Here is a 66689-nt window from a genome sequence, read left to right on the forward strand (position 1 = left end):
ATCTAAACCTCGTATATGAACTTTCAGCCATTCATGGTACCCACCAATGATGCCATTACGAATGCCCCTAAGTTCTTGATCTTTCCTTAACGGGGTTTCCCATGCCTTATGGATTCTTTGTATAGCCTTGGAATTTTGTGCGCCGAAATCCCTCACAAGGAAAGGAGACATGCCTTCTTCCGTCGGTGCTCCCCTCATGGGGTACCCTAGTTGTCTTATAGCGAGCGCAGGATTGTAGTTAATACAACCCCTCGTTCCTATCAGCGGAATGTTTGGGTATCCTCCACATGAGAAAAGGACTCCTTCTTTTCCTTCCTTCCATCGGGGGAACCAATTGATTGTTCTACCTCCTATCCCGGCCAAAAGCTGGTCCCAATCTATTCTCCTCTTTTCAGTACACGAGCGATGGCTCAGGAGCGGACATGGATGCCTTGTGTCTTGCTGGAACAAGTGCGAAACCAACCAAACACAGAGGGCGGGCAAGCAACAGATGATCCGTGCGCTACTCTTTTCGCACCTTCGGTCAAATGTGTCAAATAAATCTGCCAGAACAGCTACCACCGGACTTTCCTTGCTATGGTGGTATGCAAGGAAAGCGTCGATTGCTGCTAGGTCCACCAAACCATCCACGTTTGGAAAGAGGACGACCCCATAAATTAGCAAAGCTAACACATCCATAAACGGGACCCAATCTCCTTGATTGGCCATACCCCTCGCCTTGTCTTCTAGGTACCTCCGTGGTAGGCCCGCTATGCCGTTCCGAGTCTGTTTTATGCGGTCCAAACCTCTTGCTGAATCCTTGACCACAGTTGCAATTCTACTCAAAGAGGGGAGACACCCGGAGGAAAGGTATGGTTTTCTTCCCCCGAGAGGACATCCTAGAATTTCCTCAAATTCTTCAATGGTTGGTATCAATTGGAAGTCTCCGAACGTGAAGCATCTCAAAGGCTGGCCGTAGTATTGGGTGAGTGATGCAATGGCTTCTATGGATACCTCTTCTATGGTCAACTCTAAGATCTTTCCATAAATCTTGTGGAAGGCTTGCATTTGGAGAGGTTCCATCAACCGCCCTAATTCCTTGATGCTGGTGGTATCTAGGCTTTTAACCTTGACTTGGTAAAACCTCTTGCCGGTTTGATTTGTTCCCATGCTTACTAAGGTGAGACAAAAAGCCGGTGCAAATCAAAACTCCGATATCTCATGGGTGGAATGGATGAATGCATGAAGGAATGCATATGACACAGATGCAATCTAGGAATGCGGGGGCCCGAGGAATTATCTCCTTCTTAGATACAACGTCTAGGGGTAGCAAAGTGCCCCAACATACATTTTTAAGAAGGCGACACGGACCCTCCGTTGGTTTGTTTACAGAGGGGATCAAGACAGAACCCATATGCGATGCATATGCAAAAGATGCAATGCGGGAATGTACATAGTATGACAATATTCACTGAACATAAGCAAAAGGGTATATGATACTTATGCATGGCAGTGTGAAAAATGGCACGCAGCGTGTTTGCTCCGTGCCCCTATTTAAGGGACCTATAAGGGAGAGAACTAACTAGGCATTTAGCGATAACCCCCTAAGGTAGTCATATCTCTCTTGATGGTTTCTAGAGGTATTATCCTCTTCGAAGAACATATTGCAGCAGTAGGGACTACTAGCAACAATAAGTTTTCAAAGAGAAAAGCTCTAGATGAGGGTTCACTGTAATCAAGCAAGTCGGAGACCTAGCATGATCACAGATTCACCTCCACTCCTTATGTTCCCATGAACCCGGGTATAGGGCCCTTTTTCACTCACAGTGTGTGCAAATAGTGTTGGTGTTTGTGTGCATCAAATGAATAAATATTTACTTCATGCGTACATTTTAAAACGCACTAAAAGCAATAAAGAGTTTATATACACAAGAACATAATGAAGGGAAACCAACAAAGGGATAAGTCACGGTAAAACATTGCACAAGATTAAATGGCCTAACTCTCTAAAAACAGTCCCCAGTGGAGTCGCCAACTGTCGCAACCTACCCTTCGGCGGGAGGGCGACGCGTGACTCGCGGGATGCGTGTTCCATGAAAGGAATACGCGCGGAGCCGCCACCAATGTTTATTTGAGGAAAACGTCGGAAAAACCGGAAAAGACGCGATCTACGAACTTTTAAGTGAAAGGTTCGGGAGTTGTATTTACACACGGGGAAGGTATTAGCACCCCACACGTCCGTCCCAAGGGACGGCAGCCTTTAATCGAATGTGCAAACATGACTTTGATTTTTTATATTCCCTTTTTATGTCTTTATATCCTTTATACCCTTTTTATATTTTTTCTCTTTTTGTGGTCGACAAGGGTGTTTCCCTTTGCTCCTACGTATTCCTCAATTGCGATGAGGAAATCAGACCTACGTAGTTCTTTTTTATCAAGTGATTCTTCACGGAAACAATTTTTCCAAGCAAATTCGAAAGAGAGAGAAGTGCCTAAGGGGCTGAACCCTTTTCCTTCTCACTTCCTTCCCTATTTATAGCAAAATAGGGGAGATGCTTGCCGCCCAGCTCGCCCAGGCGAGCAGGGTTGCTTCCTCCAGAAGCAACAGCCTTCTGGAGGAATATTCTGGAGGGCCCAAGTGGGCCTGGTTGCTATTTGCACCCCCATTTTTACTAAGTACACCCCCTTGCCCTTTTTTGGTGATTCTTTTTTCGTAAAGTTACGGAAATTTACGAATTTCGTAACGATACTTGTTTTCTTTCCGTAATGTTACGGAACCTTGTGGATTACATAATCATCCCTTTTTTGACTTACGGAATGTTACGGAATCTCACTAATTGTGCAACGATGCTTCCATTTGATTTTCGGTGTGTCACGGAACCCTACGGATTGTGCATCAATATTTTCTTTTGTTTTCTGGCACGTCCCGGAATTTCACAAATTGCCTAATGATGGGTGCCAAGCACCTTACAAGGACCAAATAAAAGTCGCATGTCATCAAGCAAAGGTCCCCGGACGAAATTAGGGTATGACAGCTTGATACAGGTCACAGAGTTTGGATGATGCCACTTCTAGAGAGGGAAGATAACAGGGTAGACGCCACAAGGATAATCTTGATAAGTCTAAGATTGGTTCAACAAGGAACCCAGAGAGAAGCTCTCACAAATATTCGCAAAATGCCAAAAGTCCTTCTATTGAAAATGAAAATGAAATCAATACATATAGTGTATCTGAACAAAAAATAGATATAGACATGGGCCTTCAAATCAGTTTAGGCCAAAATGACAATGAAAAAAAATAGAAATATAAAAAAAGAATATATTTGGCATGGACCTTGAAATTAGTTTGGGCCTTTAACAACAATTAATATTCTTAATAGTGCCTTTGCCTCTAGGCCTTCATCCTTCTCCACTTGGGCCTTGTTAAGTATGCCTGATACCATTTGTTGGAGGGTATCCAATGATTGTTTGGTCCTACTCCTGGTCATAGGTCCCTGTATTTGGGTAGTTTTAGGATTCTCATCATTCCCTCCTTCTTGGAAAGTATTTTCCCTCAAATGGTCAGAATCATCACCTGCAACAAATGGAGTCAAGTTAACAACATTAAATGAAGAACTTACTCCATACTCACCTAGAATATCGATCCTGTAAGTATTGTCATTGATCCTCTCTAGTACTTAGAAAGGTCCATCTCCTCTAGGTTGAAGTTTGGACTTCCTTTGTTTAGGGAACCTCTCCTTTCTCATGTGTACCCAAACCCAATCACCTGGTTCAAGTACCACTTTCTTCCAGTTCTTGTTGGCTTACTTGGCATAGCTTTCATTCTTCAAGAAGGAAAATAACTCAAACAATTAGATAAGCAGATAGCAATCAAACAAGACAAACAAATAAAATTTTGTTAGTCATCATATAAATAAGTTAATTGAAAAAAATTTCAATCAACTAAATTTAAAAGAGAATTGTTTTGATGTTACCTTTTGTCATACCCTAATTTCGTCCGGGGATTATTACTTGATAACATGCAACCTCTGGTTAGCCGCTTTGAGATACTTGGCGTCCTTTGTTGCACAATAAATGAAGTCTCGAGACGTGTCAGAAATCAAAAGGAAGCAGGCTTGCGCGATCCGTGAAATTCCGTGATGTGGCGGAAATCGAAAAGAGGTGTTTTTGCGTAATCCGTAAGTTTCCGTAACTTCTTCGAAAGCTAAAAAAGAGTAAATATATAATCTGTAAGGATTCGTAACCTTGCGGAAGGAAAATAAGTATCGTTACGAAATTCGTAAAGTTTCGTTACATTACGGAAAAAGAATTACCAAAAAAATAGAAGGGGGTGCATTTAGTAAAAAGGGGGGTACAAATAGCAATCTGGCCCACTTGGGCCTTCCAGATCCTTCCTCCAAAAGGCTGTTGTTTCTACAGGAAGCAACCTTGCTCGCCTGGGCGAGCTGGGTGGCAAGCTTCTCCCCTATTTTGCTATAAATAGGGGGAGAAGTAAAGAAGAAAAGGGTTCAGCCTTCTTGGCACTTCTCCCTCTTTCGAAATTGCTGAGGAAAATTGTTTCCGTTAAGAAAATCCAAGCCGAGGCGCTTCCGTAACGTTTCCGTGAGTAGTTACGCGAAGATTCTCGACCGTTCTTCAAGATTCATCGTTCGTTATTCGTTTTTCTTTAGTCTTCAACGGGTAAGTATCTCAAACCGAGCTTTTCAATTCATTCTATGTACCCGTGGTGGTCCACATTTTGTTTCATGTATTTTTATTCTCGTTTTCATTTGCTTTTTACACCCCCTTTTGACGTGCTTAAGCCATTTATTTAAATCATTTCTCGCCTAATCTAAAAATAAAATAAATTTCCACCGATCGTTTGAATTGTATCATCCGTTAATTTCGTTTAAAATGAATTTCGACCATTCGGTCGTGCCGTAATCACGTTGGAAATCAAAAAGAGGTAAAATAATAATATAATAATCAAAAAATGTCTTTTAGTAAAATAAAGCAAAAAAATCAATCGGACGTTTTCTCTTTGGGATTTCTCATTCTTAATTGAATTGACTAATAACTAAAGTGAAACTAAGGCTAAAATCAATTCGCCTAGTCAAGCTCGTCCACAAAAATAGGGTTTTGAAAGTTTATCATTTCATTTTCTTACCAAGTAAAAATGGATCATTTTTAAGGTCCAACGCCTTAAAATGGTCACCTTTCAAGTAAAAAGAATCACTTGATTCACGCATAAGGAAGAACTACGTAGGTCTGATTTCCTCTCCAAAGGAGGGTACGTAGGAGCAAAAGCCCCGCTTTTGTCGACCTCAAAAAATAAAAAGAAATAAAAGTTAAGGCAATACAATTTCCACAATTCTAAAAAATAGGCTGTTGTCCTTCGAGACAAACGTGAGAGGTGCTAATACCTTCCTCAAACGTAAATACAACTCCCGAACTTAGAATTTCCATTTTGACCGGTTTCCTTCGGTTTTCCCGACGTTTTCCACAAATAAACGTTGGTGGCGACTCCGCGCATCTTTCCTCCTTTGGAAAGCGCACCCGTGAGCCTCGCCTTCGCTCGCCCGCAAAAGGGCACGTTGCGACACCTTTTTCATAATTCAAGTGTCTAGATCTTTGAAGATAGAAGTTAGACTTTTGCTTTTGTGCTTAATCTTCTTGAGTGATGTTCTCATTGCTTTCATAGTCTTTGGATAGAAGGTTGATCTCCTTCTCCGAACCATCGGATGAGTCATTGTCATCCCAAGCAATATACGCCTTCTTGGATCTTCTTTCTTTATAGCTTTTCTTCTCATTCTTCTCGGGCCATGACTCATTTGTAGGGTAGTTTGCTTTTATGTGACCAGGTTGATTACACTTGTAGCATTTAAGTGTAGGAGAAACTTCTTGCGATCTTTTCCCATTGTTGAAATTATGACTTCTCTCCATTCTTCTATTTTTGACGAATTTATGAAACTTCTTCACAAAAAGTGAGAAGTCCTCTTCATCATCAGATTCTTCTTCTTCTTCTTCTTTTTCTTGGATTGAGGAAGAGGCTTTGAGTGCTATGCTTCTTTTCCTTTTGTCGGTTTCTTCATTTTGATTAAGACGTTGGATTTCCATTTCATGTTCTTGCAATTTTCCAAACAAAGTAGCAAGAGACATAGAGGAAAGATCTTTACTTTCAGAAATGACAGTTACCTTGGGCTGCCATTTCCTACTTAAACATCTTAAAACTTTATTAATTAAATCTTCATTAGGGAAGATTTTTCCTAAGGAGGCAAGATGGTTGACTATGTGTGTGAATCTTTTCTGCATACTTTGGATGTTTTTATTAGGGTTCATCCTAAACAATTCATATTCATGTGTAAGGGTGTTGATTCTAGATCTTTTCACATCAGTGGTGCCTTCATGTGTAAGTTGGAGAGTATCCCACATCTCCTTTGCATTTGTGCAGTTTGACACTCTAAAATACTCATCTATTCCTAGGGCTGAAGTGATAATGTTTTTGGCTTTAAGATTATATTGGATTCTTCTTCTATCCTCTTCAGTCCACTTATCTCTAGGTTTTTGTGTTGTGGTGCTAGTGCTTACATCTACTACGGTGGGTATGTAAGGTCCTATTTCTATTGCTTCCCAAATGTTTAAATCTATGGCTTCAATGAAAATCTACATACGGGTTTTCCAATAATGGTAACCCTCACCATTAAAGATAGGTGGCCTATGGATGGAATTTCCTTCAGGAAACATAGAATTTGAAAAGGCCATGAATCTTGAAGTGGTTAAACTTTCTACAAGATACCTGCTCTGGTACCACTTGTTGGATCAAGTGGCCTCGAAATAATTAAGAATGGGGGGGTTGAATTAATTATTAATGTACCTTTACTAATTAAAAAACTTATCCTTCTTAATGTTACTAGATTCAATTAGGCTTTTACTATTAAGTTAAGAAAGTAAAGAACATAAATAGAAACTTAATTAAAAGTAAAAGCGATAATTAAAGTGCACAACAAAAATTAAAGAGTGTAGGGAAGAAGAAGACAAACACAAGAATTTTATACTGGTTCGGCAACAACCCATGCCTACATCCAATCCCCAAGCAACCTACGGTTCTTGAGATTTCTTTCAACCTTGTAAAATTCTTTACAAGCCAAAGATCCACAAGGGATGTACCCTCCCTTGTTCTCTTTGAAAACCCAAGTGGATGTACCCTCCACTTGAACTGATCCACAAGAGATGTACCCTCTCTTGTTCTCAATAACAACAACCCAAGTAGATGTACCCTCTACTTGTACCACAAAGGATGTACCCTCCAATGTGTTAAGACAAAGGATTCTCAGGCGGTTAGTCCTTTGAATCTTTGTAAGGGAAAACAAAAGATATCTCAGGCGGTAAGTCCTTTGAGATCTCATGTTTAAGGGAAAGGGAAGAATTAAAAGAATTCTCAGGCGGGGTCCCTTGAATTCTCTTGGAAAGGGAGAAGGGAGACACAAAAGAATTCTGGCAGTTAGTCCTTTGTTCTTTTGGAAAAGGGAGAAGAGAGACACAAAAAGAATTCAGGCGATTAGTTCTTGTTGAATTCTTTTTGGCAAAGGGAGAAGAGAATGAAAAGATATAGCACACTTTTGTTTTCTGCAGAATTTTCACTTGCAGAAGAACAAGGTTAGGAAAACAGAAAACTTAGAAAGCTTTTTGGCAAAGGAAGAAGAAGAAGAAAGATGAGTAGGAAAGGTTTCAAGATTTCTAAAAAGTTGTTCAAAGAAGTTCAAAAGTTTTTTTGAATGCAAGTCAAGGTCTTACTTTTATAGACTCTTCATGTCTGGTCAAGAAAACCATTGGAAGAGTTATAACCTTGACAAAATCTTGAGAAAACCATTGGAAGAGTTACATCTCTTGACCTTTTATTCAAAACTTGTCACTGGTAATCGATTACCATAATCATGTAATTGATTACACAATGCATTTTATGAAAAGATGTGACTCTTCATAATTGAATTTGAATTTCAACCTTCAAATACACTGGTAATCGATTACCAATATATTGTAATCGATTACATCATTTAAAAAATATTTGGAACGTTACAAATTCAGTTAAAAGCTTTTTGAAATCAAATTCTATCACTGGTAATCGATTACCAGAGAGTAAATACTTTGGTAACTTAGAAAAATTTGAGAAAACTCTTTTTGTAAAACAAAATTGTGCTATGTTTGGTTTTTAAAAAATCCTTTTCAATACTTCCCTTGTGAAGTCTTGACTTGTTGCTTCATGATTTCTTCTCTTGAATCTTGAATTCATCTTCTCTTGATTCTTCTTGATGTCTTTTCTTGAATCTTGAAATCAATCTTGATCTTGAACTTGTTGACTCAATCTTGAAATCATTCTTTTGGGTTCTTTTGGGCTTTTTATCATCATCAAAACTACTTGACTCATACTTGATTCATCATCATGAAGCTTGCTTCTACATTACTCCCTCAATTTTGTTCTGCCCCTGCATTCTGTTTTGCCTAGGTCCATCATTACCCCCTCTGTTCCCACCATAATGTCTTCTAGCATTATGATTTAGTTGGTTCTCCAATCCTTCAATTTTTCCACAGAGCTCTTCATTGTTACGGTTCAACAAACATTGCATCTGTGTAGTTATCACGTCCAGTAGCAAATGTTGAGATCCGTCTAGTTGATGATATTCACCACCACCATCACTAGTTCTTGCCATAATTAAGGAACAGAAAAAATTTACAGTAATTTAAACAAAGGTTTTAGGACCTCACCACTCTCTACTCACATGTTTCTCTCTTTGATGGAAGCACACTCGTGCTTGATGCTCTCAATATAGACTTTTGTGTAATGTTTTCACTCTTACCTTTTACCACTCACTCCCTCTTAAGTTCCTGGATGAATCAAATTACATGCACAAGGTAATATAATAAGAAAGACAACTTAATTATCACAGACTCAATAACAGATTTCAGTAATAGATTTCAAGAATAGATTTGGATAACAAATTTGGATAACAGATTTGGATAATAGATTTGAATAATAGATTTGGATAACAGATTTTTGCCAAAAAAAACCCGCCTTTAATTGCCTCAAGAATCTGTGTTCAAAGATTAAACACCCACTTTTTTTAAAATTTTCTGCAACTTTTTTTTTGTTTATATATAATGCTTTCTTTTTAAAACTTCATCCAGGATAATGGACTGTTCTTCAATCAATCAATTCCACTGGTCCAAATTCAAGAGGCAATCAGGTAATTCATTCAATAGGCAAATAGATTCAAGAACCTACTAAACCCTAAACCCCTAAATTCTTCCAGTAAGCCAAATTGTCCCCAAACAGAATTTGTAGCAGAATTTGAAATAGAATTCAAATAGAATTTTTGACACAGAATCTGAAAGAAACAAGAACAAGAATGTAACAAGAACAAGAACACAAACAAGAATGCAAACAAGAATGCAACAAGAATGCAAATAACAAAATAGAACACAAACCTGAGACAAATTACAAAGATAAAAAAAAATAAAAATTGGATAGGATAGAACCTATAACAAGAGTCGAAGCTCTAATACCAAATGATGTGATCCTTACTAAGAGCGGATTACTTGATACAGGTCACAGAGTTTGGATGACACCACTTCTAGAGAGGGAAGATAAGTCAGGGTAGACGCCACAAGGATTACCTTAATAAGTTTGAGATTGGTTCAACAAGGAACCCAAAGAGAAGCTCTCACAAATATTCGCAAAATGCCAAAAGTCCTTCTATTGAAAACGAAATCAATACATATATTGTATCTAAAAAAATAGAAATAGACATGGCTTCAAATTAGTTTGGGCCAAAATGACAATGAAAAAAAAATAGAAATATAAAAAAGAACATATTTGGTATGGGCCTTCAAATTAGTTTGGGCCTTCAGCAACAATTAATATTCTTAGTAATGCCTCTGCCTCTAGGCCTTCATCCTTCTCCACTTGGGCCTTGTTAAGTATACCTGATACCATTTGTTGGAGGGTATCCACTGACTGTATGGTCCTACTCCTGGTCATAGGTCCCTGTATTTGGGCAGTTTTAGGATTCTCATCACATGTGTATGAGAATCATTTTGTTCAGGTAATTGCATAATTATTATGTTAGTATAAATGCTGACAATGTTGTTAGTTATCTTACATTGAATCTGCTTGTGGTTATGTAACAGGTTTTTTACGAGAGCATTGTCCTTTACCACTATTGACGCTGTTGTGGAATACACATTGTCATTATCAAGTAAAGCAGTGGCCCACCCCATACATAGGTAGAATGCAGTGTTACACAAATTTGTCCTGGATGAAAACCGAATTTGTTGATTTAGATGAAGAATAAACATAAAATATGTTATTTCCACTGACGTTTCTTTAAATAATTATTTTGTTGAAATTTTGTTATGTTATGCATGTTATTTCCATTAATTGTGTTGCTTTGTTAAGATAACATAAAAAAAGAGGACATAAATAAATACTTTGAAAATAATAAACATACGGTTTCATAAGCTAATGAACACCAATTTAAACATTACATTAACTTAAAAGAGAGTTGAAACAAACAGAAAATGCATCAAAAACTACAATTAAATAATACTAATTTTGCATTGAATCATGTTGCGACCGAGACATGTCATCTTCCATTTTAGTTACCGATTTACTAAAAACTGCTAAAATTTCTATTGGGCCAAATCGTTTCTAGTAGTTAGACTATACTAAGACCTTCATCACGTCATCATCAGTTTTTAACTCAATTATTTTAAATTTGATAACTTTTTCTGAATACTCAAAATGACCAGGCTCTCGAAAAAATAATTGTCTTACCGTTTGTGATTCATGAATACCATAAGGGGGAATCCCTTGAGGTGCAACTTGCTTGATCACATCCTTGAGTCCGTCGATGCTACATCCCGAAGGAATGTAAAATCTTTTTGGACTTTTTCATGTGAACGAGTAACCCACAAATTCGCCTTGGCGTAGCATGTTTCACCTCCCATTGTAATATAGGAAGGCATCATAAGTAGAAGACATAGTGGCTTGAAGTAAGTTTAATATACCATCTGGTGTTCTACCAATGGTACATAATAACTCAATCGGGCCAACACACGAGTATTGATCGTTACACATTAACATTGTGTTAACATCATCATCATTTTTCAATTGTATAGATTGAAAGGCAAATTGGTTACCTGCATTTGCGAATGACTGTCGGTAGTAAATTTCAATCCAAATATTGATCGTTGGTTAGTTGAAGGGTATTATGCATTATGCTCTTTAGTGTTTCAAAACTACAACCATTAGGTACTCGCATGGGTATCGGAGTGTAACTTTGGAAAAAACACCAGATTCGTTGTGAATAATTGATCCATTTGGAAAAATAAAAGCTAATCTAGAGTTGACAATGGTCTGACTGCTTGTTTCTCCTAAAAATGCCATAATTTCGAGACTACAAATTGGTTTATAAAGGTAGATTGGGTGAGAATGTGTGATTGTTGAGAGTGTTTTTGTCGTATTTATAGATGTTGTTCAATTAGACTTAAATAACTGAGTAGGCAAGTGAATGTCAGTTTTGTTGGTGCAATATTTTTTTTAAAATAGATGTGTACCACTTCCTATGTGTTGTCAAGTACAACAATGTTGTTTCATGCTTTAAAGTTGCATTAGACATTGTTCGTTGTGTCAACAAGTGTACCGATTCGCACAAGTAGTATAAAACGGTAAGATCGAGTATCGTATCCACAGGGAATTTGTTTCACCTAGAGTATGTATATTCAGTATGTAAACACTTTTAAAGCTTGGAAATAAGGTAAAGATTGAGTGTTAAATTAGGTTTCCACACTATTAAACTACTTGGACAAAAGTAAAATACTCAAAGCTGTAAAATGTGACAAATATCAAGATAAAAGCGTTGGGGAGTTTCCTACTGAATTTTCTCTTGCCGTATAAAAGGATTTTTCTCTATTTAATGTTATCCTAGTGTTCTTACACTGAGAAAATGCTCAGACCATGATTCCTCACATTAATGAGCCTAACTCTCTTAGCTTTTGTTCTTGATTCCTCAACAAACTCGTTATAAAAGAGTTGCACTAAGCACACAGTGTAAAATATACTAGATCACTGCATTTCATTCCTAGACATACATATTTCTAGCTTGCTCTATCAAGTTATAAGGTTTTAAAGCATTTTCTAATACTAAAAAGCCTAACTATACATACAAATGGGTGATCAAGCCACAAGCATGTAAAATAAGTATAGATAGAAGCAAAGAACACCAAAAAATAACATTAAATAGATAGTAAGAGCATTACATCAAGAGTTTCAGTAGTTACTCCCCAATAAAGACGTTCTAGCCTTCCATTACAAGTAAAGCTTCAAAATACAAAGAAAGAAAATGAAAGAAGATGATGGAGAATGTCTTCTCCAACCTCTCAGCCCTATTTCTCTCTGTTTTTCACGTAGCAAAACTTTGCTAGACTCTGGTTATGGTTCTTGACTAGATGTCTCTCGATTTCCGCCAATCTCAATGTTTTAAAGGCTCTTGGACTTCTCAGCTCCCGAAGGCTCACTTAGCAGGCATGTCTCGCTGAGCGAGAGTAAGTGAAATTCCGTTAAGCGAGAATGGCCGCGTTGAGCGCGAGAAGAGACAACGTCTTCGCTGGGCGGGCTGGCTATGCGCTGGGCATGCAGATCTCTGACTTATCCTCTTCTAGGGTTTCCCATCTGCTAAGCGAGTTGGATGCCTCGCTAAGTGGATGAGTCTTGCTTAGCCAATCTGCCTTGCTAAGCGAGTTCATTAGTAGCTTTTTGCACAACATTAGGTCACAAAAAATGGAGTTTCTACTCTATAAAATCACACAAGAAACAAAATATTTATAATTTCCACAAAAAGAACCATAAATTGGAGGCACATTGCTATTTTCTTGCAAATTTTCAATCCAATACTAACTCATGAATAACAACTAACAGACATGCATTGTTATTATCAGTGCTAAAATAACTAAGTAGTCATTTCTATGTCAGTATGTAGGTGTAGTATTGATTTTTTTAAATAAACGCATGCAATTTACAATATGTTGTCAAGTTTGAAAATGATTTATGATGCTTAAATGTTGCAAAAAAACATATTCATAATTTGTTAAGGACAAATTGATTTATTCCTCAAATCAACATTAACGGCTAATTAACGATAAATGGATAACAAAAATTTGTATCAAATAATTAACCATGTGTCCGTAAGTAACATACCAAATTTATAAATTAACCAAATGTCAATGTTAATAAATAAATGTATCAAATAAAAAAATTATCCACAAAATTAAAAATAACATATATAAGGCAAAAAGAAAAAACTTCAATGATCGTCCATATGTTGCCTACGTCTCGATTTGTGACCTCTAGTTGGTTGACCAATATAGCTTCTGGCGATGCTTAGACATTCTTCAGTAACAGTATAGGCTTCTATTCCTTCGATCAAGATCCTTAGGTTCAGTAGCCCCTCCAATTTATTAGCAATTGCTACATAACCATCCTAGTAAGTGAAAAAACAAATATAAAAATTGTTAGTAATAAAATAAAAAACAAAACAAAAAACACAAAATACGAAAAAAAATGTATTACCACTACATGTCGAGGACAATGCATATCAACGTCTGGTTCATCAGGTGCCGCTGCCACCACCAGTTGCTGAGGCACATCTGGTTCAACAAATGTGTCATATTGCTGAACCGACGGAACTCTAGGAGGATCCCCTTGTTGTGCCGGAGTCATAAACGAATGCAAAATCATGTAGACCCACTCCATGTAATTTGACGAACATTGGCAAGGCACTATACAAATTTTCCCTACAGGTGCAATATAGTCATCGAACTGCATCCATTTCTTCAACAGAAGCCAAAGGCATAGCAGGATGGGGCGGAATGGTCTGGATGACCCAAACTATCGTACAACCCTCTCCAATCGGTGAATGACCGTCAATGGGCCCTATTTGAGATGGTTGGAAAACAAGGAGATCACCTCAAATTCTCTAAATGAACGGTGATCACCATATGGAATCCAACACACAACATTAGGGGTCGATCTGTCCAGACGCCTACGATATGTCAACTCGGGTAATGCCTTACCAGAGGTCCACCGGCATGCACGCAGTCTCCGCTGGTCATAATCCTCGTCAACTATGGCAGAACCAATAGACAGGAAATGCTTATAGATCCAACACTACAGATATTTTACAATCATATTCATTAAAATTAGCGACAACATATAATAACCAACGCCAATGAAAAAATGTTTTATTAACATGTCAACTAACTTGTAACAGAGTGATATATCCTACAAGTTGCCTCACCATGCTCTTTGACGCCTCATTAAATTATCGTACATATGCATAAGTGCAGCAGTGTCCCAAGCGTAAGTCCCACTCTGTGTCAAGTCATGCAGTGCATCCAAGAATACAACATGCACGTTTGTGGCACTCTTGTTAGCAAAGAGTGTCCATCCAAGCAGATGCAACAAATACGCTCGCACTGCTACGATCTAGTGACATGCGTCGATTTTTTTTTACACGTCTCGCAACCAGGATAGTCAAACATAAGAGCCGTGACATTGAATCGTCTCAGCTCTTGCCTCTACAACACTGACCTCGAGTAATTCCACCAACATATAGACAACATCGTCGATATGAAGCTGCTCGAAGCTATAGAACGCCCCTATGATCGGTAAATGTAGCAACACCACCATGTCATCCAAGGTGATAGTCACCTCTCCTACGGGCAAATGGAAACTACTAGTTTCCTTATGCCAATGTTCCACGAAAGCAGACATAAGTCCTCAATTGCTCGTATCTAGGGAACATGCGATCAAAGGACTTAGTCCACTGGCAGCCACAAGGTCTTCAATCTCTGGAGTAGACCTACTGAACTTAGCCATCTTCCTTCCATGGGAAGATAACTTAAGCTTAGGACGTTCTTGGAAACAATAATATCAATCATCCAATTAAAAAACAAAATAAGTTATAAGCTACATGCTTTATGTTTTTAAAGATTTACATACCTCTCCATTCCACACTCTCAAAGCAACGTGATTTTCAAAATCTCTCAAAACTGATGTGTCATGAGGTCCGCCTGGAAAACCCTCAACATCAGTAACACCTCCTTCAACAAGTAGTTGTTGTTACTCTTTGTTTAATTCCTCTATGACCGTAGGAGAATCCTCAACAATGGCCGCCTCTTGTCACTGCCTACGGCCAGATGGGATAGACCTTCGCCATTGGGGGCATCATTATCATTGTCACTAGCCTCTCTCCTTCCTAGGATTTTTCCTATTGCTCAACCTAAAGCCCGTTTGAAACCTCTAGTTCTAATCATTATCTGTACAATATTTTTTAAAACTAACAATTTTAAAATATTTAAATTTTAGTTTCAATCATTTTTTAAAATTAACATATTTAATATCTTTTTAAAATTGGTTTCAATATTTTTTTAAAATTAACAATTTTAATATATTTTAAATTTTGGTTTCAACAATTTTTTAAAACTAACTAACAATATTTAAATTATTTTAACTTTTGGTTTCGATATTTTTTAAAACTAAAAATTTAATATCCTTTTAATATTGGTTTGAATATTTTTTTTAAACTAAAAAATTTAATATATTTTAAAATTTGGTTTCAATCATTTTTAAAACTAATTAACAATTTTAATATATTTTAAATTTTTGTTTAAATTTTTTTTAAAACTAACTAACAATTTTAAAATATTTTAAATTTTGGTTCGAATCATTTTTAAAACTAAAAAAAATATTATCACTTTTAAATATTTGTTTCAATATTTTTTAAAACTAACAAATTTATATTATTTTAAATTTTGGTTTGAATATTTTTTAAAATTAGAAAATTTAATATCCTTTTAATATTGGTTTGAATATTTTTTAAAACTAACAAATTTAATATATTTTAAAATATGTTTTCAATCTTTTTTTTAAAACTAAAAATTTTCAATATATTTTAAATTCTGGTTTCAACAATTTTTTTAAAACTAACTAACAATTTTAACTTATTTTAAATTTTGGTTTGAATCATTTTTTAAAACTAAAAAATCTAATATCACTTTTAAATATTTGTTTCAATAGTTTTTAAAACTAACAAATTTATATTATTTTAAATTTTGGTTTCAATATTTTTTTTATAAGTAACAAATTTAATATCTTTTAAATATTGGTTTCAATATTTTTTTAAAGTTAAACAAATTTAATATTGCAGTATTGTTATTTCCAAATTCGTTTATATTTATTATAATTTTTTTTACCAATCTAATTAGTAAACTAATTTTTTTTGTATTGTTTTTATACCACTATAAAATAATATCACCAAATCAATACTTATAAAATTGCTAAAATTATTTCTAATATACAAAAAAATTACATTACAAAACAAATTAAAAAATAAATTAGAAATTTTAAAAAAGTCATATGGATTGACAATCTGTGTGATCTATACAGATTGCTGATACGTATGGTTCATACGAAAATATATCCGTATGAACCATTCGGATCAGCAATCCGTATGGATCATACAGATTGTCAATCTATGTGACATTTTGTTCAGCAAAAATAATGCACAAACAAACCGAAAATGATAAAGAGAGTAACTTACCTCGAAGGAGAACGGAAATACATCAATGAATGGAGAAGAAGAAGCTTGTTGCGTGAATGAAAGCAAGGAAGAATAGGGAACGAAGAAGAACCAAGGAAGAAGAAGCAACAACGAAGGAAGAAGAAGAATAACCAGGAAGAAGAAGCAACAAGGAAGGAGCAGTCACGAAATAAATGACTTGTACGGACAAGTCACTTTTTTATAGAGAAAAGGTGAAGGCATTTTAACCCTTTCACCTTGGTTGCTGAGTGTCTCAGCAAAAATACTAGGTGCCTAAAACAACTACCATGAATGTCTGGGAAATATATTTTTTTGGCCTTACTTTTGTTAAGTAAATTTGGTTCATATTCTCACGTTTTCATTCTCAATAAGTGAGTTGATATAAGTTGATTTGTATGGAGTGGAATTAATATCAATATTATATACACTTTAATTTTTTTCCTTTCAACTTTTTATATCACATTAATTTTCACAAAAAAAAAAAATCTAACAAATTTTAGTTAACTAAACATATTCATTTAAAATATTCAGAAATGTTCTCTCATTATTATATTCTCAGAAAATGTCATTCCTACAGCTTCATGATAGCCCTCCTCATGTTATACTGGTTTCGAAACCACTTCATCCGACTCAAATAATGACTATAAGTTTTAGGGAATTTAGTTTTTGCATTGAGTTGAGGAAGTATTATTCGTTCTACATTTTGTTTGCTAAGTGACCCATTGGCATCACACAATCCCCTATTCATAGCATCCACCAAGAGGTGCAACAACTCATTGGTATCCTCCATAGTCCAAGATACATAATTATCTTTGTCTCTACTCTTTCCTTTGTTATTTTCTTGTGAATCCCCCATTTGATCGCTAATATATATATAAGAAACTAGTTATTTGACAAAAATAGTTATTGTTTCCTAATTGTCAAAAGTATAGTGACTATATCCCGAATAATATACAATTCAATAGAAAAACCAATAAAAAACTACCTAATAATAAAATAAGGGTCATGCTAACATGCGCACTTAGGGCACATGTTAAGGATACTTCCAATAGTAACTATGTCTTAAAAACAACAATTTTTGACTTTTAAAAAAGTAAATTGCACAACTTTCAATACAAAATTTCTATACATAATACACTAACAAGTGTCTTAAGGGCACATGTTAGCATTTTCCATAAAAATAATACTCATATATCATAAAATCATTTAAAAAAAAAAACTATTAACAAAATAACAATAATAATAACACAATAACAATTAAAAAATTATTAACACGATAATAATAATAATAACACGCTGTCAAAAAAATAATAATAACACATTAATAATTAACATTTTAATAATAACACAAGAAAATAATAATAATAATAATGGACGTTGTAAAAAAACAAGTTGAAGAAACAGAAAAAAAAAAAAAAAAGTTTTTTATTTTGATTTGCATATACAGTACTAAAAAAAAAGCAATATGAAATCTTGATGCATATCAATTGTCATTCTTTTGATGCATATTCATTGCCTGGACGTTGAAAACAATATGAATACGAAATCTTGAAGCATATACAACACCCTTTTCTTTTGATTTGCGTAATATACATATAGTATGAACAATATTGACTATCGATTGCCATTAAAAAAATAGGTAAAATTGATTGAAAAGTTGTAAGAGAATGAACCTGGTAGTGGTTTGTGTCTTGTTCGGCAGGAGAAGAAAAAGTCTTTGGAAGATTATGAAAAGTCTCAAGGGTTTGGGTGAGATTGTTGGAGGAGTATTTTATGTGTATTTCTAACTAAAAAGTCTCTCAAAATCCATTCCACAAAAGAATCCATCAAAATCTATTTACTTTTGAATACCAAAAGACATTTTAAAAGTGGTAAGAAATCTCAATTGAATACCAACAGATTTTGTTGCCCTGAAAAAAAAATCTTTATTGTCTTAATTGAATACCACAAGATTTGTTTATATTTTATAAAAGTCTTGATTGAATACCACAAGACTTTTTAATCATAAAAAAGTCTTTTAAAATCCTTTGAAATCTTAATCCAATACACCCCCCTTAAAATATAATCCTTTTTTTTTATTTTCTTCTTTTGTTATTTACGATCCCTACCTTACCAAAAAATAATTAAATTACTTAAATCAAATTCACAACTCCATATATGTACGAGTACGATATAAGATGAGAAGGTGTGCATGTCCTTAGATGTCTGTATTACTGTATAATTGTCTATACATGATATATACACACACTATCGCCACGACATTCATTTTTGTTTGCTCACTATCCCACACACCTTTGCCTCCAACAGTTCCCTTTTCTTATCCTACTATATTCTTAATACACGTTCTGTTTTTTCACTTTGCATTACGGATGAGACCTGCGTTGTGCTTCTGTTGCACTCTTGGTTGTGGCAATATGGCGCACCAAAACCAAGAATCATACCAATTTGATGAATGCCCCACAATTTTCAAAACTGAACGTGGTTGGTTTGAACTCATAAAGGCGCCAAACATAAAGAAGCTACATGTGATCAGTGCCATTTGGTGATCGCAAGGTTTTGAATATTGGTTGCGATCATGTTACAATCTCACCCCATTTGTTGGTATCGCATGTACACAAATGCAGTCGGTACGATCTCAACTACGATCGCAAACAATTAAAAAATCTTAATGTTACATCCCAAATTATAGTCGCAGACCTTTTTTTAAAACCATGATCTTTGTGGATAAATACAAACTCCTTAGACCTTAGTCACAACAAGATACAAAAACGCGTCAAATATGAAATCTTTACATAGATCTTAACATATGTTGTATGGATGCGGGTACGATACGGGATACGGATATGAGAAACAAGATTTAATACAAAATTCTTCAAAAATAATAAAATATGTATGTATTAATAATATAATTTAATATAAGTGTGACTACATTTTATAATGATGGAAAAAATACAAATAAGCATAATTTATAATATAAAATGAGATTAAATTCTTCAACATTGACAAAGAAGTACTTAATAATAAAAAGTAAATGTTCAACTACAACTTACAACACCTAAAGATAAATGTAATATCACACATGAACAATTTCAATCTCATCATTTTCTTGTCCATAGTTAATGAAAAGAATTATCTCCAAATTTGATTCATAAGAGAAAAAGAAAGAGTAACAATTTCAAGAATTCCAATCCCTTCAAGTATATTACATTTATCTCCACCAATATCTCACATTTAACTCTCACCGTCTTTATAACTCTTACTTTTTTTTATCCCCTTTATAACTCTTACTCTTTTTTTTTTATAAAAGAATAATATTTTTAGTTATTAGACTTGGGTAGGAGCCCAATAAATACCCAAGAATACTCATAAGTATCCAAATTAAGTTCTCATTTTTTTTTTTGAAAAATATTTTTGATACGTATCCAATACGTATTTATGAGTACCCAACAAATACCAAATACAACAACCGTTACGTCTGCGACATAATTTTAGGAGTATCTAATGATTCATACATCTTAACCTATCCGTCCAGCTAGCATGAATGCATGTCATGTCATTGATGTCAACAAAATAAATGAAAGCAACTATTTTTCTTCTTTTTTCTTTCGTGTAACTATTTTGAAAACGCAAAAAAACGGGTACGACATAATCAGTATGTTATGATTCACACATCTTAACCTACCCGTCCAGCTAGCATCCATGTCATTGATGTCAACAAAATAAATGAAACCAACTATTTTTTTTTTTCGTGTAACTATTTTGAAAACGAAAAAAAGTCAAATAAGAGTATCTATAGCGACTCCACTGGGGATCGAACCCAGAATCTCTGGTTCCGTAGACCAGCGCCTTATCCATTGGGCCATGGAGTCCTTATGTATTGTTATTACATTTTAAATTATTAAGAATGCTCTATATTAGATCAACAATTTTGCGCATAACAGTACAAGTTCCGAAGTAATGCGTTGGGCTTTTACAAATGATAAAAAAAAACTGCATAATAACCAACTAACAATACAAAATTGTTTTTCCTATATATACATATGAACATGCTGAATTAGTTTAGAAAATTTAATTGATTCAAAACAAATAAACTTATAAATGCATTAAAATACAAAAGATGTATCCTTAAAAAGATAAGATGATGTGATTGAGCATAAAATCATAAAAAATAATTAAAAATTATTGTAATTTCATAAATAAATCTCTCTCTATATATAGGATTCTGATTGAATTTAATCGATTTTCAAAAATTAGATACAAGATCAGATTTCATTAAATAAATTAATAAATATTTAATTTTTGTGGATTGCGATATTTTGTTGTTGTTTGTTTAGTTTTTAATTTCTAATTGATTTTTATTTTTCAAATTAAATTTAATTAATACACACTGAACATCCTAAAGAACTTGACAACTTTTGATGTTCCTTTTGATTTTAGGAAGTATAAATTATTTGATGTTTAACTTAAATAATCAAATTATAAATAATAACAGGATAAGTACTCTTTACTATTCCAATAAAAAAATGAACTGAATCCGTAAATTCCAAAGGAGAAAGAAAACAAAGTAAAACCACAAATTTTCATACCTTTGTTTAATTATACCCTATCTATATACCTCCTTTACAAAATAATGAAACATATATTTTCTACACCCTAAAACCAAACCAACCCCCTCTAACACCAAAACCAAAAATTCAACAACAATTCAAGAAAACACAACTTCCCATCTACACCACCAATTAAACCCAAATTAAACATTCCCCATGAATTCATTATCAAGCATCCTTGGCTGTTCTCTGTTGCTGCATCACAAACACAGAAGCCTTGCCAGCTGCATCAGTTGAAGCCAACAAATCCCCCAACACACCAAGTTCTGGATACTCACTCCACTGCAACAACCCTGAAGTTTGAGGGGTTTCAACCCCTGCTTGTCTTCCAACAATGATCAAATCATACTCAGTCACCAAAGACCTAATCACCAAAGCCGTGTCAGGCCCATCCTTCACAGTCTTCTCAATGTAGTTCACATAAGCCTCTCCCACCTTTTTGTTCACCTTTATATCATTCAGAATCTCAGTGTCAAGCATTCCCTGCCAATCCCTCGTGTTCATCTCATTGCATGAATCAACAAAAAACCTAACCACGGTGAGTCTAACATGCGGGTTCTTGGTCATTCTTTTTGCAAAGAAAAGCGCTTCTCTATCATCTTTTCCTCCAATGAAAAGCATGCATACAGTATAAGGCGTTTCAGGTGAGAAAATATGGGTCATTTGAGCTCTTTCGATTAAAATTCCAACCGAACACGGTGCTCTCTCCATGACACGATAGTTTAACTCTCGCAATGACTCGTCCTCTATCTCGATGAAGTTCCCATCAGAAGACCATTTCTTGTGAAACGGCAAGACGATGAGCGAGGCAAACTTGTCCAGGGCCAAAGTACAGATGTCATCATACATATTCTCCTGAGGGGATATCGACGTAAAGGTGTTCACCACCAACGCGCCCTTGAACTCCTGCTCGAAGTTCTGGAACGCGTCGACGAGCTTCTCCGCCATGGAGCTGTTGGAGTCGGCTCTCTTCTTCTTCTGGAGCTGGTGGCAGACGAAGAGTGGGGAGGCGCGGCCGATGAGCTCGATGAGCTGGAGCACGTAGGCGCAGACAGGGTCCTCCTTGGTAGGGAATGTGGCCTCGAGGAGGTTTATTGTTGGGGGAATGTTGTCGGGTCTGTGGATGCATGTGAGGACTCGAAGCTCGCCGTTCGTCTTGAGGTCGAAGATGTTTCGCTTTGTGTAGTTCCCTGCGTATTTCTTCATAGGGTCGTAGAGGTGGGTCAGGACCATTGGTATTGCTGTGGCGTTCAGGATGATGCACACCATCACCAGAGCGAACACGTTATCGGGCATTCCCTGCATTAATTAGGAAACAAGCAAATATAATGTTGGTGCGGTGGTAAAAGGAAGAAGAAAAGGAGAGAAATTTAGTGGGTCCTGATCACACGTACATAATATGACTATTTTGTTATTAACAAGATTTATTTGATATTCAATTAACATCGATCAAGATTCAAATCATGTATCATTTGTTAAAGAAGATAAAGATATTATCAAGTAGATAACTAGAATTTTATAACAAATCAAACATAATGAGGATTAGACCCTTTGATATATTAAAGTACATTATGAGCAACATAAAGTAGGCTCGTATAATTATATTTTATGAAATAATGAAATTTAGAAAATTACACTGAAACCCTTAAACGTTAGTCAAATTATGTATCGTATTTTTATCTTCTTTTTTTTTTACTCTATACAAACTCTTTTAATTTTGACACATTATCAATTTAATACAACAACCAATTAAAAAAGAGTATCGATATGAGTCTTAAAATAATTATTACAAAAGTAAATAATTTCAGAGAAATTACTCTAAGCATGGAAATTTATCATTTCTTATTATTGGTTAATTATGTAAAAACATTTATATTGATATTACATGAAATTTAAATTCATAATCTTAACATATATAATAATTCATGATCGAATCACATAATAGATACATTTTAATAAATTCTAATTTATATAGCATTATAACATTGTATAACCCTCTTAACACAAGCTTCACCTGATTTACTAATTAAGGGTTACGATGCTCTGAGAATGTAATTTTTTTAAGAAAAAAAAACTGGAAAGATTTGTTTTATACCCCAGAATCATGATTTTTTTTATATGGAAGACTTATGTCCAAGAATTGAATGAGCATTGGACTTATGAGAGCTATGAAATAGAATGCTTACCATGACATCTCTGACCATAGAGTATCCAGCCATTTCAACTACGCCTTTGCAATTCATAATCAAAGCGAGGGACACAGAGTCATTCAAGGGCATGTTGCTGTACAAAGGAGGCAAAGTGCATGCAACAACTTTGACAACGCTAGTCACTACAATAATAATCAGGGTTTGCACCATGAACTCGTCAACACCTCCATTCACCTTTTCTGTCCAATTCATGAAGTCTCTTAGGTCCACCCTCATAGCACAAGTGGTCACAAAAGCAGGCACCAAAACCCAATTAACAAAAGTGTCAATCTTTTTTGTGATGGCAGTGCCCAATGGAGGCCCCTCTGGGGTAGCCAAGCCCAACACACAAGGCCCAAAGAGAGCAAAAAACCCTATTCGATGTGTGGCATATGATGATAACAAAACCAATATGAGTATGCAATAGACATAGTGATCACTAACTGGGGAACCCTCTGGGGTCTGTTTTATGATCCAAAACATTGCAGGGCGAATGATGAATACAACCAATAGCACAAAGAAAACTGCGGCTGCGAGGGAAAACCAAGCTCTTGATGGCTCTTGGAACACAATTTTAGAGAAAGTTAGGATTGTTATCAAGAACAAGTTGAACACCTCAGTAACTAAAGTTGAGGATTGGGCTAATCTCCCCAACTCCGAATTGAGGATCTTGAGATCACTTAAAACTGTGCAAATGGTTGAGAAAGGGGTCATGGAGAACAAGCCAGAGATGACTCCAAGTTTTGTTGCCTGACCAATGTCTAAGTATTTTATTGAGTGAAAATGCACAACAGCCATGCTACATAGAAAGGGTGCCATTATGGCAATGGACCCTATGTTGGTGGCATTTCTTCTAGACCTGTGGACCACACTCATGTCTGTTTTGACACCAGTGTAGAAGAGGAAAAGCATGTAGCCAAATACTGAAAGCAACCCCAGATTTGCCTGAGAGTCAAAAATGAACAAGTCCCTACATTTCTGAGCCCATTTTTCTGAGAAGGTAGTTGCAAAGATTAGGCCAACCTGCTCAAAACCCCCATCAGCATATGTTAGTCAATATTCAAAAAAATAGTAACAACGGAACAGGCTAGCACATTCAACGTCATAATTAAGAGCAATTCTTGCAGCAGCACAATGCCTAGGATTTTATAAACACGATCAATTAAAAGCTTAAACATGCATTACAGTAATCATGATTAAATATGTTTTTTGACTTTTGAAAATATCACAATTTTTTTGTTTTAGTATAAAAACATGGTTTTGAAAAACAAGAATGAGATGCTTCTTAGAACTATAAACAAGTATAATGGTTAAGGTTTGAAATTATGGTCACGGTTGCAGTTTCATTAGGATGGTTGATGTTGTTTGAAATTATGGACAAATACAACCACAATTACAATGACTCTGAAAATCTTGATGTAGCAGCAGAATTGCGATCACAAAATATTTTTTAAAAAGCTTGATAAGGAGATATTAAACTACATAATTTTCCTAAATGTGAGAAACAAAGAGGAGTAAAACTTTTAGAGAGTAAAACAAAAAATGGTAATATTTTAATGGAAACATATTAAAACCAAATAATAGTAATAAAAAAAATGTGATATTCTCTAAAAATTGTAAATTAAAAATGAATAAAACCTTCATAGAATAAAACAAAAAATGGTGATAATCTCCTGGATTAAAATTATATTTAAACAAGTAATAGTAATAAGCATGACAAGGAAGTACGTGTTAATGTTCTTTTAACGTTTATCTTTATCTTATTATTGGTTCGTACGGATGCAAAAATTACTAATGTCATGATTTGAAATTGACAAGTACATAGGGACAATGGATGTGGCAAAATAAATGTGTTGAAGGGAAGGACTTACGACGCTCATGGAAGTGAATCTGGGGACTCCTAGACGACCCAGAAATGTGTGCAAGAAAAAGGTTGCAAGAAAGATAAGACACATCTGCATCTGTAACATTGGCAAAGCATTTTCTGGAAGAATGCCTTTTGTGGTGCTCCATGACATCTCTGAATTCACGCGCGGGGGCAAGTCCATGCATGTTGTAATATAAAAATTTGAATGGTTCACTAATGGATTGGACATGCTTAATTTTTATATATGCTTTATGTGTTCAATGCAACCCTTGTCTTGTTCTAATTTTTTAACCTCTAAGCATGAGAAATAATATATATAATTCAGAAGGAAAAACAATAGAGCGTAAGAGAAATTAGCACAATGATGCCAGAAATTAAGAAGTTAATTAACAATTGACATTTGTTTTGTTGTGCTTTTTGTTTCCCGAATTCTCAAGGTCAAACACCAAATCTCCAGCCAGCAGTCATTTTGAATGACCATTGACAACTAACAGATTATTAGTCCATGTATTTTGACAGTTTCATTCCAATAATATAAAAGTGAAACTTGGATTCTGTTGTACATTGCAGTTGTTTGTCAAATGATTATTGTTAATTAGGCAATCTTCTATATTTAGATAAGATGAGCGAAACTAATTAAACAACTGCGTTTGATTAAAAATAAATAAATAGACAGAGGACATACAAACCAACTCCACACTTGTACATCACAATCACATAAATTTCAAGCCCAAATAATATATCAACGATGGATTATAAATTATACTCAATCGAGATAAATGTTAATGCAAAGGCACTTTTAATATTAATAGAAATTTATTAAACATTATATTTTTAATTATTCTCCCATTATAATTATAATTATAATTATTGTGTAAGAAAAAAATTTATTCTAATATAAGAGTAATTATCATTTTAATTTTTGAATATAACATTATTAATTACTTTTATTTATATATTTCTTATATATTAATGATGAACTACAAAATTTAAAAATGAATTAATAATAATGTAAGATTAATTTTATAAAATTATTACTCTCTTTTATATATTTATTATTTTTTTATTGATACTAGTATGAGAGTCCATGCAATGCACGGATAAATTGATTAAACTTTTGAATTTTTAGTTGTATTTTATGTTTTTTTAAACCATTATGTTTTGTATCCATTATTTATAAATTTGTAGAATTAGAAGTAAATAATGCAATTAAAAGTCGTTTTGGTATCTACACTTTATACATCATGGAAGTCTCAATTTTTGAATTTAAATGGAACAAATGTACCAATAACAACATGTAAAGGATACCAAAAATTAATTACCTCCAAAACAACCATAGAAATTGAAAGTACCCCAAGCATGCAGTTTGTAAGAAATAATATGGAAAGAAATACATGAAAGTCAAATGTAATAAAATTGGAAATATATACATGTTTGTTATAATAAAGATGTTCAGATAGCTAATAACTTTACAAAGTATAGAATTATAATCTAAAGCATCATTTGTGGTATCATAATCATCAAGAGTTATACATAATAGCTAACATAGATTCGTACAAAAGTTTTTTAAATACTAATCCAAGATAGAGCAAAGTTGTCTTCTAGATTTGGAAACTCAAAAATAATTTCTTGGCCAGTTTCCAAATTTTTTTCAGCTGCAAAATACCTCCATCCAAAGTCTATTTTTGCAGTCTTCCTCTAATGATTGTAGACAATGTTGTATTCTGTATTCCCTTCCAAATTGACTTGTGTAAAATTTGCATTTTTTCATGAATGAATACATAGAACTTGACACGACTTGAAATTAAGATTAAGTTGATGTGAGATATATTAAATTTACAGTATTCAATCCAAGATTGTTTCTAAATTTCAAAAAGTCATGAATCACTTACCAAATTGTTGCACGTTGCTTTATACTGATTCAACAGGACTTTGAACGTGACTGGGTTAGGATTTTGCTTATACAACAAATGTCATTTTGGAAAAGCTTGTGATTGAGAGTTGCTTTTGAACATAGTCAACAGGAAAACTGATAATCCATAATAGTTCATAGTTAATTGATGATTGCCTATTAATCCATAAAAATCTCTTAGCTGAGTCGAGCCAGCCACTATAGTTAGGCTCTAAAGATTTTTGTTGTATTTAACAGAGTGTACGTTGTCATCTTTGTCTAGAAGATGTCAAGTATAATCTAAGTCATATTTCCATCTGACAACAAAACTCCTACTAACCTCACCATAAGACTACATATAAAATAAACTAATTTAAATAATACTGAACAGTTATGTAAGCCTTGAATATTTGAGAATAATGTTTAAATTGTGACATGATCCTTAATGTGTACTGTGTTGAACATGTCAATTTCTTTTTTGTTAATTTTCATCATTAATTTAGCCATGTCTTTCCAACACTTCTGATCCTCATCCATCATTCCTAAATTCCAGCATAAATAGAGGATATACACATAGAATGGTCAAGCATACATAAAGATGAAAATGCTCAAGCAATGCATAATATAAAGTGTGAAACTGTTATGCACACAGAATATGATGTTGTATCAAACTGTTATGACACTAAAGCATAATAATAGGATACACACATAAAATGTTATGTTTGTCATTACAACATATTCTTCACATTGCTTTCAGATACACACATTGCACCCACCTATTATTCTCAGACAAAAAATTAAAATTTATAGGTTGAAAGTATCAGTTTTTTGTTTCACATTCACAAAAATCCTGAGCTAATATACTGATGTTGCTATTTTTAATAGTTTAATGAACACACAAATATAGCATCAATTGAATAATCTATGAAATCCAGAGAATTTTGGAATATCATTTGACTGTAGTAATCCTTTAGTAAAGTTTATTTTTTTATGGTTTAATAACACACACACACACACACACACAACTACATATATCCATTTTTGTTATCGAAGAATGATATTTCTAGATTGAAACAATCAGTTTTGTGTTTCAAATTAAAAGCCCTAATATAATTTGTTATGACATTATAAAGTTTATCTCATTGCTCACCACATTCGACATGTTTAGTTAACCAAGTTTAGGTTTTGTCACAAAGGATCAATTATAAACATTCAGTAGAGTAGTATGAAGATGCTTACCAGGTGGAATGGACCATGGTGGAGCACTACTGTGATTGGGCGTTAGACGGCTTAAGCTTGCTCTAGTAATGTGTTCTTCTTCAATGTTAGATATAGTCCGGTCCTGCACCAGCACTACCTCTGATTTCATATTTTCACGAAGCAATGTCACTGAAACAAGTGAAGTGAAGGGACATTTGTACTGATTAGTGGTGCAGTTAATTGAATGAGCAGTTATAATGTTCCAGTGGATAAACGAGATACAGTTCCAAAATGACTAAGGCCCAAGTGTTACATAGATCCCATGTGTTAAATATTAGGCTTTTTTTGTCTGTACCGAGTAGATTTCTTGTACACCCAACACATATTCCAATTTTCCAAAATTACCCCTGCTAATAAATGGATTGGTGACAAAATAATTGTCTTCTTTTATTCTACATCTAACGCAAAACATGTTGGCAAAGACAAAGAAAAGAGGGTCAGACGCAGAAATTCCTACAGAAGTTGAAAAAAATGAGAAACCTGATATAAAAATGGACAAAGGAAGAATAAAAAAAATATGAAGGAAGAAATGTGCTAGTGGAGATTTAGAACTGTCTCCAAAAGCCTCCACAATAATTCTTCTGAAGTTAGTAAAATAAAAATACAAGATTAGAAGCATAAGTAACACTGCAATGCAAACACTTCTAATACAAATCAGGAAACGTTGTATGTAATCAAATCAATGGTGTTAAAAAGACATGAACATTTACATATTAATAAGAAAGTTTTTATATAAGAATGGTCCAAAAATATTTTCTGCACAATATCTAAATCTAGCGTCTTACGAACATAATAAATATAAAGAATGACAGAAAAGACAAACAACTACATCCACCACAATTCAATGACGACTATGTCTTGGAAATAATCTCCGGTTTATTTTTCTTTTAATTCTGATTTTTTTAAAAAAAATTATGTTGGTAGAGGCAGTGTTGAAGGAATGCAATTTTTATTAAGCTAATGAGATTTTCAACCAAACCAAACACTAACATCAATTTCACAAAATAAAAATGTATTTTAGAAAGGAGAGAACCAAAGGAAAACAAAAACTTGTCGGTGTTCTTGTGCTTCCTCGGTAGTTTTCGCTTCAGATAAAGAAGAAGAGCAAAGAAATGAGAATCTATCAAAGGGAGAGAAATGAGAAATAGACTTCAGAACCCATTGATATCCAAATTCAAAATTCAAAAACCTAAACTCAAAATGTAGTGGGAAGACAAACAAAATTCAAATTCAAATTTAAAATGGAGCATATTTCCTTCTTCAATAAAACATATTAAGGTTGAACAAAAAGATTCACCTATACTAACCTACAAAAATGTGAAATACATCATACCTACAAGATTTTGACTATACTTCTCTGCGAATTACATAAACCAAAACTTTTGGGTCATCCTCCCAAAAAATTCCATAACATGTGTGGTGTTACTCTGTTACATACAAAGTATCATCTGCATGCAACCTGTTATGCGGTGTGCATGAAAGGAGTAACTCATTTTCTCTACACTTGTTTTGCTTCAAACCAGCCAAGTTATGTGCATTTTGTGCAATTGTGCAACTGGAATGCTTATTCTAATTGTTTTGTTGTGAATCTATTTTACTCAAAGACACAAATGTTTCAAATCTATTTTGCAAACCTCATTGTTCTGTTATTGCTTTATCATTGCTCTCGTATTTCCTTTTCATGCTATTTCCAATCATAGCCAACAACAAAAATAAAAAAAAGCAATAAAAGGATTGATAATAAAATAGTTTTGGTTTGTTGTAGGTTTTCTAAAAAGTAAGGAATATCCCTTTGGTTGAGATTACGCTTAATTCCTGACATAACTTTTTGTTTTCTGCATCATATTAGGCATGTTGCTCATTTACCATCTACTACTATCATATTCAGTCTTTCATAGGAAATTAACAAAATGAAAACAATTTAACATTTATAATAATTATCAATGTAAAAGATATAAAATAGTATTTGTTCACAAAAGATACTAATTAGAGACCTACACAAAAGTTGACACAATAGCTATATTTGTGCCACATTATTTGTCTAAACATTCATATCTAAACCATCAAAACATAACCACAACTACAAATATTTTCTATTACAGAGAAGGAATAAATGTCATTTCCTTGCTTGCATTGAGCATGTCTTCACAATTCCTCCTTCTCCATTGATACGCTGATAATCTTTGATCATCAATGTAATCAACTCCCGTATTTTTTCTTGCAATTGTTGAAATGTTCTTGCAAGCTCCGGATCTCCTTTGAAGAACCTAATATGGAATTTACGGTCGCCCACATAAATAAACATTATTTTCCTTTGATCATAAATTTCATTTAGCCTTCTAAATTCAGGCAAGCCTTTGTAGATGATAATTGAGTTTTTGTCATTTTCAAGGAGTTCGACCTTTGATACCCTCCCTTGCTTATGATCAACTCTCAATTTGTAGACACTTCATTCTTAAATGTTTTCCAAAACTTAGGACAAACAAAGAGAGAGTCTTATTTCATTGACATAGTAAAGAATGTTAAAAAAGTTGATTTTATCAAAATGTCATTTAGATACTAGTGTATCTTGTATAGGTTTTTGGAAAACAAAAATCGCAAGTACTGAAACAACTCAAGAGGCTACTAAGATTCATAATAAACATTTGAATAGCTAAATTATAATCAAGCAGTAATGTAGAGTGTGTTGTTTCATATGCACCAGAACCAAATATTATACTTTTCATTTTACTAATTTTTATCTGATTATGTTTAAAAGGTTATGTAGAATGATCATTTAATACTAAAGACATCTAGGAAAAATAACTCTATTTTTGGCTTAATTTGTACTATCTCTATTTTACCGTCGACACATGCACAATGGACTCAATAAAGCCCAATATAATATGTTATACTAAGACAAATAGATGAGTAACAGCTACACTGTGCCACTGTGTGGAACTTTAGTAATCTTAGATTATTCCAAAATAGAGGTATTAATTTGCTTTTCTCTTAATCACTGTTAAAATTTATCACTCTAGTCATCCAGCAATCATAAACCATTCCATTTCTTTAATTAATTGTTTTACATGTCAAGGTGGTGATTGTTTACATTTGAACAATACCAAAATCACAAAGATTATACTCTGTTTATGGACAACATAGTAATTTACAGTGAAATTTTTTTTTTTGAAAGCAATTTCAAAACCCTAATTTCTCATTAGAGTTTTTCTTACTGTAACCCTTAATAGAATATTTGTGTATCCTTGTGAAATGACACAACGAAACAATATATGGTTCACTTTTGTCATTTCAAAAAACTACGTGAAATGGAATACATTATGAGGAAGAAGACATACCCAAAGGAAGAAATTGAATGTCGTGAACGCACCAATCATCGCATCTCTCAAAAAATTCTCATTCCCTAGAGCATCAGCCATGACGTTCTTATTGTTCTTCGTTGCTCTTCTTCTCGTGCTTCATTTTGCTGTTTTTTAGAATGTGTTTCCTGCTCAAATATGTGAGATTTGGCAGAGAACTTATGAAGTGTGAACTTTTTTTGATGCACCTGTTGATATTATTCTACACCCAACAATAAGAGTGAAAAACCAAAAATACCCTTAAGTATAACATACGGATTGGAAATCCGTAATGCCATTACGGATTCCCAATATGTAACACCATTAAGGATTCACAATTTGCAAGACCATTACAGATTGGCAATCGGTAAGAATATTATGGATTTTCAATACATAAGATTCTTATGGATTGCAAATTTGTATGTTTATGAATGTTTAGAAAATATCATATTTAGAAATAAATCAAAAATTGTTGGGCGTATAAGATTTTATTCCGGTGTAGAAAGAAAATCCCTTGAAGTGTTTGTTTGTTCAGCTACGTATTGGGTCAACATGCATTAGTGAGATAGATTTTTTTGAGCCATTTTCTAGTTGTACCACCAAATTTATTCATCCACCCATATCAAATACACTAAATACAGGAAATGCCCTTACGTATAGATTAGCATTCCATTTTCATCCATAATTGTATAATCATGGACTTTGGTAACAATTATTTATATTGGTTAATAGAAATTTTTCTTGCATCCAACTTATCATTTTATACACGCTGGTTAAAGGCAAAAACTGAAAATACACTTACAAATTGCATATACAAATTAGTAATCCAGAGGACGATTTTTTTTCAAAATTGTTATATAATTTTATTCTGTGTTTTGTTTGGGTGGAGACAATATTGAAGGAATGCACCTACCTATTGTTCTTATACGAAAAAATAAAATTTTTAGGTTGAAAGTATCAATTTTTTGTTTCACATTCTCAAAAATTCTGAATTAATATAGTGATGTTAATTTTTTTTAACAACTTAATGAACAAACAAATGTAGTATGAATTGAATAAACTCTAAAATCTTGAGAATTTTGGAATTAATTTTGCATGTAGTGATCCTTAAGTATAGAACACAACAAAAAGACAGTCTGCATATATCTAATTTTGTGAATATTTTCTTTATCAGCTCAGATTGATGTGTTTTGTTTGACCATTTGGCTGTATACATCTATTTCATCTATAATATCAGTAATGATGAAGTCATTGTAAGTCATTTTCTTATGTATTATTGTGCTACAACCATTGTCCTATGATAGTATCCTGGATGAGTTGTATCCTCACAATTTTTTTTTGCATTTACATTACTAGATTTTTTACCAACTACTGAAGTTCAAAACCCACCAACATGTTGTTCAACTCAGATTGATGTGTTTTTAATTTACTTTTTGAAATTTATATCCATACTTTGCCAGAGGCCATAATCCATTTGTTTATTGTGTTATTAACACTGTTGTTGTTATTAAGACTGGTAAAAATCATATAACTCAGTTGCTGAATTGAATATTAAAAAATCATGCAGATTATACAGTAAAGAAGTGGATTCAAAATTGTAAACAAGAGTTGCCACCCATTATGAATAGTTGGTTAAAAAACAAAATACATTGCTAAACAAACAACATTAACTCTTGAGTCCTTTGATAAATCAATTACTTCTTTTTCACCACATTGAGAATCATTTTCAACAACATTTGAAAACTTGGTCAACAAATCCTGTAAACAAACACGACTTAACCAATCCAGTCAATATATAATCCAAGTTAAGGTAACACATGCTTCCTTGAAAAGAATTGCAACAAAACTCACAAAAGAATTGCAACAGAACTAACAAACAAAATTCAGCAAACTAAAACAAAGCATATTTATATAGGAACATATAACAGAAGGTAGGCTTAGAATTTGGTGAGAGCACAAACGAATTTGAATTTCAAATTCAAATTAAAAGATGAACATCAACATTTACCTCTTCAATGAAACTCCAGCTGCATGCAGAAAAAGATTACGCTACACTCCCAAAAATTACCATTTGTTTTGTGTTCTTAATTTGCCACACACAAAAGGTCACCTGCATGCTACTTGTTACATGTTGTTGTCATTGTTGTGCTTTCTTTTTTTACCAAACATAATCAATAAGTGATCTCGGTTTTTGTGTGCGACCAAACTATGTTCTTGGAGCAACAAGAAGCCTTGCCATGCTGTTTTGTAGCGAAGAGGTGTTATTGGTTTTGGTTCAATTGTAACTATCTAGTTACTACTGGAAGAAGCAAAATAGTTGGAAGCCTTTCAATCTCTAAATGCACCAAATTGAAACACGTGTACTTTTCTTCCAAAAGGGACAATTTTTAGATCCTCAAATGTTAGATGTGTAAAACAACCTATGATACTATTATTTAGAGACGTTGCTAGTACTCTTTCAAAATCAATGATTTGTACATTTTTAGTTAAACAATGATATATAAACATTTCCCCTTACCAATAGTCCATTAATATCCAACTTTTATTTATTTTTTATCTCCTTTTCTAATTATATCATGTCAGCTATCATATAGCCATTTTTTCTCTGCTCCAACAATTTTATTTTAACCCATTTTTTAAATTATTATCAAATAATTTAAACTAGATAACCCAACCCACGTTGAACGTAACTACATCTACGATATGAAAATCAATTTGCTGGCCCATTTGTTGTAAGTTTATAAACTTCATGTACCATATAAACATTGTTTACTTATTATGTCCATTAGCATTCTTTAATTTTTCACAATTATAAAGATGATTTATATGATTAATTTATTATATATGCTCCATTAAATTTTTCAGTGACCATAATTAGTACGTGGGCATAATAATCAATTGATATAAACAAGTATGAAAATATTTGTGAGCATTTGAATTTTATTGTCTTTCTTTAAATAATTAACACAAAAAATAGAGATATTTTTTATCTTTTTAACACAATAATGCTTCTATTTTTTTTTCTTACTATTTTTTATGGATCAACCAACAATGGTAGCATTATATTTTTAAATAGCTTATCAATTATCGTTAGTATCATTAATGACAGAAAGATAGATGCGTGTGTGTGTGAAATAATAAAAAAGAAAAAAAATTCAATGATATATATAATGGCAAATAATTAAAGAGAAATAAGGAAAAATAATTAAATAAATAGAAAGTTGAAAAGATAAAGAATTTCAAGTGATGCGTGTGCGTGTGGTAAAATAATAAAAAAGAAAAAAAAATGTGAATGATATATATATATAATGACAAATAATTAAAGTGAAATAAGGAAAAATAATTAAATAAATAGAAAGATGAAAAGATAAAGGATTTCAAGTGATGATTAGGATGACGACATGGTAAACTTTTAACAAGAAAAAAATTAACGTGGTTTAAAAAATCACTTAAAAGGAAAAACAAAATTGAGAAAATAATTACAATAAAATTATATTAGAAGACCAGAATCAATATATATAATAATTGGAGGACCCTTTTTTAAAATAATTACATTGGAGGATCCAAATTATATTTTTTTTATCCGTAATAATCAAAGACATTATTAATAGATTTATAACTTTCACATATTTTATATCTTATTCAATCAGTTGAACTAGACCCCTATAATACTCCAATCATACTTAATCCTTACATATCTGATAAAGTTTCAAATTATTTAAGAAGAAAATGAGAATAAAAAATATTCTTTCCCAATAAATATAAAGAGAAAAGTGTAAATTATGTTAACGAAACATCACAGCCTTATGATCTACATTTTATTTCATTTTAGTTTGTGTATTTTTGTTTTCATATACAATATTTTGTCATAGATTTTCTTGATTTTGTTTTTGCTTAATTAGGATTTTCGTTCACGTAATTTAACATTTTTCATTTTTTGTCGCTATAAGTAATTTTTCCAAAATCACCGCTATATGTTTTAAACTTTTTTATTTTTAGTTATTGTCTGTCAAATCCCTTAATAACGTCATTGCATGATGTCAGCATGTGTCATATAAACAAAAAAATACACTATCATTAGGAGTGGGTATACAAGTCGGTCTGGTCCGTTTAAGGCCTAGCTTGTGAACCCGCATTTTCAGCGAACCGGATAAATCCTTTCTGCGTAATAAATGAATATTTGTTTAGGTTCGTATCTGGTCTTCCAAGCCCGTGGATAAATAGACCAGTTTACGGACTCAATTAATAATTTAAAAAAATATGTTTTGGGCAAATTATTTTTATAAAATTATATTTTTTTTCCTTCATTATTTTAAACTAATTTATCTATAACACTCAAATATACCAATAAAACATATAAATAATCTCAATACTAAAATTAAAAGCATCAAAATGTCTTAAGTGAGTCTTGACCGTGTAAAAGTTCAAATACACGACCAAATATTAAAGTTCAAATACCCAACCAACTAAACGTAGATTCAAGCAACTAAACATTTGACTAAATGTTTGATGTAGCTTGATCATCCTTCCCAATTTCTATGATGTTATCTTCTTTTCCTACAACTCATCACAAACATCATAAGTAAAAAGAAAGTTAGTTGAAATGATAAAAAAAATTCATTGTAACATAACAAAAAATAATAAATTTACTTTGGACATCAAAATCCTAATCTCCAATTTCTAGTACATATCGAGGCTTGCACATTTTCAGCAAGAACTGCAATTCTATATTTGTTGAGCACCCTAAACCAATACTAAATGTTGATTCGGAAGCGACAGTTGCAATTTGAATACTTAAAACGTCACAAGCCATCAATGCAAGTGCTGAAAATCTAGATCTATTATCCTACCAATGTTGCAAAAGATCCAAATTTGGATGGTATTGAGAAGACAAATTTTGCTCTTCCAAATATGTGTCCAAATAAGATTTATCCACACCTGACAAACTTTCATTCTCATACTGAATAAACTCCTACATTATTTTTAAAAAAAAATAGTAAGCAAAGTAAACAAAATAAAAAGACTAAAACAGTAAAGAAAAACATGAACTTACATTCATAATATTCCACTGCAATGATGAGTTTTTACTAGTAAAAGTAGTAACAGATGAAGTCCCTTGTGATGAAGTTTGACTTGAAGCAACATTGCAAGTTGCTTCTTTCGAAAACAACTTAACATACTCATTATATAGAGTATACTACTTGTGTTTCACAACTTTCAACTTTGCTTGGATAGCCATTTGATCAAGTCCAAGCTTTGCATAACAGAATCTCAAAAAATTAAACTTAAATCGAGGGTCCAGAATGCATTCAAAGCAAAGCACAATGGTAGACTCACCCCAATATTTATCAATTTTTTTCTTCATTACAATTGTCATGTTTCTAATCGTCTTATCCTCATTATTCACATTTTGAATCAATAGACATTCAATCTTCCACACTTGCATGAAATATATATTAGATGTAGGATAAGAAGAACCAAAAATCAACTCAATAATTTGATAAAATGGACGTAAAAATTCACACATTTTTCACCTCTATCCCACTCTTCATTAGTAGGACAATTCACATAGCTTTTATCTTCAAATTCAAGACTACTAAAAGCACAATGGTACAAAAGTGCACTCTCAAGCATAAGAAAGGTGAAATTCCACCTAGTAATAGCATCCAAATGCAAACCCACCATGGTAGTAATACCACCAACTTTAGCAACACAAGCTCTGAAAACCCCCATTCTTTTCTCTAACCTTTTAACATACTTAATACTTTCCCTAATTTTTTGAATAGCATGGCCAACAACTTTCAACCCCTCTTGAACTTTAAGATTTAAAATGTGAACAACACATCATATATGAAAATATTCACCACCACATAATAAACCATCAGTTTGCAAAAGAAGTCTTTCCTTCAAAAAGTCTTGCATTTTATCATTAGAATGCACATTGTCCAAAGTCAATGAAAAGATTTTTCCTTCAATCCCCTAATCTTCTAAAAAAAACCATATCTGATTTTGGCCATTTCACACCTAAAATGTGGAGGAGGAAAATGAGAAAGTTAATTCTACTCTGCAACAACCAATTATTATCAACAAAATGTGCAGCCAATGCAATATAACGCTCAATAGTACAAGAAGTCCACACATTTGCAGTCAAGTTTATTCTACTAGGGAGTTTACACAAAACTTGTTTCAACTTTTGCTTGTCATTCTCATACAATTTGTTTACATTCAAAGTGACAACATGCCTAGAGGGTATTTTAGCTTTAGGATACAAGTATAGAATTAACTCTTTAAATCTCTTATTTTCAACAAAAGAGTATGGAAGATCATGTTCAATTATAATCATAGAAATCAACTCATTTACCACATCCTGATCAATTATTCTAGTTCTTAATTTTCCAGTATGACCAAGCATAAGTTTGCCAACATTAGACTCTACAACTGAATGTGGCTTATTGTCACATCTTTTCATATAACAAAATAAAGTCGAGGTTTCACTTTCACTCCCACCACCCACAATGTTTTTTTCTTACTATTTTGCATTGGGCCCTTAATTTCCCATCAGGATGTTTAACAAGTTTTTTTAAAAAATTCAACACAGTAGAGAGATTCCTAGCCCTTTTATTTGGCCTTTTAGGTTCATCATTAAGTTCATCTTCTTCAACATCAATACATGAAATATTGTTTTCATCTACGTCAACACCAACCCCAACATTTTCATTGAACATAGCTTCAAAAGATTCCATGGTTTAATAATTAAAGCTGAAATAATAAGGAATCATAAAATAAAATCATTTAATAAATATTATGAACATAATATTATTTATTTTGAATATTATATTAAATAAAAAAAACAGCTAGACACATGAACGGGGGCTGGCTTTGCAACATCCATATCTTGGCATAAATTCTAATAAGAATGTATATAACAAATGTCAACTGTGCAATTTTTTTAGGAAAAAAAAGCTACATTTCCTTTGACTAATGACTAATAATTATGAATCTACACAAGAGAGTAGACAGATTCATTCACGTACATGGCAACAAAATATGTAATGGAAAACTTATACAAAGAAATTATAAATTAAGTTGTACAGGCTAACAAACTTTAGTAAATAGCATAAGCTAAAACTAGAGTGACAAATCACATTTCAACCACAAGAAATCCAAGTATAGGGTGTGATATACAGAGATTCAATCACACTTCAACACAAATAGATCAAATTCACAAAAGAAAAAAAGACAATCATAGAACAAAATGAAGGGTTTATACCCCCGAGGTTCAAATCAGAGGCAAATGGAGTGATAAAGGCACGACAACGGTGGTAGGAGAAAGGGCGTAGAGGTGGCACGACCAAGGATGATTCAACGATTTGCGAGAGCGGCAAAAACACTTATGTGTGAGCGCAAAGGTGGTGTGAGTGCAACTAGAGAGAGGACTATGCATGAGCACGACGGTGGCACGACTAGATTTGGAGGTGTGGCACGAGTTCGAGGTTGACTGCAACCATGATGTGTGAGGGCATAGCCGCATAGGTGGACTGGTGTGGGTGCTACCAGGGAGTGGACAATGTACAAGCACGAGTGCATGACGGCCAGAGAATGTCATGGTGGTGCAACTAGTGTAGGGCAAAAGAGGTTTGGAGGTGTGACACGAGGAATAAGGGTTTGAGTTGTAAGTTCTGAAATTTTGAGTGAGTCTTCTCTCTCCTAGCCTTACTGCCCTTACAAAATGAATAGCATCATATGTTTAGCGGGCTAGGCTATGAGCCCATGGATTAAGCCTGCAAAGTTCGCGGGTTTCATAGATCGAGCTCAAATTCACCTATAGTTATGCAAACTTTTAAAAAATAGGTTTATTATCCGCAATATCCACATACATAATGGACCGATCGATAGACCTGAATCCGTATATTCACTCCTAACTACATGTGTCACATCAGCAAAAGTATCTTCTTATCGGTCTCACATAGTAACAATGTCACGCTATTGAAAAAAAATTACAAGAACCAAAAATAAAATAAAAAATTACAAGTAAAAGTGGCATTCTTGCAGGCAAAAAATAAAAATTAAGTCATATATAAGTTTAATTAAAAACTAATAATTGCACATTTTTCGACCTTTACTTTTTTTTTCACCATATTCAACACTTAAAAGGTCACTCACATGCCATAAATACTCCAGACTCTCTGTCTCATCATATTTCCCTCCCCTCTATAACCTTAGAAGAAGAAAAAAAAAACACAATTTAAGCAGGCTAGGCCATCGACTAGACATCTGGCCAGTCTTTACCCCTATCTAACGTTAAATGATAATTTGATGATAAAAGAAAAGAGTTTAAAATAAATCTATAAGTTGTGTGGGAATAAGTGATGAATTGATTTGTGGGTGTGTGTATGTATGCTCATGTTGACAGTGTCAAGTGTGAAATTTCTTTTGAGCTATGTTTGTTTGAGAGGAAAGAAATAAAGTATATGATGAGTGAGAAAGTCTGGGGTGGTTAAAATTGTATGCCAATCAGTCGCATTAATAGATTTCTTGTTTATTATCAATACGAGACAAATGAATTATATTCAGTCGCATTAACCGGAAGTAGAGCTCTTAGTAGAGCTTAAAAAGAAGGGAAAACATAAAACAGAATGTCAACAACCATGAATTATATTCACCAAAGTGAAGAGCCTTGTCCTCAACCAACAACCATGAATTCAGGTTCTAGCGAAGACGGACACAACACCTCATGAACATTAAAAAAAAAATAAAGAAAATAGTATCTTCAGTTCAGTAGTTAACTAACCAAAAAAAAAAGTAAACGAAGTATAATAATCCCACATAAAAATATATGCAACACTGATCCAGAAAATGTCTTAATATTCCCATTTCTTCAACTCCATGCCATCAGGAGGACTTCCCTCTACCTTCTTTGTTCCCACTTCTTTCCAGTTTGTAGACAGAACTGTCCCATTAGACTCAACCTATACAAGAAAATAGAAAAGAGATCAGGTGCAATGTATACATTGCAGTATGCAGTGAAGACAAAATTTGCTGGCATTCTCAATATAAATTAACAAGATATTAGAAGATGCCACAATAGGGAGGAATTAAAAATTTGAATATATTATGACCAGGACTTACAAATGACTTTTTCATTGCTCTTCTTGTATCCTCATCTGCATCTTGATATATTTCGCGGAAAAATTTGTTCAATGCAGCATCGCCATCAAGCTTTTCATCTTTCTCCTGAAATGAATGAAGAATGTTAGGAGCAAGAGTTGCAATCACTAAAATACAAAGAATTAAGAGACTTTACAAAGACAGCAAACATACCTCTTTCTTGACTTGAGCTTCAATCTTGTCCCAATCTCTTGTTTGTTTTGAGGATGGGTAAGAAGGTCTTTGACTTCCAGTAACTGCAAAATTCACAGAAAGGGATAAACCATTTTTGCAAGGAAATCGAGATAAAAGTTAAGAGATGGGACAAAATTTAGTCCATATGCCAACAATAAGGTCCAACACAGCAAGAACAATTCTCTGAAAATCCCTCTCAGATAAGAATCCAGGACAATTACGTCAACATAAAAATTTGGCAACCAATAGATGTAGTAAACCACGGGTTACATCTTTTTCACAATTACCCTATTTGGTTTTTTGCCCTATTTCACATTTGCCCTATTGGGCAAGTTCCCAGCAGTTGAAACCTATTTGGCGAGATTTATTTGCATTGTATCTGCTGTCATTGATATAGCATTTTACCTAAGTCACCAAACAGGAAATAGAGGAGCAAACAGAGGAGGGAAACTCCAGGATCCAGATAAATCTTAAGTTACCTGAAGAAGCATTAACCCTCTGTTGAACAACGATGTCTCTGGTGAATTCTAGAGATGTCCAGTGAATAGGTTCTGCTTTTGCAAGACGAATTTCAATTTTGGTGGACAAAACTTCATATTGACAATTGGAAGGTATGATCTGTTTAAGAAAACCAAAGATCAACACAATATACACCTATACAGAAGTAACAGAATAACAAAACAAACACTAAGATAAACCATATAGAGGAGTTTAACATGCAACTTCGGCATTACAGGGGCTTAAGACTAGAAAAAATAAAATCAAATAAGATAAAATAACCAAAATTTAACTATCTCCAGTATTCACGTTATATCACCTCCAAAATTATAGTATATGCCTATAAGGCTGTCAGATACATTTGTCCCAGTGATCCAAGCTTTTTTTTTTATATACTGACAAAAAGCTCTTATTCATACCTTTCCAAATAAGCGAGGTTGAAAAACATATGTGTCTTCTCCTGTGACATTAATACTAACACTTAGCTACAAAAGAAAAAACAGGGGAGTTAGAATCATCAAAATGAATAGAAGTGTAATAAAAGCAAGCATAAGAAGCAATGACTGAATATTATTATAATGTGACCCATACTATTTGTTCACCGAAGTCAACAGTAATGCTTTCCTTTGGGATTTTCTTTGCAAATATGGTCACAACCACCTGATCATGTTTCTGGTAGAATTCATGCCTGCATAAGTTAGATACTAAATTAACATATTGTTAAAAAAATCATTCATTTGACTTTACCCAAATCCTTAACTTTTGGGATGATTAGTTCTTAAAACAGTAACAAAATCTGTATAATCAAGTAGTCAGAAATTAGGTCTTTCCTCCCCTCATCAAGTTAAATCTTAGCAGAAGGTTAGGGCTATGCATTGTTCATGCTAAAGCCCAAAAATGTTAGACAGCAAACCATTCACGAACTTCATCTAATAGATTAATCATTTGGGAGAGTTAATTTTTAACGCACAACAGATATCAAAAGATATGCACAATAAATACAACAGCAGTAGCACTCTTGAAATATATAATAATATTCCTAGCAATGAATATGCACAACCGTAAAGTAAAAGCAGGTTTGACCTATATTTAGGTTTAGTCACTGTAACTGTTGGCTTCTCTAGAAGATCATCTTGTTGCTGAACATCTTTTGGAGTAACATCTTCTGTTGTGGCCTTTTCCTCTATAATAGGTGGGGTATAAGATTCTTCTGTTCAACACAATATGTCCGTCAAGCTCATTTCAGTTTCAAGGCCAAAATTGGCATAAATCCACATTTTCCCCTTCCAACAGTCAAGATACAATCATTGGTCATATAAAACATTCTAAAACATGAAAAGTAAATCCAAAAGACAAATAAGTTTCATCAAATAAAAAGAATTTTACCACTAGAAAGAATAAAGTTTACCTGCAATGAGCTTATCACATTCTTTGATCAAAGTAGCAAACCTTGAGTTGTCTGGAGACAATGATGCACCCACCTCCAGAGCAGCCTTTGCAGTTTCATATTCCTCAAGCTTCATGCAAGCAGTACTGCAATTGAAGCAGCAAAGCAAAAATTAAATCAAGCATAGCACAGTTGAACAAGGATAAAGAATTGAGTACATCTAATGTCAAAATATAAAATAGTATGCGATATGATGATGCACAGAAAGCAATTTCAATCAACTTTAGCCACAGATATCCTCATTAACATTTAACCATCACATAAAATAATTATCTATCAGTATCAATTTAAATTATTTTGTAATAAGCAAAAATTATAAGCTACCTCAGAAACTATTCCTCAGTAGACATAACAACATGAATATCCCCTTTGTTTCCTATTGTTCTCCACAGCAATAGGGGTCTATCATTATTATAATGGAATACAACCATTGGATTAAATAACCATTGTCTATTAAGGCTTCAAAGTAAAATTGGTTGAGCAAGACTTCAGAATTTGCATGATGCAGCTAAATCAGCCACATTTCACACATAACATGCAACCTCCTTGTCCCAGGCACACCTCAATACCTAGGCAGCTAAGTAGCTGCTTTTGACAACATTTAGCAAAAAAAATTTACAATCACAAATTGACATGTATAATAAGTTTGTTGTTTTTTACACTAATTATCTTAAAATTCATATCTACCATTTATATATAGAAAAAAACTCAAAGTGAATAGTGATAATTATAGTATGATTAAGAAAGGGAAAGGACAAGGTGATGTGGTACTTACCCTTTCCGCAAATATGCTTTTGGTAGAGAAGGATTCAATTCAATTGCTTTGTTAGCATCAGCCACAGCCTCTGCACAAAAGCAAGAAAATTAGTTCCCAAAATTAGTAATTAGTCAAACATTACAACCACATGTCTGCAGGGCGCCATGAATACAAAATAAACACCATATAAATTTTGATTTTTTCAGAAAAAACAAGGAAGCCAAAGACATTATTAGACAATAAAAACAATTTCATCTTGGTCAAATGAACTAACTTCGACCATGAGGACCCAATTGAACACAGATTCCGTCGCAAGCAAAACCCCAATGATTCATACAGAACAGCCAAAAGGGTATTAGAAAAACAAAAACTTTTCAAGGGAGGGCGTGAGGGTGTACCAGTGAAGTTGTTGAGTTTGATGTTGGCTTGGGCGCGGTCGGCGTAGAATTCGGCTTTGTTGGGTTCGAGATGAATGGCCTGAGAGAGAAGGTCCACGGCGAGTTCGAAGTGGTCTTCGACGAAGGCCTCTTTGGCTTTTGCTTCGAGATCGGAAGCCATGAGAGAGGGAGAGAGAGAGGGACAGAGAGGAAAAAAGGAGTAGGAATTGAATGGAGAAGAAGATTCTAGAGAGGGAAAACGAAGGGTTGTGATTTGGAATTGGAAGAGAAAGAAGGAATAGGAATGAATGATTGACTGACCTGAATGAATAAATGAATGAGAGAGAGGTGAGTGGGTATATAGAGTTAGAGAGAGTGGAACCGGCTAACTGAAAGGGGAAGGGAGTAGACTTTTGCAAGTCTTCCCAAAATCATTATAATATTATTATTTGTAATTAATAATAAGTTTTTTCTTTGATGATATTTTAGATGATAGAAGGTTACGATTCATCAAAAAAAGATGATAGAAGGTTACAAATTATATTTTAGATTTGCATAAACCATTTATATTATGATGATAGAAAGTTATTTAAAAAAAAATGTGGCTTCTTTAAATCGAGAAACTCATTTGAGAGGAGAAAATAACAAAACTCAATCGTTAATGAAAAAATCAACTATTGGTGTCATTTGTTACGTATGTATACATAATATTTAACTGTTGAATTCTTCGTATTAGAACCCTATCTCTAAACTCCAACAACAATATTTAACCACTAGACTAATATACTTCATTAATATATAAATAAAAGTTATAATGTATACCTTCAATCAAAACTAACATTTCATATATATTTACTTCTACAATATAAAAAAATCGATATATATATATATATATATATATATATATATATATATTAGTATTGATAATATTTTTGATAAACTAGTACTACTAATATTATTAATATTGTTAATAATATTAGTAGCATTTTAATGGATAAATTAATATTTTAATGAATATAAATATAAATATGGTAAAAGAAGATTAATTAAAAATATTTGATATAAATATTGAACATTTAATTTGCATATTTTAGTCACTCAAATTTATACATATAATTTTCAATAAACCCTCTTCTAATGTATTTATATCATATCCAAAATATTTATATTGTAGTAAAAGTATATTTATGTATACATATAGTAGTATTTATTAAATTATTAGTTTATCTATAAATATACTAATAATGGCATTATATATTATTAGTATTCATTTATGAATAATATTATTTATACTAATAAGATATATATAAATTTGTTTTTTAGTACTAATAAATACATGTTGCATGACTGAAAATTAATATATATATATATATATATATATATATATATAATATCAACAATTATATAATTTTGCAATATTATCAAAAATAATAATATATTAATATACTAATAATATTCACAGCTTTAATTTAATGATATTATTATTAATACTATATATATATATATATATATATATATATATATATATATATATATATATATATATATATATATATATCATTTTTTTATCTAGTAATAAATACATGCATATGTAATTTTAGTTTTAATTGAAGGTGTGTCTACCCATGATAACGGGTGGGATAAAACATGTTTGACTTCTTTGTTTCCGCCTCCAACATGTGGGTGCATATTCAGTATTAAAGTAGTGAATTTAAAACTATAATGTTCATCTTTATCTCTGTCAAATTTTATCAGGTTTAGATATATTCATGGATAATTTGTCACTATTTTTTTTTAATTTTTATTTATTAATATCTTTTTCAATAAATTATATATTAAGTTATTAATTATATTTTAATTCAAAAAAATGTAAAATAATAATAAATAACAAAGATTTTAAAGGTGAAGAATTAAATTATATATATATATATATATATATATATATATATATATATGGTAATCACGTTAATTAATTAGGGTTTGGTTCCCAACAAAATCTCAAGGTATTCTCATAAGTTTCACTCATCGTTTATGACACTAATCCTTAGTCATGTATAATTTTAAGTCTGCTACTTAATTATTAATATTATTATAATTTAAATTATTTAACTTTCAAACTAATTAATTTATATTATTAAAAAATTAAACTATAACAACAATTCTTATATTGTTATATGTATGTATATATTGTAACAAAAAATTATATTAAAAATTATGTGACAGGTACGAGTATAGTTACGGGAATAATAAATAATCATTTAATTTAGAAAAATCGCATAATACATGTATCCATATTCATGTTTAATTAAAGTCAGTGATGGGATATTTCATGTCAAAGTCAAGATAAATGGAGTAAGTTTTCTTTTGGAAAGAGAAGTTAACAACGGCACAACACTTATAAAGGATTTTGGTTCCTCCCTTGATCACAAGGCTGGAGGGAAGAAGAAAAGAATTTATGAAAAAGAAAAGAAATGGGAGATGCTTGGTATACGTGACATGCATGCCAAATATGGTTGTTCCTTTTGTTATTTCTTTTGGTAAAAGTAATATATATACCAATGTTGAAATTATGTATAGAGATGGAAAAGGTGAGAATAGAGATTTTGTACAACATTTGCGTATGTGACAATGCCATATTGTTAATTCTACATTGATATGAGAATTTGTTAGATTGTGTGAAATTTTATTGAATTAACAATAGCCATGTATTACGACTAACATTAATTTCTAACTCAGAAAAAAAAAACTGATAGCATATATACTAAAAGCGTTACTGTAAGGGCATACAACAAATAAGGAACCATGCTGCATTTGGTGATGGAAAGGCCAAAGAAAGATCAAATTATGTATGGGATATAAACCATTTGCAATTGGGCAAGAAACCCGAAGGAATTAATCTCGATCAAGCTAAATTAATTAGACGTCTGTTCTAAAATATAATTATTGTGTGTGTGAATTTCAAGCTAAATTGATTAGACAAAATTTATTAGAAGACAACCAGGGATCAGGCCGAGCTGACTAAAATATGATTAGTTTACAAAATACTGATATAACGGATCTAAAATATAATTGGTGTCTGATATGAGGGTTTTTTTTATTTCAGTGAAAAAAATATTAATTGTTCAACTACCAATATGTTATTAGTTCAAATAGAATTGAATTTAATTTTTTTTAAAGTGAAATCTCATCTTCAATTTTTCTTGTGAAAAAAATATAATTGAGATGAAAGATTTTACTAACATAATCAACTAAATTTTTTAGTAGAGATTATTTATAAACGAAATTGGTGGATATATACCTTCCATAAATATCATGATGACCCCAAAAAAATTAAAATAAACACATCATGTTTTTGTTTAAAAAAGTCGTAATCTTTGAAAAATTATGTTTTGATACCTAAGTTGTGAGGTCCATTGAATAGCATTCAACATGGCCCAAGATTCTGCAACTGCAGGTTTCAGGATACCACTAAAGAATGAGGATGCTGCTTTGAGAAAATTGTTATGCATTCCATGTAAATAGATCCCAATACCAAAAGATTGTGTATCTTTGAAAATCGCAGCATCTAAATTACATTTAATGTAACCGTTTGGAGGTGGAGACCAAACATTTTGATGCGTATGGGGTCAGAGTTTGGAGTATATAGGTTGGTCTTTTGGCATGCGTCTATTCTGCAAAAAAATGATTAGCAAGAGGGATATCAAGTGAGGCTGGTACATTTGATTCATTCCAGTTCTTGTCATTACGCTACTTCCATATAGACCACAAAGTGACTGTCAATTTAGAAGCAATATATGGTTGGGATTGTTGGATCAAGCTAAAAAGGAGGTCATTAATTCCTTCTACATCATCACGCAGGTCATTAATTCCTTCTACATCATCACGCTTACTTTCTATTATGGACCAAAGACCATATGTCTGCCAATATTGTTTCGCCTTGCAACAATCAACAAATAAATGTCATTCATTTTCATAGTGGTGAGAATATAAACAACAACCTGGTGGACATTCAACACCCTTTTTGATCAGGCATTGAGGAGTTGGAAAACATGCAAGCACACTAAGAGCTCATCTTGTTGCTTAACGCGTGTTCACTTAGTCCAGTTGGACATGTGTGCTTAGCACAAGCTTCACGCTAAGCGTACAAGAAAGTTCTAGAGCTCTGACCGATCCATTTCACTCCATTTCTGAAGGAGAGGAAACAAGAAGCAGATGAAAGCAAAAAAGCCATTGTTGAAAGAAATCACTTTCTAGAGCTCTGGCCGATCCATTTCACTCCATTTCTCTTCATTTCATTCCACCTTTTATATTTGTAAGTTTCTCATGACAATAAGAAGCTAAAACCACCCATTGTTGGGAGCTCTGCAATCCAAACTCTCTTTGATGTAATGATTCTAAACTATCTATTAATATGATGTTGATATTATTATTCTTTCCTTTGCTCATTCACATGTTTGTGGTCTGATCATCCATTTTCATGAACTATTTTAGGATTTAGACATTGGAAAATGTTTATGTGCTAAGAACTTGGAAAGAACATTTAGGTGATCCATGTCTAGGGATAGAGTGATATTGTTTAACATGTTTATGCATCTTTGTTTGTAATGCAAATTATTTAATATAACTCTTAAGGGATTAGGAGTAATATTAGGTGATTTAAGCTCTCTCACTTGAGGGATCATGGTTAGAGCATGCTAGAAGATGCAGGTAATAATCATATTCATGTTAAAAAGAGAAATATCAATTACGATTGCATCAAGAGTAGTTATGGTAAATGGATCCCCCAACATGTTCCATAACTCGTCACCAACACCATCTCACAACTCTGAGTGTTTATTTTCTTAACCTTTCATGTTCATGTTCATTGCTTGAAGTTAATTCACATTACTTTGTCATTTGTACTTAATCAATGAGCAAGATTCAATTTGAGTCACACATTGCTTAAACATTATATATATATATATATATATATATATATATATATATATATATATATATATATATATATATAACACTCCGAGTACAAACAAAGTCCTTGTGGATTCGATACTCGATTTTACCATTTTATTTCTACTTGTACAAATTGGTACGTTTGTCAATGAGCCAACAATGATGTAATCACTACTACATAAAAGGGCTTTAACATCGATTCTAGAGGAGTTTCAACATCAGTTCTAGAATCAATTTTGAGACAACCATCATTGAAAGTATGCATTTTCAACATTAGTTTTAAAACCAATGTAGAAAATCATTATCTACATCGGTTCTAGCTAAAACAAATGTAGAAATGTGGCAAAAATTGTATATTCTGAAGTGCTTTCTACATCGGTTCTGAAATAATTGATGTTGAAAGTTGTATATAATATCAGTTTTTGGCAAAATTGATGTTGAATGTGCTTAATACATCCATTTTGGGCAAAAATAATGTTGAATGTGCCTTTATAACATCGGTTTTGGTCAAAATTAATGTTGTAAAGACACTTTCTAAATTGGTTATAGACCAACCGATGTTACTTTTTGCAAAAATTTTAAAAATAATAATAATAATATTCAAATTGCACAGTATAATTAATTCATTAGGACCTAATTTTTGTTTCACAGTTTAAACATAATCATTGATATCCAAAAATATAGCCAAAACCATTCAATTTGAAACAAGAATGGTCCTCTATTCCAATATGCATAAAATAAATACGAAGTTCATAATAGGGAAGTGATTGCAAAGGCTATAAACTGAGATAACAAATCATTGGAGTTCCCTAGTACTATTTACATTCTCATAAAATCATTAAGCTCTTGACTATAACAATAGCTACAATAGTTACCTGCATATGGCCAATTGTATCAACTAGAACCACATTTGAACCATTGTGTGTAGCTTCTTGAATTACTTCTTTTGCTACAATGGTTGGATCTTTTTCATAACCCTTCTAAAATATAGGAATCTAGAAAGAGATTTTATAAGACAACATGCTTCCAATAATTGATTATGATACACACATTAATTTTTAAGTAGTAAAATGAATATAAACCTAAAGTCTACATGCATGGGTTTGTAGCTGCTCAATAGCTCTAGATTGAAATGTATCACAAACAACCATAATGACACTAACTTTGTGTTGCAAAAGCCAGTAAGAAACCTACACAATTGCAAATAAAATAGAATATCTCCCACCGGTTAAAATGCAAGCCCAACATAAGATTTTAAATAAATAGGAGAAAATAATATGATTTTTATTTACTTTAGCTAGATTAGTAGATTTTCTAACTCCATTAACTCCAACAAACACAACAACATATGTTTTCCTTTGCTCTTTGGCAGCATGAACATCCCTCAATATGTCAATAGAATGCCTAGGGGTTAAAATGCGAACAAGTGCTTCTTCCATTGTTGTTTGCATTCAATTTTTGAACCATATCAGTATGAATGTTATGGAAGCATAAATATAAGGATATGAACAAACATGCATTGTTGAAGATATCCTTGTAAATGAAGCTAGCTTTTTGCCTTTAAGACTTGTTGCCACAAGCTCATATAGTTTCTCAACTATTTCCTCAGCCTACAAGAGACACAGAATGCAAACAAAATTAGCAAGCTTGAGAATAGGAAAAGGCAGTCAATGGGTAACCATATACATATTAATTTTGTTCAGGGTAAATGCTTACCACATTCTTGGTCATGAGCCTGTCCTTTGGAGCTTTCAAAGCTGGCTCCAAATCTGACTTCTCCAAATTAGCCTTTCCTGTAATACTGAGCAGAAGGATGTAGAGGAGTATTCTTATTAATCATTTTAGTTCATAGATGAAAATTGCAAAGTAGAAAGTTATAAAACTAAAGCTTTTCAATTGATCAAGCAAACAATGCAATAAGCTTCAAACCAGTAGATACCAATAAAAAGAAAATGGAAAGAGGGTAGCTCCCTAGATTTACAAAATGGAGCTTAATTTATTTCATTCTTTTATCCTTTTCCACCATCAATTTATGTCCCCAACTCCAACTCCATTCCTAAATTTCCTAACAACACGACAAGTTTAATTACCGTGGCATCTTGATGATGAATGCGTATCTTAAGAAGATTACCACAAATGATGCATAATAACACGTGGAAAAAATATCATTAAGGTTTCGGTTCAATGAAATTTAATACATAATTTTTATTGCCAATATCAGAGCACAAGAAATCATTATTTGAACAATCTAATTCTCTAGGTATCTCATGTTGTAGAAACAATGAGACAAACAAGAAAATCTTCACATAAAAGTAGAAAAATCAATTGCACACCACATCCATATATCATTTTTCAAACACCACACCACCAATCCTTTATAAACTATAAAGCAAATGAAATGCATAATACACACACACACACACACAAAGATAAATTTCACTACTTGTACAATGCCAGGTTTATGTAACCAACCATAACTTGTCATCCACTTCCAATGGCCATACCTATGGAAATGTTAAAAAAAATAAAAAAAATAGAATTAGTGGTACAATATCAAAACACTCATGAGCTGGAGAAAATATGTTACAAAATGAATGTTTCAAGTTGCCAAAGAAAACAATCACCTGACATAACTTGTGAAGCACTATTGAGAACAGTTGTTAGGTATGCTAAATCATAACACTTGGTGCTCATATTTTCTAGTAGTGTGACTATCGACTATAAAATTGTGTCATCATTGACCATTAGAAAATAATTAATGGATAAATGAAAGCCGTGATAACTCTAATATCTAGGAGTTCTAATTAAAATAAATTAAGAAACTAATGTAAGGAATTTCCAACTCTTGGGCTCATAATTTGCATATTGGATTCCTAAATGGCTGCGCCTTGTGCTCGTGCTTTGAACTTGGATGGCTTCACATGGAACACAACCCACTTGTGCTCACAACTTGGTGGACTTGATTCTATTTTGCTCACTCCCCCATCATATGCTTCCTTCAATGTCTCTGATGTACCTTCTATACCTTTTAACATAGATACAAAATAGACACAGTGCAACAATGTATTAGTCATTAGCTAGACCCACCCAGTTCCAAACTTAGTAAGAGATAAACACACCTTTTTTTATTCTATAGTATGTGGTGGTGGAGATTGTAGAGTCTCTTCTTGGGCTGAAAAGAAAGGTGAGAAGAGTTAACATAAGAGAGAAAAAAGGAATCATATAAGCTAAAGCATAATGAAATGATCAAGAGTCTAAAAAAATTGTTCACTAAGCTAGAAAAGTTCCCCCTTTAATGCTAGCACAACCTCTGCTATTTCAATAGCAACACCCTCCTGGTGATTCAAAATTGGTCAGGAGATGATACACAAGAGAATTAAAAGCAAGATGATCTATTGATCTCATCTAATATAATAGAAACGTAAAAACAAACACGTGCCTCTTTGGTGCTAGCTCCAAGATGAGGGGAAATGGTGACATTCTCGTGTTGCAGCAATACCACGTGCCCTATCAACTAGAGCATAGGGGTCATGAGCAATCATGTGCATGCCCAACCCTTTTGCTCACCTCTCCATTTCAAATCCAAATTTTCCAAAACCCATCACTGTCAATGGCTTTCCAACCATGAAAACTCCCACATACTTCCTTCTCTGCCATTTTCATGCAAAATTTCCACCATGCCCCAACAACTCTTCTCAAGCAACATGAATTTAAAAAACATATAAATTACTAGCTATGGTGGAGGCATCATCCTGGGCAACATTGTGAGCCATGGCCCCATTGAGGGTGACTAATTCTTCCACGGTGAAGCTGCATTTGACAAAGATTTAGGTGATTTGGGAGATGAGCATGGAGGGGGTGGGGAAGTGGAGGGTTTGGCCATCGTGATGATCGAGGAAGATGAGGAAGAAGGGGCAGTCGAGCATGATGGAAGAGGTCCTAGTTGGCGACCAAGAGGATGTTGGAGCAGGAAAGTTCGATGGTGATCTTGGCATGAACAATGAGGTTAAAGGTGTCGTCAGGGAGGGAAAGACTTGCACCGTCAAGGAGATCGACACGTAGAAATGGGGTTCTAAACCCCAACTTTGCTTTCTTTTGATAAAAAGAGTCAAATGGGTGTCTCTATGGCTTTTGATAGAATCATACATTCACAACATCAGTTTTTAATAATCGATGTTAAGGGAAAAATAATAACATTGGTTTTATTAAAAAAATTGATGTTAATTCAGCACTTACAACATTGGTTTTAAAATAACCAATGTTAAGGGAAACTCACAATATCGGTTAATAAAATAAATGATGTTAACGAAGACACTTTATTTACAAAAATGCTATTGTACTTTTGTTAACATGGGTTTACATTAGAACCGATGTTAACTGGTCGACGTTAAATCCATATTTTCCAGTAGTGCATGATACGCACTTATGACATTATAGATACTCGTTGGGCTAAATTTCTAGATTAGCTTGTCCTTTTCAAGCTTGTTTAGTTAGGGCGTTTGTTGGATGAATTTAGAGATTTCCACTAAGAAAATGGATTCAACAAGATGCTTCTTCTAATGCCTAGAGTTGTGATCAATGAAGTTTCCTATTGTCAAATTTTCAAGACCCTCAATGGAAGGAATCTAAATGTGGAAGTTGTCATTTGATTGCAGCCAAGGGTGATTGAACACATTTATGGAATTTCCATTTCCAATTCTCCACTCTAAACCTTGTTTTAACACCACCTATGAAACGTGGATATTATGCCAAACAAAACTCGAATTGTTCCCATGTTGGAGTTAAGAAATCCTTAGAAGGAAAATATTTAGCTTTGAAAACTTTGTAAACAATAGTATCGTGGTTGGTCATCAATCACCAATTTGCTTCCCTAGCATGGCAAGATTAAAAGCATGAAGGTGATTAAAACCCATTCCTCCATATTGTTTTTTCATAGACAGTTTTCTCCCAATTCAACAAGTTTATTCCTTTTGATTGGGAAATTTTGCTACCCCACCAGAAGGAATTGATCATTCTTTCTAATTCCTCTTGCAAGGTAGTTAGGAGCTAAAAACACTCATGCAATAAGATGGAATGAAATAAGTAATAGATTATATGAGGACTTCTTTACTTGCCTTTGAGAGAAACTTTGTAGACGGCGGGAATAGCAATGCAAACAACAATTGCATGAAGTTGGGCAACATAAAAAAGGAAAATAAAATCCGCCAAAGGCAAGTGAAGAAAAAGAGAGACAAAAGATCTCCCGATTTTACAAGGAAGGCACAAAAGTGCAATAAATATTAATGTATAAAGACAAAAGGAGTAGAGCTCAACCCAAGAGTTGAAAGGAACAAACGTACATGCAAGACTCTAAAGGTTCTTACTCAATATAACCTTCAAACACTCTTTGAGTCTATTTGATCCTTTCTTTCATAGCCCTCTTACCCCTGACCATATTACAAGCCCAATAAAGCCCATGTAGATCAAGGAATGACTAATTTTGCTTTTAAGTTTAGATTTTGTAATGGAACCCGCCCAAGCTTGTGATTGTTGAAAAAATATATATAAAAAGAAAAAGAGAATCCTCGAGGTTTCACACTTGCACATTTGAGAAGAAAACTCATTCGACCCGGAGCTCGTGGAAAATGCCCAAAGACAATTGTGATAGTAGGGTACATCTGATGTTAGTCGCTCATGCCGACTCCTTAGGATTCCTTTTGAATCCAAGGGTGGCCTTTGTTGTATAAGTTCTTTTGGGATCAACCCATGTCATCAAGTTTCAGTGAGATCGACAAACCCTTGGCATCACTCTATAATCTTAAGTCAGGAAAGTTTCATTTGGTAATACACCAAAGTGTAACCATCCATTGCCATCCTTCCATTGTATGTGCGATCGATCCCAAAGCCTTATGTTTTGTTGTTGTTCAAAATAATCAAAGTTTTTAAAAAGAAAAGGGAAAACCCTAGGATCAATATTTTGGTTGATTGATTAAATGTCAAACAACTCCATTGACATCACTCCAAAATTGTCAAGTGACTAAATCAAACAAAACATACACTCTAAGGGAGTCCCCAAAGAGATTTGCCGAAGAGAGGATGAGGTTGTATGAGTTATCACATCTTTTAGAAAGAGACAGTCAATTTGTGTTTTTTCATACAAAAAAAAGGGAGGAAGAAAAAAGAAAACAATTAAGGTCACCAGAATAGGGAAGAATGGCATGAGCATTTCACAATTTTCATGGTTCAAAACCTTTTGCATTACTAGATACAAAGCCTACATTTACTGCATTTCAAGATGAAGGTTGCATGCATTTGCATCCCAAAAATCATGTTAGGTTATAAGTGCATAGATTTCTCTTTATATACCCAATTCCCAAATCTAATGTCCTATCTTTTGAGTTTAGGATGAGACGCCCTCTCAAAGAGTCAACCTCTTGCTTCCGCATAAGGTTAAGCCCTTTGGTACTAGTACCTATTGGCTTGTTTCGTAGGACTCAAAGTCCTTGCTTTTATCTTTCACAGGACTCAAAGTCCTCACTTTTATCTTTCACAGGACTCAAAGTCCTTGTATTATCTTTCATAGGACTTAAAGTCCTCGCCTTTATCTTTCAAAGGACTCGAAGTCCTCGCTTTTATCTTTCATAGGACTCAAAGCCCTCGCTTTTATCTTTCATAGGACTCAAAGTCCTCACTCAAAGTCCTCATTTTTATCTTTCATAGGAGTCAAAGTCCTTGCTTTTATCTTTCATAGGACTCAAAGTCCTCGTTTTATCTTTCACAGCACTCAAAGTCCTTGCTTTTATCTTTCATAGGACTCAAAGTCCTCACTTTATCTTTCACAGGACTCAAAGTCCTCACTTTTATCTTTCACAAGACTCAAAGTCCTCGTCTTTATCTTTCACAAGACTCAAAGTCCTCTCCTTTATCTTTCATAGGACTCAAAGTCCTCGCCTTTATCTTTCACAGGACTTAAAGTCCTCGCCTTTATCTTTCATAGGACTCAGTCCTCACTTTTATCTTTCATAAGACTCAAAGTCCTCGCCTTTATCTTTCATGGGACTCAAAGTCCTCTATCTTTATGCTTTCATAGGACTTAAAGTCCTCTGTCATTTACATTTCAAAGACTTCAATGTCTTCAATCATTTATGCTTTCAAAGACTACAATGTCTTCGTTTACATTTCAAATACTTCAATGTCTTCTGTCTTTTACATTTACAAGACTTCAATGTCTTCTATTTTTTACACTTTATAAGACTTCAAGATCTTCTGTCTTTTATAGGACTCAATGTCCTTGTCTTTGTGCTTCTTAGGACTCAACGTCCTCTATTTCTACGCTTTGGAAAAAAAAAGAACTTCAAATGTCTTCTGCTCTATAGGACTTCTATGTCCTCCCTTTTTACATTTTATAGGACTTCAATGTCCTTTTGTTTATAGTTTTTTTTCCTTGGTTTTCGCAAGTTGCCCAGTCGAATAGCAAGGTCACTCGAACAAAATTAGTGTCCTTATCTTTACTTCCCTTTTATTTCCAATAAAAGATAAGTAAAGATGGGAAACTGTCATACCCTAATTTCATCCGGGGAATATCGTTCATTGATCTTTTGATCCTTGCTAGTCGATTTACGGTGTTAAATGCCAGTTACAGTACAAAACAGATGATCATTCAGTGTTTTGATCAAGAATACGAAAGATACCAAAAAGAAGGGGCAAAAGGGTCTTTTATGGAGGTTCCTGGACCTTAGCTCGCCCAGGCTAGCCTCTAGCTCGCCTGGGCCCCTAAAAGACTTCAAGGTGAAGTAACCAGCTCGCCTGGGTGAGCCAGTTACTTCAGGAGTAAGCATCAGCTCGCCTGGGCGAGCTCCAACTCACCTGGGCGAGCTGCCTTTGCCCCAAGTGCCCATTTTCCTATAAATAGGCATGCTAAGGAGGCTGAGGAGGGGTTCCAAGGTTAAGTACTTGAGGGAATTGAGAGAGTTAATAGAGAAGAATAATAAATAAGAGGAAACGAAGTCGAGGCATTGCTGAATCGCGACTGTGATCAATCTCTACATCGTTCCTCATTCGGTGTTCTTCATGCGACTGTCGGTTAGTTTTGTTTTTGAGGATTGAATGTGATCTATGTACCCTTAGGGGTCCCCCATGTTGTTTTGTGCACATTCGTCTCCTCCATCTATCATCGTCAGTCTCTTTTTCTTTGTAAAGTTCAATCTTAACCGATCATTAAGTGTTGTAAAGTTGTCTTTAAAAAGATTGAAAGTTAATAAACAAAACCAAGATAAAACCAACTAATTTCTTTTTATCAACTATCACTTGAGATCATTTCAAGGGCCAACGCCTTAAATGATTCTCTCCGCTTTTTCAAAGTTTAAAACATCGTGTCAAGGTCCAACGCCTTAAACGACTTTTTGTTCGCAGTTAAAATGAATCTTTCAAAAACATAAAAAATCAATTTAACACACAAACATTTAGACTTAAAGAACTACGTAGGTCTCAATTCCTCATTGCACCTGAGGATACATAGGAGCAAGGGCAACACCCTTGATGTAAAGTCCATTGGAGCTTGTAGGCCTAGGATCTTCTTCATCAATGGATTCCTTTGCTTCTTGGAAGATGAATGGCAGCGGAATGGATAAGAGCTTGGAGGAAGAAGGAGATGAATGAAGGGAGAGGAAGAGAAGAGCACGGAATTTTGTGCTCTAAATGAGTTTTGAAATTTGAAGTTTAATATTCAAATGATCAAAGTTGAAAAAAATGCACACACAAGGCCTCTATTTATAGCCTAAGTGTCACATAAAATTGGAGGGAAATTTGAATTTCTATACAAATTTCACTTGAATTTGAAATTGAATTTGTGGAGCCAAACTTTGGAGCCAAAATTTCACTAATTATGATTAGTGAATTTTAGCTATGGTTTAGCCCACTAAATTCAAGATCAAGTCCAAGATTCTCCACTAAGTATGCTTAGGTGGCATGAGGCATGTAAAACATGAAGCACATGCACAAAGTGTGACTATATGATGTGGCAATGGGGTATAGCAAGCAAATGCTCACCCCCCCCCCTCTAAAATTTAATTGGATTGGGATTCTCCCAATTCAATTAAATTTATTTTCTAACACACACATCAAATATTCACTTAATGCATGTGAAATTACAAAACTACCCCTAATACAAAAACTAGTCTAGGTGCCCTAAAATACAAGGGCTGAAAAATCCTACATTTCTAGGGTACCTTACCTACATTATTGAGCCCTAAATACAAGGCCCAAAAATAATGAAACCTTAATCTAATATGTACTAAGATAAGTGGGCTCATACTTAGCCCATGAGCCCGAAATCTACCCTAAGGCTCATGAGAACTCTAGGGCCTTCTCTTGCATCTCTGGCTCAATTTTCTTGGAGTCTTCTATCCAATGCCCTTGCGGGGTAGGATTGCATCAACCCTTGTCGAACCCAAAAAAATATAAAAATATAAAAAGGGAAAAGCAAATACTTTTGAAGTCACGTTATGCACTGATGGAAGCTTGCTTGTGGAGCTTCTATGGAGGCTGGATCTTTGAGCTTCAATGAGGTCCTTTAATGATGAATTTCCACCATGGAGATGCAGCGGAAGGCAAAAGAGAAGAGGAGAGGGGAGGCACCATCCACAAGGGAATAAGCCATGGAAGAAGGAGCTTCACCAATAAGAATGTGACTTGGATAAGAAGCTTGAAGAGGATGCTTTAATGTAGGAAAAGAAAGAGAGAAGGGGGGAGCACGAAATTGATGGAATAAAAGAGGGAGAGAAGTGGAACTTTGAAGTGTGTCTCATAAGACTTTCATTCATCAAAGTTACCACAAGTGTTACACATACTTCTATTTATAGCCTAGGTAGCTTCCTTGAGAAACTTCCTTAAGAAGCTTCCTTGAGAAGCTTTCTTGAGAAACTTCCTTGAGAAGCTTCTTTGAGAAACTTTCTTGAGAAGCTAAAGCTTAACTACACATACCCCTCTAATAACTAAGCTCACCTCTTTGAGAAGCTTCCTTGAGAAGCTTTGTTGAGAAACTTCTTTGAGAAGCTTCCTTGAGAAGATTCCTAGAGAAGCTAGAGCTTAACTACACACACCTCTCTAATAGCTAAGCTCACCTCCTTGAGATGAGAAGCTAGAGCTTAGCTACACACCCCCTATAATAGCTAAGTTCACCCTCATGCCAAAATACATGAAAATAAAAAAAGTCTCTACTACAAAGACTACTCAAAATGCCCTGAAATACAAGGCTAAAACCCTATACTATTAGAATGGTCAAAATACAAGGCCCAAAAGAAGGAAAAACCTATTCTAATATTTACAAAGAAGAGTGGACCCAACCTTGGCCCATGAGCTCAGAAATCTACCCTGAGGTTCATGAGAACCCCAGGGCCTTCTTTAGCAGCTCTAGCCCAATCCTCTTGGAGTCTTCTATCCAATACCCTTGGGGGGTATGATTGCATCATGCACATTTGATTAAAGGTTGTCATCCCTTGTGACAGGTGTGTGGGGTGCTAATACCTTCCCCATGCGTAAGCAACTCCCGAACCCTTCTTTTCAATATTTGCATACCTCTTTTTGGTTTTTCTAGCGTTTTCCTCGAATAAACGTTGGTGGCGACTCCACTCGTTTTCTCCCTTGGAGACGAATGCTTTGGCTTATCTATTTTTGCCTTTGTCATCCCGTCATAGAGTAGGTTGCGATAGGAGGTAAGTGTCTCCTCCAAGAGGTTAGCTAAGAAGGAAAGTCATTTTGCAATAAAGACAGACATTAAAGAAACTTCCCTTCTTAGACAACCTCCACTTCTTCTCCTTTGTAAAAGAACACTTGTTAGCACTATCATACCTCTTGAGCTTGAGGTTATTCCTCAAGTAAAGGAGTTGTTGGATAAGGGTTTGATTTTTAAATGCTTAAATCCTTGTGCTTTGTTGGTGCCTAAAATAGGTATTATGAGGCACAAAATCCCTATGATAAGTGGTATGATGAATGTGTTGAGTGGTGCAACCCTCTTTTGCAAAATTACCCATGCATCCAACATCTTCATGAGTCGCATGCATAGGGACTCATTAGGTAGGTTTCTTCTTATTTTTGGTTTTAATACAAACCTAGGTGCTCATTTGGAACACCTTCTTAGGTTTGTCGTACTTTTTGGTAGGAGTAATCAACATGAAAATACAAAAAAGGGTATGTTTTATTGCATTACTTTCCTTAATTTTTTAAATAGTGATCAAGGGATTCCCACGGACCCTAAGAGAATAAAGGACATTCCTGAGTGGTCCACTCCACCAAGTATAAGGGAAATATTGGGCTTCCATGACATAACAAACTTTTACAAAAGGTTTGTCTCATATTTTTCTATACTTGTAGCACTACTCATTGAGTTGGAGAGGAACCATGTTCCCTCATGGGAAGATGCCCAAGAAAAGGGTTTTCAGACCTTACCCTACTCTAACATACCCAACACCACTAAGGGGGAGGTGAGCATTTACATGTTACACCCCATAGCCACATCATATAGTTACACTTTGTGCATGTCCTTCATGCTTTACATGCCTCATGACTCCTAACACACTTAGTGGAGAATCTTGGACTTGATCTTGAATTAGTGGGTTGAACCATAGTTGAAATTCACTAATCATAATTAGTGAAATTTTGGCTCCACAAATTCAAATTCAAATTCAAGTAAAATTTGAATAGAAATTCAAATTTCCCTCCAATTTTATGTGACACTTAGGCTATAAATAGAGGCCTTGTGTGTGCATTTTTTCAACTTTGATCATTTGAGAAATTAGACTTCAAAGTTCAGACCTCATTTGAGGTATAAATTTTGTGCCCCCTCTCTCCTTCTCCCTCCACTCATCTTCTCCTACCTTCAAGTTCTTATCCATGACTTCCTATGATGGTGAGCTTGTTCTTGACTCATCTTCTCCTTGAAGTGGTGTCTCCAATCACCACTCCTTCTTCTTCATTCCATTGCCATTGATCTTTAAGAAGAAAAAGACTCCATTGATGAAGAATATCCAAGTCCTACAAGCTCTACATGGAGCTACATCATCTTCTTTGACATAACAAGCAACTCAGTGAAGCTTTTGTCACTCCACCCAAATCTTGCCTTCAAGTTAACCAAATCTAATATCACCGACAACCGTGCGAAGCTAGTGCACCTCAGATACAAAGGGTTCTTAGAATCAATTTGTAATTAGTCATACAAAGGTGCATGTACTTTCCAAAAACCCTCTTTCCCAAGATCGTGTATCATGTCTTCTATACGATCTGAGATGTCTTCATTAATCGGGTTAGTATGAGAGCCTGTTGTCATATATGCTGATTCACCATGCCAGATCCATTTGGTATAATTCGGAATTATACCCTCACATATAAGATGTGTTCTTATGTCATTTAGTGACTGTCATCTCTGTAACACCCTGATATATATATATATATATATATATATATATATATATATATATATATATATATATATATATATATATATATATATATATTATAAGTAATTATGTTTTATGTTTGATTATTTGTTGCGTTATTTTCATCCGTAATTATTTTAAGGAGGTTAATTTAGTTAATAGAGGGGTGTGGATAGATAAGGATATAGCTTCTCAAAGAAGCCTCTTGAGAAAGCTTCTCAAAGAAGCCACGAGGAAGCTTCTAGAGGAAGCCTCTTAATGAAGCTTCTAGAGAAAGCTACATGAAGCTGCCTCGGTAAAAACGATGCCCAGCGTTCGTTAACCGTTGGATCTTCTCGAAATTTGGTCTGCAACTTCACAAGACACTTTTCCATGATCTGACCGTTGGGATCTTTGAGAAGATGTCTGGAGTATTCTAGAATCTTCCTTTCCCGAGAGCATCTCTTATTTAAGCATTTCAGCCTTTGCTTTCGTGTAGCTTAGGAAAAACGCCATTTCTTCTTCTTTCTTTCTTCCAAAGCCATTTCTAAAGTTCCAAGTACTTTCTCCATCACCCATAGCTACCATTAGCCACCACAAACCATCGTTGTTCTCCACATCGAGAGGAACCCTTCAACCGAAGCGGAATCTTCCAACTTGGCTTGTAGTTTCAGTAGAGAACGAAACCCTAATCTGACCTTTCGTTTTCTTTCGAGGTAACCATGGTTCTACGCTTGTTTCTTGTTAGTTTCATCTTGTCTTTGCATCTTTTCTGACTTTGGAACCGCCATTGTATGTCTTATGCTTCCTTTGAAAAACCTTAGAGAAAGAGACTTCGTAAACGTTATCCTTTCATGAAATGTATGATATTTTCGTAACCTACACTGAACCCCGGTCACATTGGCGTGGTCAGAATTTCCAAATGATGTTCCTTTGTAAAACCCAAAATGCTCTCAGCTCTTTCATGTAGTGATGTGGGTGTTTGACCCAAAGCACTGTTACTAGCTTTGTTTTATGAAATCCATACTAAGTCTCCTTCGTTTTGGCATAGTAGAGGCTTGCGTGGAATCGACGAGCAAGGACGAAAAGGAATCTTCAAGTGACGCGACGAGGAATCTGCGGGGTAGCTCACGATAGGTAAGGGGAGTTTATTATAAAATTTACCGTTTTAACACCATAGTTAGGGTCAGGGAACCTAGCTATGAGGATATCTGCCTGTCCCTGTTGCATGCTGATTTTTCTTCAAAGAAAATTACGTTTTAACTAATGGGATGCAATATATATATATATATATATATATATATATATATATGTGTGTGTGTGTGTGTGTGTGTGTGTGTGTGTGTGTGTGTGTGTGTGTGTGTGTGTGTGTGTGTGTGTGTGTATTGTGATGAATGATATTGTTTTGGTTGTTTGAAATGTGTTGTTTGAAGACCGTGCTTGTGGAAATGATATTGTTGTGTTTGTTTGAATTGTTGTTGATGTTGCTATTGAGGATTTTAATTGATATGTGATGATAATGATAATTATGATGATATTGATTTGAGATGACATTGTTAATAAAGACCATGTCAACATGAATTGTTATTATTGATGAATATGTGAGTATGAAACGAGGTTGTTGTTGTTGTTGATAACGTCATTGAGATGAGATGATATTTATGTTGTGAATGACATGCAAATATGATTTGTTGATTGATGTTGGAAATGCATTGGCATGTGCATGTTGTGTATGTTCGTGGGGGGCATTGTGCACTGACCTTTCAGGGTCTTTGGCACTAGCTTTTGGTCAGGTTCATACGTTGGATGTTGTGTATGATCGTGGGGGGCACTGTGCACTGACCTTCCAGGGTCTTTGGCACTAGCTTTTGGCCACGATCATACGTCGTATAAAGTGTATGTCATGGGGGGTAGAGTGCACTGACCTTGTCGGATGGCCCAGACGTGGGTAACTAGCGTGGTTAGAGAATCTAAGCATTTCTGAGGGGATGCTTAGGCGCTTTAATTGGTCCATGGTCTTTGGCACTTACTTTTGGTCGTGATCATAACTCATACGACACAGGAAATAGAGTAACTGTGGCTAAGTGTACTTTGTACTAGGGGGCTGTCACCTGGTAGGGAACACCTTTGGGCTCCCAGGCTGATCACCTATGGGAGGGGGGGCTGTTGCGTGCACAACCGGGCGGTCTCGACAAACTCAGCACAGTTCCCTAATTGAGAGTGTCGTGTGGACACGCTTAGGCTATTTCCTGAGATTTGGTTGTTATTGGTACGTACCACATTGCATCTGAGTGTTGAGTCAGGTGCATGCATCATTCTGTGCAGTCTTGATTGGGTCCATGAATGGATGATGAATATTTGTTGGATATGAGTGTTGAATAATGATTGTTGTGTATGCTCATCATGTTTGCCTATGTTCTTTGCTAATTGTGGTTATTTGGAATTGGTATTGGTTCTTTTTATAATGAACTCACCCTTGCAATTTTGTATCGTGTGGTTGATACTTGTGATGATCACGAACCTTGTTTGTGGGAGTAGAATGACAGTGGAAGGGTGCAGAGAGTAAGATTCTGGTGAGGAGCCGCCGAGCCGACGTGATGACGTTGGCATTATTTTGGGAGAGAGTTGTGTGTTGTAATCAACTCCTCCGTAGTTGGCTTTTAAGTTTTATTTTGTTGGGTTAAAGATGTAAAATTGGGATTTTTATTATATCTATGAACAAATTTAATTTTCGTTATGTGTATGACATGTACTGAATTGTTGTTTCTATGTAATTATGCATATTCACTTAAGTAATGGCGTGTTGTTGGATGAATTTATGTTGTGACAAAATCACTTCTATTTTCATAAGCAAAAAATTAAGGGAGTTCTTTTTATAAAAAATGAAATTATCGAATATTAGAATGTGGATACCGTAGCGACGAGGCGGGTCGTTACAATCTCCCATTCGCACATTTGACACATGGACAAAAATATTTTCCACCTGTCGCAACCTACCCTTCGGCGGGAGGGCGACGCGAGACTCGCGGGATGCGTGTTCCACGAAAGGAATACGCGCGGAGTCGCCACCAACGTTTATTTGAGGAAAACGTCGGAAAAACCGGAAAAGACGCGATCTACGAACTTTTAAGTGAAAGGTTCGGGAGTTGTATTTACGCATGGGGAAGGTATTAGCACCCCACACGTCCGCCCCAAGGGACGGCAGCCTTTAATCGAATGTGCAAACATGACTTTGATTTTTACGTTCCTTTTTATGTCCTTATATCCTTTTATACCCTTTTTATATTTTTCCCTTTTTTGTGGTCGACAAGGGTGTTTCCCTTTGCTCCTACGTATTCCTCAATTTGGGATGAGAAAATCAGACCTACGTAGTTCTTTTTTTATCAAATGATTCTTTTTTACTTTAAGAGGTGATCATTTTAAGGCGTTGGACCTTAAAAATGATCCATTTTACTTAGTGAGAAATTGAAATGACAAACTTCAAAAGCCTATTTTTGTGGACGAGCTTGACTAGGCGAATTGATTTTAGCCTTAGTTTCACTTCAGTTATTAATCAATTCGATTAAGAATGAGAAATCCCAAAGAGAAAACGTCCGATTGATTTTCCGCTTTATTTTACTAAAAGATGTCTTTTTGATTATTATATTATTTTTTTACCTCTTTTTGATTTCCAACATGGTTACGGCACGACCGAACGGTCGGAATTTATTTTAACCGAAGTTAATGGATAATACAATCCAAACGTTCGGTGGAAATTTATTTTATTTTTAAGTTAAGCGAGAAATGACTTAAGTAAAATGGCTTAAGCACGTCAACAGGGGGTATAAAAAGTAAACAAAATGAGAATAAAAATGCACGAAACACAATGTGGACCACTACGGGTACATAGAATGAATCGAAAAGCTTGGTTCGAGGTACTTACCCGTTGAAGATCGAAGAACGATGAAGAACGAATGAAGAACGTCGAAGAACGGTTGAAACCTTTGCGAGATTCCTCACGGAAAACGTTACGGAAACGTTTCGGAAGCGCCTCGGCTTAGATTTTCTTCACGGAAACAATTTTTCCAAGCAAATTCGAAAGAGAGAGAAGTGCCTAAGGGGCTGAACCCCTTCCTTCTTCACTTCCTCCCCTATTTATAGCAAAATAGGGGAGGTGGTTGCCGCCCAGCTCGCCCAGGCGAGCAGGGTTGCTTCCTCCAGAAGCAACCGCCTTCTGGAGGAATATTCCGGAGGGCCCAAGTGGGCCTGGGTGCTATTTGCACCCCCATTTTTACTAAGTACACCCCCCTTTGCTGTTTTTTGGTGATTCTTTTTTCGTAAAGTTACGGAAACTTACGAATTTCGTAACGATACTTGTTTTCTTTCCGTAATGTTACGGAACCTTGCGGATTACATAATCATCCCCTTTTTGACTTACGGAATGTTACGGAACCTCACTTAATTATGCAACGATGCTTCCATTTGATTTCCGGTGTGTCACGGAAACTTACGGATTGTGCATCAATATTTTTTTGGTTTTTCGGCATGTCCTGGAATTTCACAAATTGCCTAATGATGGGTGCCAAGCACCTCACGAGGACCAAAGAATGGTCGCACGTCATCGAGCAAAGGTCCCCGGACGAAATTAGGGTATGACAGTTGCCCCTCTTTACTTGTCTTTTATTGGAGATAAAAGGAAAGTAAAGATAAGACACTAATTTCGTTCCTCTCGATTTGACGAGAGTCGCAGGTGACCATAAAATCTCCACATGCAAATGACTTGTTGTTCCCAAAATTTCACAAATTGCCTAATGATGGGTGCCAAGCACCTCACAAGGACCAAAGAATGGTCGCTTGTCATCAAGCAAAGGTCCCCGAAAATCAGTGTATGACACTAATTTCGTTCCTCTCGGTTGACGAGAGTCGCGGGTGACCATGACTTGTCGCTCCTAGAATTTCACAAATTGCCTAATGATGGATGCCAAGCACCTCACAAGGACCAAAGAATGGTCGCATGTCATCAAGCAAAGGTCCCCGAAAATCAGTGTATGACACTAATTTCGCTCCTCTCGGTTGACGAGAGTCGCGGGCGACCATGAAATTTCCGCATGTAAATGACTTGTTGTCCCCGGAGGAACAAAAGGTGCAGAAGACTATGTCAGCCTCTGCATGCTATCAAGCGTTCT

At 34.3% G+C, this 66689-nt stretch overlaps 2 protein-coding genes, 1 non-coding gene and 1 pseudogene across 3 annotated transcripts; all 4 read right to left on the minus strand.

Annotated features, from left to right (window-relative positions):
• Nucleotides 1-20408: 20408 nt before the first annotated feature.
• On the minus strand, nt 20409-20481 carry TRNAR-ACG (transfer RNA arginine (anticodon ACG)). The gene has a single exon. It is a non-coding gene; the product is annotated as a tRNA-Arg (tRNA).
• A 737-nt stretch (nt 20482-21218) lies between these two features.
• LOC100785558 (cation/H(+) antiporter 4) lies at nt 21219-25456 on the minus strand. The gene is made up of 3 exons (XM_014761672.3): nt 25280-25456; nt 23406-24431; nt 21219-22518 (listed from the first exon to the last, which is right to left on the minus strand). The coding sequence occupies exons 1-3, from the start codon at nt 25454-25456 to the stop codon at nt 21388-21390; spliced, it is 2334 nt and encodes a 777-aa protein (XP_014617158.2). The 3' UTR covers nt 21219-21387.
• Nucleotides 25457-40625: 15169 nt separating this feature from the next.
• Nucleotides 40626-44366, minus strand: LOC100194421 (SGT1-2). The gene is made up of 10 exons (NM_001249656.1): nt 44207-44366; nt 43827-43896; nt 43013-43137; nt 42688-42814; nt 42196-42292; nt 42024-42089; nt 41586-41724; nt 41086-41168; nt 40894-40998; nt 40626-40733 (listed from the first exon to the last, which is right to left on the minus strand). Exons 1-10 carry the CDS (start codon nt 44364-44366, stop codon nt 40626-40628), a joined length of 1080 nt encoding a protein of 359 aa, NP_001236585.1.
• Nucleotides 44367-47932: 3566 nt separating this feature from the next.
• Nucleotides 47933-52737, minus strand: LOC112997872 (signal recognition particle receptor subunit alpha-like; annotated as a pseudogene).
• Between the last annotated feature and the right edge of the window lie 13952 nt (nt 52738-66689).

The sequence above is a fragment of the Glycine max genome, chromosome 9 (genome assembly GCF_000004515.6).
Source record: "Glycine max cultivar Williams 82 chromosome 9, Glycine_max_v4.0, whole genome shotgun sequence".
Taxonomy (NCBI): Eukaryota; Viridiplantae; Streptophyta; class Magnoliopsida; order Fabales; family Fabaceae; genus Glycine; species Glycine max.

Coding starts and splice junctions, on each gene's coding strand:
- LOC100785558 (XM_014761672.3), bottom strand. CDS start 25,456: ATGGACTTGCCCCCGCGCGTGAATTCAGAGATGTCATGGAGCACCACA. Junction 24,432..25,279: donor GATTCACTTCCATGAGCGTC/GTAAGTCCTTCC, acceptor GGTTTTGAGCAG/GTTGGCCTAATCTTTGCAAC. Junction 22,519..23,405: donor CTATGGTCAGAGATGTCATG/GTAAGCATTCTA, acceptor TAATTAATGCAG/GGAATGCCCGATAACGTGTT.
- LOC100194421 (NM_001249656.1), bottom strand. CDS start 44,366: ATGGCTTCCGATCTCGAAGCAAAAGCCAAAGAGGCCTTCGTCGAAGAC. Junction 43,138..43,826: donor AAAGCATATTTGCGGAAAGG/GTAAGTACCACA, acceptor CTTCAATTGCAG/TACTGCTTGCATGAAGCTTG. Junction 41,169..41,585: donor GAGGGTTAATGCTTCTTCAG/GTAACTTAAGAT, acceptor TGAATTTTGCAG/TTACTGGAAGTCAAAGACCT.